This window comes from Mya arenaria, chromosome 12 (assembly GCF_026914265.1).
Source record: "Mya arenaria isolate MELC-2E11 chromosome 12, ASM2691426v1".
NCBI classification, from domain to species: domain Eukaryota; kingdom Metazoa; phylum Mollusca; class Bivalvia; order Myida; family Myidae; genus Mya; species Mya arenaria.
In genome coordinates, this window is record NC_069133.1 from 2,390,422 (window position 1) to 2,455,360 (window position 64,939).

A 64,939-nucleotide genomic window follows, 5' to 3' on the forward strand; every position below is an offset into this window, starting at 1 on the left:
TTCTGAGAGGAAAGTGGATGGAACGTTCTCAACTGTAAAAGGGGGGTGTTGCTTAGGTTCTATGGTTGATTATTTGCTAAAGTATGAGTTAAGAAGGTCTGCCTTTTCTTCATCGGACTCTGCCTTGATTGTTCCATCAATAAAAGTTGGAATTGGTGAAGATGTTTGCTTTTGAGTTAGTTGTTTAGCTAGTTTGAACCATACTTTAGTTGTTATGTTATCAGAGTTAATTTTGTTTATTATTTTATGTTCGTATTCCTTTTTATTTTTTCGAATTATATTTGTTGTTTCGTTGCGATAGTTTCTGAATTGTTTCCAAGCCAGTGCATTATTTGAAAGTTTAGCTTTTCGGTGTAATTTGTTACGTTTTCTGATTCGTTGTTTTGCCTCTTTGTTTATCCAAGGGACGTCGTCTGGATGAATAGTTACGTTTTTACTTGGAATACTCTCAGAGGCTGATTTTAAGATTGAGCTAGCGATTGTGTCTACGGTAGCATCTAGATTTTGATTGTTTTCGATAAACAACCAGTCGGTGGATCAGAGTTACTCGTTATATTTTACATAATCGCCTTTTTCGTATAACCATATTTGGCGCTGAAAGTAAGTCTGCTTAGGTTTTGTAAATTTTAAGACAGCAACAGTCGGACAGTGAAACCGAACAAGATTTGGAACAAAAGGATCTGCGACGAAACTTGAAATAACTTGATTAGTGTATTTAATGAACATGAGGTCAATAAGTGAACTAGAGTGCTCGGTGAAGTGAGTTGGTGAGTTAATGAGCTGTTCAGAATTCAGGGAGTCTATCAATCTACAGATTTTATTTGACGCATTCAAGCTGATGTTGATGTTAAAATCACCTGCTACAAGTATGTTGTCAACATGCTGGTTGAATGCTTGGTCGAGTGAATGTTCCATGTTAAGCCACTGTGTATTGTTTGAATAGTTTTGCTAATGCTAGTTCTTTTGTTTATTTAGTGTATTTTATGTTTTCTATCCTTTTAAAAATATCATACGTTGTACCATCGGACCCCAAAAGCCTGGTTTATTTGTTTATTAGTGTTTTATATCATAACATGTCATGTCTACCTCTGTGGACATATGTGTTGATTGTAGATACAACCGTTGCGACCTGCTCGTACCCTAATTTGAGATCCGATCATTCTGTGGGTGCAAACATATTTTTATTAACTCGCCATGCGTCAATGGTATCACCTTGACCTATTTTCTATAAAGTGCATTTACTCATATCTATGCACGTCACATGTCCATCCCCGATATCTGTACTTTGCGTCATCATATCAGTGTGGTAAACACTGATTATCGTAGGGAACGTCCTGCAAACAACAGTATAAACAAATAGAAGAATAGCAAAAATCAATGTTAATGCACCCTCTACCAGAATATGACATGTATTTAGAATAGAAATTTATACTTATCTTTCATTTCCACTAGAAGAAGCGACTCTCGAATGCCCTTACAGATAAAAACCCACGTAAAAGCATTTCCTATGATGTGACATGTATTCAGAATAGAACATTAAACTTATCCATCAGTTTTACTGAAGGAAGCGACCCTAGAAGGGCCCTCAAGTGTTGACGAAGTTAAGTGACACTCAATGACTTTGGTTCTTTTATTAGAGGCCATTCGACAGTATACCCTGGTTTATGATTCTAAGATTAAATACGATTTGATACAAACTCAAGGATTATAAGTATCTTCCATGGCCGCGAGTGTAAGATAGGTTCATTCCGACCCGAGCGTAGGATGTTTTGCGGAAACGAGGTTTACCGAGTTCCGCAAAACACCCTGCGCGAGGGTCGGGATGAACATATCTTACACGAGCGGCTATGGTAGATGCTTTTTCTCCTACCTCAGTTAAACAAAATTAAGTAAAAAATGTTTTTTTTTTGCTGGAACTCTTTTGTGCTTAATAAAAATAATTGCATATGGATATGCGATTGTTCGTGGTTGTCATGGATATGCGCGCATTGATTCAGATTATGTTAATAGTCAAATCGGTCTTTTAAATAGCTCTAAGGAGAATGAAGCATTATTGCTGGAATGTTGCGTGAAAACTGTTTTATGGTGACATTTGAAGCGAGAAAGAATTAATTAGCGTTCTAAATATTACCACAAGACAAGATTTCCTTGATGTTACTGACGACCGTCATCAACAAGGGAGGTAATTACAATGTGGTGACCATTAAAAAGGAGTTCCATACGGGCATTGTATCTTCGCCCGTGGGCAAGATAAGAATATCTAGCATGGTAAGATTATTTCATCTACTTATCTGAGGTGGGAGAAAAATATTTTTAATCAATCATGAAAAATCCTCCCTAGTTGAAAACATATACTTTTATTCCTATTCCCGTCGTTGGATGATAGGTAGTACATTCCCGTCGTGGTATAATAGCTAGTTCATCCCCGTCTTGGGATAATCGCTAGTACATTCCCGTATTGGGATAATCGCTAATACATTCCCGTATTGTGATACTACATTCCCGTATTGGGATAATCGCTAGTACATTCCCGTATTGGGATAATCGCTAGTACATCCCCGTATTGGGATAATCGCTAGTACATTCCCGTATTGGGATAATCGCTAGTACATCCCCGTATTGGGACAATCCTAATACATTCCCGTATTGGGATAATCGCTAGTACATCACCGTATTGGGACAATCGCTAGTACATTCCCGTATTGGGATAATCGCTAGTACATTCCCGTATTGGGATAATCGCTAGTACATTCCCGTCGTGGGATAATCGCTAGTACATTCCCGTATTGGGATAATCGCTAGTACATCCCCGTATTGGGATAATCGCTAGTACATTCCCGTCGTGGGATAATCGCTAGTACATTCCCGTATTGGGATAATCGCTAGTACATCCCCGTATTGGGACAATCGCTAGTACATCCCCGTATTGGGACAATCGCTAGTACATTCCCGTATTGGGATAATCGCTAGTACATCCCCGTATTGGGACAATCGCTAGTACATTCCCGTATTGGGATAATCGCTAGTACATTCCCGTATTGGGATAATCGCTAGTACATTCCCGTATTGGGATAATCGCTAGTACATCCCCGTATTGGGATAATCGCTAGTACATTCCCGTATTGGGATAATCGCTAGTACATTCCCGTATTGGGATAATCGCTAGTACATCCCCGCCTTGGGATAATCGCTAGTACATCCCCGTATTGGGATAATCGCTAGTACATTCCCGTATTGGGATAATCGCTAGTACATTCCCGTATTGGGATAATCGCTAGTACATTCCCGTATTGGGATAATCGCTAGTACATTCCCGTATTGGGACAATCGCTAGTACATTCCCGTATTGGGATAATCGCTAGTACATCCCCGTATTGGGATAATCGCTAGTACATTCCCGTATTGGGATAATCGCTAGTACATTCCCGTATTGGGATAATCGCTAGTACATCCCCGTATTGGGATAATCGCTAGTACATCCCCGTATTGGGATAATCGCTAGTGCATCCCCGTATTGTTATACTACATTCCCGTATTGGGATATTCGCTAGTACATCACCGTATTGGGACAATCGCTAGTACATTCCCGTATTGGGATAATCGCTAGTACATCCCCGCCTTGGGATAATCGCTAGTACATTCCCGTATTTGGGATAATCGCTAGTACATTCCCGTATTGGGATAATCGCTAGTACATTCCCGTATTGGGATAATCGCTAGTACATTCCCGTATTGGGATAATCGCTAGTACATTCCCGTATTGGGATAATCGCTAGTACATTCCCGTATTGGGATAATCGCTAGTACATTCCCGTCGTGAGATAATCGCTAGTACATTCCCATTGTAGGATAATCGTTAGTACATTCCCGTATTGGGATAATCCTAGTACATTCCCGTATTGGGATAATCGCTAGTACATTCCCGTCGTGGGATAATCGCAAGTACATTGTCGTATTGGTAAAATCGCTAGAACCTTACGATCGTGGGATAATCGCTAGTACATCCCTGTCTCGGGATAATCGCTAGTACATCCCCGTTTTGGGATATTCGCTAGTACATTCCCGTATTTGGATAATCGCTAGTACATTCCCATCGTGGGATAATCGCTAGTACATTCCCATCGTGGGATTAACGCTAGTACATAGTCGTTGTTGGACAATCGCTAGTACATTCCCGTCGTTGTAGAATCGCTAGTACATTCCCGTCGTGGGATAATCGTTGGTACATTCCCATCGTCGGATAATCGCTAAAACATTCCCATCGAGGGATAATCGATAGTACATTCCCGTCGTTGGATATTCGCTAGTACATTTCCGTCTTGGGATTACCGCAATTACCTTCCCGTCGTGGGATAATCACTAGTACATTCCCGTCGTGAGGGAATCGCTAGTGCATTCCCGTCGTCGGTTAGTCGTTAGTACATCCCCGTTGTGGGATAATCGCTAGTACATTCCCGTCGTAGAATAATCGCTAGTTCATTTCCGTCGTGGGATAATCGCTAGTACATTACCATATTGGGATAATCGCTAGAACATTCCTATCGTGGGATAAAATGTAGAACATTAACATCGAGGGATAATCGCTAGTACATTTCCGTCGTAGAATAATCGCTAGTGCATTTCCATCATGGGATAATCGCTAGTGCATTTTTGTCTTTGGATAATCGCTAGTATATGTGTTTGCATTCCAACCGTTATTCTACGAGGAATCATCAAACAGATCCCGTTGTAATGGTGGAATATTACTGCCGTAAGATAACCTGATAACCTGATAGTGTTTGCGATTGATGTTGAACAGCTTAAAAATGTTACAGTTTGACAGTGGCAGTTCTGGGCACTTTTAAGCCTGTTTGTGTCTTATGAAATTTAGCTAACCGAAAAGATTTCGCGAACATTAACTAGATAGCTAGATAATTATCGCGTAAATTAAGTGGTTAACACGAAACAATTTGCGAACGTTAACAGGTTACCAGACAGTTAGAGATGTTTATTGTCGTAAACATGCTATCTAACAGTTTCTTGACAAAATACAGAAAATATAAACACACATATAAATATTCAGTATGGTCACAACGATTCATGGCCTAAATACCTATAAAAGAGAATAGTATAAGTGATTTAAATTTCTTAACATAAATGCTTGATTGATGAATTTACCTAATCTACTTAGTATGCTTACGTTTTTTGTTAACATTAGTTCGATAAAATTGTTCATACTTGGGTTTCTAAAGTAATATCTTTTAATCATTTTTTCTGAGGTCATTATATACAGGACATATTTTGATAAAATAATATTCATCTTCTAAATCATTAGAGTAACAAACAGTACAATGACGTTGGGCTCTATCTATTCTATTTCGGCCATATCGGCCGGTTTCTATATGCAGTTTATGAGATGACAATCTTAGCTTAGACAAAGACATTCTTAGTTTCTTTGGTAAATAATCTAGGTAAAGTTCAATTTCAAAATGTTCCTTAATGAGTTTTTATGTACATAGAGTACTATTATTGCTTATCCCTTCATAACATGATTGCTTAAACAAGTTTTTCAAATTAACTGAGTTTGGATTTAACCACACATATGAGAAACCATACATATCTAAGATTTAACCTTATTGGCCCAGTTGTTACGATACTCGAGGTTTCCTAACATGTCACTCTATAATTCTTTTGTGATAATGTTGTCGGTAGAAATAGTTTTTCACCAAAATTTAATAATCTTAGAATATCTATTGACGTATAAAGGGTATCTACCTATTTCACCGTAAACGGCCATATTGCATGAACTCGTTTTAACACCTAGAATATATTGATAAAATTTAAGATGAAATCGCTCGATCTCTTTCGATTTTGAAAATCCCCATATCTCTGACCCATGATTCAACGTGGCCCCTACAAAGGCGTCAAACAATTGACAAAGAACGCTAGGCTTAGGATTGTAATGCTTTGTATTTTCTTTAAGTACATAAAGAGCCTTAATACCTTTCCCTGCTATGGGTTCTTGGTTTAAAACAAAAGACCCAGTGTAGTTAAAAACTGTTACAAGGTAATTAAAATCATGAACTATTTCAAGATATTTATTGTCATATGTCCATTTTCCATTTTCATGTAATGTCCCCTTTTCCGAAATACCAGTATCTTTGTCTTTTCTTTGTTAACTTATAGTCACCATTTCAAAACAATAAACATGCAACAAATTTAAGCTATTTTGTAATTCATCAACAGTATTGCCAAAAATTACCATATCGTCGGCAAATAACATTAGTATAGCAGTGATATCATCTAAGGTATGTCCGCTTACATGATTATCTTCTAAAAATAGCTCAAGATCATCGACGGAAAGTGCAAATTATTATACGGCAGTTATATGTGACCATACCGTGTGGTCAGGTCGCACACTCACACACATAACTTTGTGTTTAACACTGAAAAAAATGATAATCATATTCCCGTAACATTCAGGAAACTCAGCCAAATATGCCTAGACGGGTTATTGTCGTGACTATGTCGTCACAGATTCTGCTGTGTCGGATTAAAATTGTAACAATGTCCTGTGTTGTCTGGACTGTGTCCTGTGGAACGGGCATAATCTGGAGAAATATTTCTTTACCGTTTCTTGCCGATTGAGTCCAGATATTTTAAAATTGGCTCATTCCAAGACAAAAAATAAAAATAGTTGTCAAAACGGTAAATCTGTGAGAGTGCAACCTGAACATCAGTTGTAAACATCATCGTTGTTAAATTTTAAATATTTTCTGCTATGGAAATTAATTAACTCATAAAACTCTTACACTTGCATCTGCTTTATATCTAACCAGATTTGAGACAATCGTTCAGCTGTACTTGTTTATAGTTAAATATATAAGCACATCTTTAAATGTTTCACCTTTGAAAGTCAACAACGAATGTCGTTAAGCACGTTGTAAACTTTACCCAAGTTCTGAACAATCGGCGTAATGATTTGAAAACATTACCAGCGTGCCTTGTTCTACACGATTTTAAAAAAATGCATAAAACATCAATTTTTTTCAACTTGAATATGAAAATCTGCGATCTGATTTTTTGTCAGCAGTCTTATATAACTGGTTTCCATGCATGTTTGCATAAATTGGCCCGATCGAAGACAAAAAATAACAAAAAACGTTCAATATGTGAGAGTGCAGCTTAACAACGTTGTAAGCTTTAACACAGTTCTAAACAATCGATCCTTTGTTATAATGCTTACCTGTCATTGAAAAGGTAAAAGTGCTATATGTGATGAATGCAGCCTAACAAGTGGGTGGGATGATCCGAGATGTTCTCCTCATTCATTTATATCAAGAGATACTTTGTGCATTTGTAAGATTTTACATTTTTTCCCTGATGAAAGAATAAAAATCAAGCTTGTATTGGACATTTGGTTTAAAAACATTATCATTTAATGTAGTTATAACATAACAGTTATCATTGAAAGAAATATTCAAAGTATGCAATGTTATTTATGCAAAATCAGGATTGGGCTGGAAGGTCGTAAACAACTTATACCTAACTAACCCTAACCTTAACCCTAACCCTAACCCTAACCCTTTAAAAACCCTTTCCCATTTTATTTATTTATATTTTGGTAATTTGGACATTTTCTTGGAAACCCTTTTTGTATGTTATAAAACAATGCTTTATTTTGAATTTCGATTACTGGGCTTGTCCCTGTAGTTTTAATTGTATTATTCATAAGAGTCATACAAATTGTAAATGCTTAAAATATAAACCGGCCTTTTCTTCAATACATTATCCACAAGCAATGTTCGTACTATCCAAGTGAACTTTCCGTTTTTATTATACAACTTTTCTGTTTTATGCGCGTAATCGATATTTTAATGTTGTCGATTTTATGGCAGGTTTGTCGACTTCTATTGTATCTTCCTCCAATTCATGGCATTAACGAGCAACATTTTCTGTTAATATATGTATTCAGTTGCCAGCAAAACAGAAGAAAACACTAACGCCATCGGATTCTACAAAAACTATACAAAATACTTTATTTTACGATCAAGAACCTAACAAGGTAAGTACTCATTCGGTTTCTTCATGTAAATATAAGCTTATATAAACTTATATACTTCTGTTTATACTTCTCCGATGACAATGACTAACCTCTTAACGCAATTTGTTGTATATGTTATATGATTATGACTGTTGTAACATTTTAATGCAGAATGAACATTATATTATGTAATATGTATGTTAAATTATGAGCATTTCGATATTGTGACCTCATCACCTCAAATTTGACCTCATCTCACACATTTTGGTAATAAAATAAATAATTAAGGTATTCTTTTAAAGACATTGTAATGAAAATAAACAATACTTATAATACTTATTATTATTTTGATTGATGATTTTAACAATTCAATGTTAATACTGAGCAAATGCTATACAATGAGGCTGTATGTATTAAACGTTTAAGTGATTAAACAATATCATATACATGGAAAGAATGCCCCAACAATATTTCGACTGGATGCACTAAACCTTCTGAGTATTAATCTTTTACCACAGAAGCGAATGAAAGGAAACTGACGACGTCAACATGACGAGCGGGCTGGTGGTGGTGACTAGCGGGCTAGCGGGATGGCGGTGGTGACTAGAGGCCTGGCTGTTGTGACTAGCGGGCTGACTGTGGTGACTAGCGGACTGGCTGTGGTGACTAGCGGACTGGCTGTGGTGACTAGCGGTCTAGCAGGGATTGCGGCGGTGACTAGCGGGCTATCGGGCTGGCGGTGGTGACTAGCGGTAAGCGGTGACTAGCCTGGTGTTGACTATCAGGCTGGCGGTGGAGAATAGTGGGCTATCGGGCTGGCGGTGGTGATTAGCGGGCTGTCTGTGGTAAATAGCAGTCTGGCTGTGGTGACCAGTGGGCTGGCTTGGTGACTAGCGGACTGGCTGTGGTGACTAGCACACTGGCGATGGTGACTATTGTGATTTGCTTATCAAATGATGTATAAAAATAAGACAAACCTGTTAGTGTTTGTGATTGTTTTGCATGTCTAAACGTTTCGGCGCCACGCCGTTATCAGTTCATAAAAAAGAGTTTGTATTTTTTACAAAGTGAAAAAAATATTTTGCACAAAAAAGCTGAATAATCCGTATTTCCAATTTGTTAATGGCGAGGTTTAATAGTTGTTAGATCCATGATACCGCTGACGTCTATAAATGCATGTTTACATTTCATTACGATTTCTCAATAAGAGTCGATAGAATCTGGCCTTTCTAAAGTAATCACTTGTTTTAGTATGTTTTTGGAAACCAGCTTATAATTTATAAACCCTGACCCATGAATCATAACGAGAAATGCAAAACTATTGACATAACATGCAACCTAATTAAATCCGAAATCACCTTTAACTGTTAAATATGTTCACACATTAGTTTCAAGGAACGCTGGTAGTTACCAAATAACACGGTTCAAATACACAGTGGTTACGTTCAACTAATTTTATTTTTCTTATAAGAAATGTTTAGAACATATGTTAAACATTCTTCCCAAATATGGTGTTCGGGGTCGTAAAACCCTAAAAATCAGTGTTATTTCGCGTGCAAATTGGTCCATTGTCTACAAAATATATACGCATTTTATTAAGAAGTTTGTGATCCAGTGACCTTCGTATACCAGAACCACCATCACGTTCCTTTCGTATACGTACCAGAACCACCTAACCGTCACCTTCTCTTACGTACCAGAACCACCATCCCGTTACCTTCGTTTACGTACCAGAACCACCTAACCGTCACCTTCTCTTACGTACCAGAACCACAACCCCGTTATCTTCGTTTACGTACCAGAACCACCGTCCCGTTACCTTCGTTTACGTACCATAACCACAACCTCGTTACTTTCGTGCACGTACCAGAACCACCTTCCCGCTACCTTCGTTTGCGTACGAGAACCACCATTCCGTTACCTTCGTTTACGTACCAGAACCACCACCCCGTTACCGGAACCAACATCCCGTTACCTTCGTTAACACACCAGAACTACAACCCCGTTACCTTCGTGTACGTACCAGAACCACAACCCCGTTACCTTCGTTTACGTACCAGAACCACCACCCCGTTACCTTCGTGTACGTACCAGAACCACCACCCCGTTACCGGAACCAACATCCCGTTACCTTCGTTAACACACCAGAACCACAACCCCGTTACCTTCGTGTACGTACCAGAACCACAATCCCGTCACCGGAACAACCATCCCGTTACCTATGTTTACGTACCAGAACCACCACCCCTTTACCGGAACCACCATCCCGTTACCTTCGTTTACGAACCGGGACCACCATCCCGTTACCTTCGTTTACGTACCAGAACCACCATCCCGTTACCTTTGAATACGTTCCAGAACCACCATCCCGTTACCTTCGTATACGTACCGGAACCACCATCCCGTTACCTTCGTTTACGTACCAGAATCACCATCCCGTTACCTTTGAATACGTACCGGAACCACCATCCCGTTACCTTCGTTTACGTACCAGAACCACCATCCCGTTACCTTCGTTTACGTACCAGAACCACCATCCCGTTACCTTCGTTTACGTACCAGAACCACCATCCCGTTACCTTCGTTTACGTACCAGAACCACAACCCCGTTACCTTCGTTTACGTACCAGAACCACCATCCCGTTACCTTCGTTTCCGTACCAGAACCACAACCCCATTACCTTCGTTAACGTACCAGAACCACCATCCCGTTACCTTCGTTCACACACCAGAACCACAACCCCGTTACCTTTGTCAACACACCAGAACCACAACCCCGTTACCTTCGCCTACTTACCAGAACCACAACCCCGTTACCTTCGTTTACGTACCAGAACCACCATCCCGTTACCTTCGTTCACACACCAGAACCACAACCCCGTTACCTTTGTCAACACACCAGAACCACAACCCCGTTACCTTTGTTAACGTACCAAAATCACAACCCCGTTACCTTCGTATACGTACCGGAACCACCATCCCGTTACCTTCGTTAACACACCAGAACCCCCATCCCGTTACCTTCGTTTACGTACCAGAACCACAACCCCGTTACCTTCGTTTACGTACCAGAACCACCATCCAGTTACCTTCGTTTACGTACCAGAACCACCATCCCGTTACCTTCGTTAACACACCAGAACCACAACCCCGTTACTTTCGTTTACCTAACAGAAACACAACCCAGTTACCTTCAATAACACACCAGAACCACAACCCCGTTACCTTCGTTAACACACCAGAACCACAACCCCGTTACCTTTGTAAACGTACCAAAACCACAACCCCGTTACCTTCGTATACGTACCAGAACCACCATCCCGTTACCTTCGTTAACACACCAGAACCACAACACCGTTACCTTTGTTAACGTACCAAAACCACAACCCCGTTACCTTCGTTTACGTACCAGAACCACCATCCCGTTACCTTCGTTTACGTACCAGAACCACCATCCCGTTACCTTCGTTAACACACCAGAACCACAACCCCGTTACTTTCGTTTACGTAACAGAACCACAACCCAGTTACCTTCAATAACACACCAGAACCACAACCCCGTTACCTTCGTTTACGTACCAGAACCACAACCCCGTTACCTTCGTAAACGTACCAGTACCACCATCCCGTTACCTTCGTTAACACACCAGAACCACAGCCCCGTTTCTTTCGTTTACGTACCAGAACCACCATCCCGTTACTTTCGTTTACGTACCAGAACCACCATCCCGTTACCTTCGTTAACACACCAGAACCACAACCCCGTTACCTTCGTGTACGTACCAGAACCACAACCCCGTTATTTTCGTTTACGTACCAGAACCACAACCCCGTTACCTTCGTTAACACACCAGAACCACAACCCCGTTACCTTCGTTAACTTACCAGAACCACAACCCCGTAACCTTCGTTAACACACTAGAACCACCATCCCGTTACCTTCGTTTACGTACCAGAACCACAACCCCTTACCTTCGTATACGTACCAGAACCACAACCCCCTTACCTTCGTTTACGTACCAGAACCACAACCCCTTACCTTCGTATACGTACCAGAACCACAACCCCTTACCTTCGTATACGTACCAGAACCACAACCCCTTACCTTCGTTTACGTACCAGAACCACAACCCCCTTACCTTCGTATACGTACCTGAACCACCATCCCGTTACCTTCGTTTACGTACCAGAACCACAACCCCTTACCTTCGTATACGTACCAGAACCACAACCCCCTTACCTTCGTATACGTACCAGAACCACAACCCCCTTACCTTCGTTTACGTACCAGAACCACAACCCCTTACCTTCGTATACGTACCAGAACCACAACCCCTTACCTTCGTTTACGTACCAGAACCACAACCCCCTTACCTTCGTATACGTACCTGAACCACCATCCCGTTACCTTCGATAACACACCAGAACCACCATCCCGTTACCTTCGTTTACCTACCAGAACCACAACCCCGTTACCTTCGTTTACGTACCGGAACCACAACCCCGTTATCTTCGTTTACGTACCAGAACCACAACCCCGTTACCTTCGTTTACGTACCAGAACCACCATCCCGTTACCGTCGTTTACGTAACGGAATCACAACCCCGTTACCTTCGTTTACGTACCAGAACCACCATCCCGTTACCTGCGTTAACACACCAGAACCACAACCCCGTTACCTTCCTTTACGTACCAGAACCACAACCCCGTTACCTTCGTTTACGTACCAGAACCACAACCCCGTTACCTTCGTTTACGTACCAGAACCACCATCCCGTTACCATCGTTTACGTACCAGAACCACAACCCCGTTACCTTCGTTAGCACACCAGAACCACCATCCCGTTACCTTCGTTTACGTACCGAAACCACAACCCCGTTACCTTCGTTTACGTACCAGAACCACAACCCCGTTACTTTCGTTTACGTACCAGAACCACAACCCCGTTACCTTCGTTTACGTTCCGGAAACACCATCCCGTTATCTTCGTTTACGTACTGGAACCACAACCCCGTTACCTTCGTTTACGTACCAGAACCACAAACCCATTACCTTGGTTTACGTACCAGAACCACAAACCAGTTACCTTCGTTTACGTACCAGAACCACCATCCCGTTACCTTCGTTTACGTACCAGAACCACCATCCCGTTACCTTCGTTTACCTACCAGAACCACAAACCCATTACCTTCGTTTACGTACCAGAACCACAAACCCGTTACCTTCGTTTACGTACCAGAACCACCATCCCGTTACCTTCGTTTACCTACCAGAACACCAACCCCGTTACCTTCGTTAAAACACCAGAACCACAACCCCGTTACCTTCGTTTACGTACCAGAACCACAACCCCGTTACCTTCGATTACGTACCAGAACCACAACCCCGTTACCTTCGTTAACACACCAGAACCACAACCCCGTTACCTTCGTTTACGTACCAGAACCACAACCCCGTTACCTTCGATTACGTACCAGAACCACAACCCCGTTACCTTCGTTTACGTACGTGAACCACAAAACCGTTACCTTCGTTTACGTACGAGATCCACCATCCCGTTACCTTCATTTACGTACCAAAACCACTACCCCGTTACCTTCGTTTACGTACCAGAACCACCACTCCGTTACCTTCGTTTACGTACCTGAACCACCATTCATTTTACCTTCCTTTACGTACCAGAACCACCACTCCGTTACATTCGTTTACGTACCGGAACCACAACCCCGTTACCTTCGTTTACGTACCAGAACCACCATCCCGTTACCTTCGTTAACACACCAGAACCACAACCCCGTTACCTTCGTTTACGTACCAGAACCACCATCCCGTTACCTTCGTTTACGTACCAGAACCACAACCCCGTTACCTTCGTTTACGTACCAGAACCACCATCCCGTTACCTTCGTTTACGTACCGGAACCACAACCCCGTTACCTTCGTTTACGTACCAGAACCACCATCCCGTTACCTTCGTTAACACACCAGAACCACAACCCCGTTACCTTCGTTTACGTACCAGAACCACCATCCCGTTACCGTCGTTTACGTACCGGAACCACAACCCCGTTACCTTCGTTTACGTACCAGAACCACCATCCCGTTACCTTCGTTAACACACCAGAACCACCATCCCGTTATCTTCGTTTACGTACCAGAACCACAACCCCGTTACCTTCGTTTACGTACCAGAACCACAACCCCGATACCTTCGTTTACGTACGAGAACCACCATCCCGTTACCTTCGTTTACGTACCAGAACCACAACCCCGTTACCTTCGTTTACGTACGAGAACCACCATCCCGTTACCTTCTTTTACGTACCGGAACCACAAACCCATTACCTTCGTTTACGTACCGGAACCACCATCCCGCTACCTTCGTTTACGTTCCAAAACCACAACCCCGTTACCTTCGTTTACGTACCGGAACCACAACCCCGTTACCTTCGTTTACGTACCGGAACCACCATCCCGTTACCTTCGTTTACGTACCAGAACCACAACCCCGTTACCTTCGTTTACGTACCAGAACCACCATCACGTTATCTTCGTTTATGTACGAGAACCACCATCCCGTTACCTTCGTTTATGTACCAGAACCACCATCACGTTATCTTCGTTTATGTACGAGAACCACCATCCCGTTACCTTCGTTTACGTACCGGAACCACCATCCCGTTACCTTCGTTTACGTACCAGAACCACAACCCCGTTACCTTCGTTAACACACCAGAACCACAAACCCGTTACCTTCGTTTACGTACCAGAACCACAACCCCGTTACCTTCGTTAACACACCAGAACCACAACCCCGTTACCTTCGTTTACGTACCAGAACCACAACCCCGTTACCTTCGTTTACGTACCAGAACTACAAACCCGTTACCTTCGTTTACGTACCGGAACCACCATCCCGTTACCTAGGTTACGTACCAGAACCACAACCCTGTTACCTTCGTTAACACACCAGAACCACAAACCCGTTACCTTCGTTTACGTACCAGAACCACAACCCCGTTACCTTCGTTTACGTACCAGAACCACCATCCCGTTACCTTCGTTTATGTACCAGAACCACAATCCCGTTACCTTCGTTAACACACCAGAACCACCATCCGTTACCTTCGTTTACGTACCAGAACCACCATCCCGTTACCTTCGTTTACGTACCGGAACCACAACCCCGTTACCTTCGTTTACGTACCAGAACCACCATCCCGTTACCTTCGTTTACGTACCGGAACCACAACCCCGTTACTTTCGTTTACGTACCAGAACCACCATCCCGTTACCTTCGTTTACGTACCAGAACCACAACCCCGTTACCTTCGTTTACGTACCAGAACCACCATCCCGTTACCTTCGTATACGTACCGGAACCACAACCCCGTTACCTTCGTTTACGTACCGGAACCACAACCCCGTTACCTTCGTTTACGTACCAGAACCACAACCCCGTTACTTTCGTTTACGTACCAGAACCACAACCCCGTTACCTTCGTTTACGTTCCGGAAACACCATCCCGTTATCTTCGTTTACGTACTGGAACCACAACCCCGTTACCTTCGTTTACGTACCAGAACCACAAACCCGTTACCTTCGCTTACGTACCAGAACCACAAACCCGTTACCTTCGTTTACGTACCAGAACCACCATCCCGTTACCTTCGTTTACGTACCAGAACCACAATCCCGTTACCTTCGTTAACACACCAGAACCACAACCCCGTTACCTTCGTTTACGTACCAGAACCACAACCCCGTTACCTTCGTTAACGTACCTGAACCACAACCCCGTTACCTTCGTTAACACACCAGAACTACAACCCCGTTATTTTCGTTTACGTACCAGAACCACAACCCCGTTACCTTCGTTTACGTACCAGAACCACAACCCCGTTACCTTCGTTTACGTACGTGAACCACAACCCCGTTACCTCGATTACGTACGAGATCCACCATCCCGTTACCTTCATTTACGTACCAAAACCACTACCCGTTACCTTCGTTTACGTTCCAGAACCACAACCCCGTTACCTTCGTTTACGTACCAGAACCACCATCCCGTTACCTTCGCTTACGTACCAGAACCACAACCCCGTTACCTTCGTTTACGTACCAGAACCACCATCCCGTTACCTTCGTATACGTACCAGAACCACCACTCTGTTACCTTCGTTTACGTACCTGAACCACCATTCATTTTACCTTCCTTTACGTACCAGAACCACCACTCCGTTACATTCGTTTACGTACCTGAACCACAACCCCGTTACCTTCGTTTACGTACCAGAACCACCATCCCGTTACCTTCGTTAACACACCAGAACCACAACCCCGTTACCTTCGTTTACGTACCAGAACCACCATCCCGTTACCTTCGTTTACGTACCAGAACCACAACCCCGTTACCTTCGTTTACGTACCAGAACCACCATCCCGTTACCTTCGTATACGTACCAGAACCACAACCCCGTTACCTTCGTTTACGTACCGGAACCACAACCCCGTTATCTTCGTTTACGTACCAGAACCACAACCCCGTTACCTTCGTTTACGTACCAGAACCACCATCCTGTTACCGTCGTTTACTTAACGGAATCACAACCCCGTTACCTTCGTTTACGTACCAGAACCACCATCCCGTTACCTTCGTTAACACACCAGAACCACAACCCCGTTACCTTCGTTTACGTACCAGAACCACAACCCCGTTACCTTCGTTTACGTACCAGAACCACAACCCCGTTACCTTCGTTTACGTACCAGAACCACAACCCCGTTACCTTCGTTTACGTACCAGAACCACAACCCCGATACCTTCGTTTACGTACGAGAACCACCATCCCGTTACCTTCTTTTACGTACCAGAACCACAACCCCGTAACCTTCGTTTACGTACGAGAACCACCATCCCGTTACCTTCTTTTACGTACCGGAACCACAAACCCATTACCTTCGTTTACGTACCGGAACCACCATCCCGCTACCTTCGTTTACGTTCCAAAACCACAACCCCGTTACCTTCGTTTACGTACCGGAACCACAACCCCGTTACCTTCGTTTACGTACCGGAACCACCATCCCGTTACCTTCGTTTACGTACCAGAACCACAACCCCGTTACCTTCGTTTACGTACCAGAACCACCATCACGTTATCTTCGTTTATGTACGAGAACCACCATCCCGTTACCTTCGTTTATGTACCGGAACCACCATCACGTTATCTTCGTTTATGTACGAGAACCACCATCCCGTTACCTTCGTTTACGTACCGGAACCACCATCCCGTTACCTTCGTAAACGTACCAGAACCACAACCCTGTTACCTTCGTTAACACACCAGAACCACAACCCCGTTACCTTCGTTTACGTACCAGAACCACAACCCCGTTACCTTCGTTAACACACCAGAACCACAACCCCGTTACCTTCGTTTACGTACCAGAACCACAACCCCGTTACCTTCGTTTACGTACCAGAACCACAAACCCGTTACCTTCGTTTACGTACCGGAACCACCATCCCGTTACCTAGGTTACGTACCAGAACCACAACCCTGTTACCTTCGTTAACACACCAGAACCACAAACCCGTTACCTTCGTTTACGTACCAGAACCACAACCCCGTTACCTTCGTTTACGTACCAGAACCACCATCCCGTTACCTTCGTTTATGTACCAGAACCACAATCCCGTTACCTTCGTTAACACACCAGAACCACCATCCGTTACCTTCGTTTACGTACCAGAACCACCATCCCGTTACCTTCGTTTACGTACCGGAACTACAACCCCGTTACCTTCGTTAACGTACCAGAACCACCATCCCGTTACCTTCGTTTACGTACCGGAACCACAACCCCGTTACTTTCGTTTACGTACCAGAACCACCATCCCGTTACCTTCGTTTACGTACCGGAACCACAACCCCGTTACCTTCGTTTACGTACCAGAACCACCATCCCGTTACCTTCGTATACGTACCGGAACCACAACCCCGTTACCTTCGTTTACGTACCGGAACCACAACCCCGTTATCTTCGTTTACGTACCAGAACCACAACCCCGTTACTTTCGTTTACGTACCAGAACCACAACCCCGTTACCTTCGTTTACGTTCCGGAAACACCATCCCGTTATCTTCGTTTACGTACTGGAACCACAACCCCGTTACCTTCGTTTACGTACCAGAACCACAAACCCGTTACCTTCGCTTACGTACCAGAACCACAAACCCGTTACCTTCGTTTACATACCAGAACCACCATCCCGTTACCTTCGTTTACGTACCAGAACCACAATCCCGTTACCTTCGTTAACACACCAGAACCACAACCCCGTTACCTTCGTTTACGTACCAGAACCACAACCCCGTTACCTTCGTTAACGTACCTGAACCACAACCCCGTTACCTTCGTTAACACACCAGAACTACAACCCCATTATTTTCGTTTACGTACCAGAACCACAACCCCGTTACCTTCGTTTACGTACCAGAACCACAACCCCGTTACCTTCGTTTACGTACGTGAACCACAACCCCGTTACCTCGATTACGTACGAGATCCACCATCCCGTTACCTTCATTTACGTACCAAAACCACTACCCGTTACCTTCGTTTACGTTCCAGAACCACAACCCCGTTACCTTCGTTTACGTACCAGAACCACCATCCCGTTACCTTCGCTTACGTACCAGAACCACAACCCCGTTACCTTCGTGTACGTACCAGAACCACCATCCCGTTACCTTCGTTTGCGTACCAGAACCACAACCCATTTACTTTCGTTAACACACCAGAACCACAACCCCGTTACCTTCGTTTACGTACCAGAACCACAACCCCGTTACCTTCGTTTACGTACCAGAACCACAACCCCGTTACCTTCGTTTACGTACCAGAACCACAACCCCGTTACCTTCGTTTACGTACGAGAACCACAACCCCGTTACCTTCGTTTACGTACCAGAACCACAACCCCGTTACCTTTGTTTACGTACCAGAACCACAACCCCGTTACCTTCGTTTACGTACCAGAACCACAACCCCGTTACCTTCGTTAACACACCAGCACCACCATCCCGTTACCCTCGTTTACGTACCAGAACCACCATCCCGTTACCTTCGTTTACGTACCGGAACCACCATCCCGTTACCTTCGTATACGTACCAGAACCACCACTCTGTTACCTTCGTTTACGTACCTGAACCACCATTCATTTTACCTTCCTTTACGTACCAGAACCACCACTCCGTTACATTCGTTTACGTACCTGAACCACAAACCCGTTACCTTCGTTTACGTACCAGAACCACCATCCCGTTACCTTCGTTAACACACCAGAACCACAACCCCGTTACCTTCGTTTACGTACCAGAACCACCATCCCGTTACCGTCGTTTACGTACCGGAACCACAACCCCGTTACCTTCGTTTACGTACCAGAACCACCATCCCGTTACCTTCGTATACGTACCGGAACCACAACCCCGTTACCTTCGTTTACGTACCGGAACCACAACCCCGTTATCTTCGTTTACGTACCAGAACCACAACCCCGTTACCTTCGTTTACGTACCAGAACCACCATCCTGTTACCGTCGTTTACTTAACGGAATCACAACCCCGTTACCTTCGTTTACGTACCAGAACCACCATCCCGTTACCTTCGTTAACACACCAGAACCACAACCCCGTTACCTTCGTTTACGTACCAGAACCACAACCCCGTTACCTTCGTTTACGTACCAGAACCACAACCCCGTTACCTTCGTTTACGTACCAGAACCACAACCCCGTTACCTTCGTTTACGTACCAGAACCACAACCCCGTTACCTTCGTTAGCACACCAGAACCACCATCCCGTTACCTTCGTTTACGTACCGGAACCACAACCCCGTTATCTTCGTTTACGTACCAGAACCACCATCCCGTTACCATCGTTTACGTACCAGAACCACAACCCCTTTACCTTCGTTAGCACACCAGAACCACCATCCCGTTACCTTCGTTTACGTACCGGAACCACAACCCCGTTACCTTCGTTTACGTACCAGAACCACAACCCCGTTACCTTCGTTTACGTACCAGAACCACAACCCCGTTACCTTCGTTTACGTTCCGGAAACACCATCCCGTTATCTTCGTTTACGTACTGGAACCACAACCCCGTTACCTTCGTTTACGTACCAGAACCACAAACCCGTTACCTTCGCTTACGTACCAGAACCACAAACCCGTTACCTTCGTTTACGTACCAGAACCACAACCCCGATACCTTCGTTTACGTACGAGAACCACCATCCCGTTACCTTCTTTTACCTACCAGAACCACAACCCCGTATCCTTCGTTTACGTACGAGAACCACCATCCCGTTACCTTCTTTTACGTACCGGAACCACAAACCCATTACCTTCGTTTACGTACCGGAACCACCATCCCGCTACCTTCGTTTACGTTCCAAAGCCACAACCCCGTTACCTTCGTTTACGTACCGGAACCACAACCCCGTTACCTTCGTTTACGTACCGGAACCACCATCCCGTTACCTTCGTTTACGTACCAGAACCACAACCCCGTTACCTTCGTTTACGTACAGGAACCACCATCACGTTATCTTCGTTTATGTACGAGAACCACCATCCCGTTACCTTCGTTTATGTACCGGAACCACCATCACGTTATCTTCGTTTATGTACGAGAACCACCATCCCGTTACCTTCGTTTACGTACCGGAACCACCATCCCGTTACCTTCGTAAACGTACCAGAACCACAACCCCGTTACCTTCGTTAACACACCAGAACCACAAACCCGTTACCTTCGTTTACGTACCAGAACCACAACCCCGTTACCTTCGTTAACACACCAGAACCACAACCCCGTTACCTTCGTTTACGTACCAGAACCACAACCCCGTTACCTTCGTTTACGTACCAGAACCACAAACCCGTTACTTTCGTTTACGTACCGGAACCACCATCCCGTTACCTAGGTTACGTACCAGAACCACAACCCTGTTACCTTCGTTAACACACCAGAACCACAAACCCGTTACCTTCGTTTACGTACCAGAACCACAACCCCGTTACCTTCGTTTACGTACCAGAACCACCATCCCGTTACCTTCGTTTATGTACCAGAACCACAATCCCGTTACCTTCGTTAACACACCAGAACCACCATCCGTTACCTTCGTTTACGTACCAGAACCACCATCCCGTTACCTTCGTTTACGTACCGGAACTACAACCCCGTTACCTTCGTTAACGTACCAGAACCACCATCCCGTTACCTTCGTTTACGTACCGGAACCACAACCTATTACTTTCGTTTACGTACCAGAACCACCATCCCGTTACCTTCGTTTACGTACCGGAACCACAACCCCGTTACCTTCGTTTACGTACCAGAACCACCATCCCGTTACCTTCGTATACGTACCGGAACCACAACCCCGTTACCTTCGTTTACGTACCGGAACCACAACCCCGTTATCTTCGTTTACGTACCAGAACCACAACCCCGTTACCTTCGTTTACGTACCAGAACCACCATCCTGTTACCGTCGTTTACTTAACGGAATCACAACCCCGTTACCTTCGTTTACGTACCAGAACCACCATCCCGTTACCTTCGTTAACACACCAGAACCACAACCCCGTTACCTTCGTTTACGTACCAGAACCACAACCCCGTTACCTTCGTTTACGTACCAGAACCACAACCCCGTTACCTTCGTTTACGTACCAGAACCACAACCCCGTTACCTTCGTTTACGTACCAGAACCACAACCCCGTTACCTTCGTTAGCACACCAGAACCACCATCCCGTTACCTTCGTTAACACACCAGAACCACCATCCCGTTACCATCGTTTACGTACCAGAACCACAACCCCGTTACCTTCGTTAGCACACCAGAACCACAACCCCGTTACCTTCGTTAACACACCAGAACCACCATCCCGTTACCATCGTTTACGTACCAGAACCACAACCCCGTTACCTTCGTTTGCACACCAGAACCACCATCCCGTTACCTTCGTTTACGTACCGGAACCACAACCCCGTTACCTTCGTTTACGTACCAGAACCACAACCCCGTTACTTTCGTTTACGTACCAGAACCACAACCCCGTTACCTTCGTTTACGTTCCGGAAACACCATCCCGTTATCTTCGTTTACGTACTGGAACCACAACCCCGTTACCTTCGTTTACGTACCAGAACCACAAACCCGTTACCTTCGCTTACGTACCAGAACCACAAACCCGTTACCTTCGTTTAAGTACCAGAACCACCATCCCGTTACCTTCGTTTACGTACCAGAACCACAATCCCGTTACCTTCGTTAACACACCAGAACCACAACCCCGTTACCTTCGTTTACGTACCAGAACCACAACCCCGTTACCTTCGTTTACGTACCAGAACCACAACGCCGTTACCTTCGTTTACGTACCAGAACCACAACCCCGTTACCTCGATTACGTACGAGATCCACCATCCCGTTACCTTCATTTACGTACCAAAACCACTACCCGTTACCTTCGTTTACGTTCCAGAACCACAACCCCGTTACCTTCGTTTACGTACCAGAACCACCATCCCGTTACCTTCGCTTACGTACCAGAACCACAACCCCGTTACCTTCGTTTACGTACCAGAACCACCATCCCGTTACCTTCGTTTGCGTACCAGAACCACAACCCATTTACTTTCGTTAACACACCAGAACCACAACCCCGTTACCTTCGTTTACGTACCAGAACCACAACCCCGTTACCTTCGTTTACGTACCAGAACCACAACCCCGCTACCTTCGTTTACGTACCAGAACCACAACCCCGTTACCTTCGTTTACGTACGAGAACCACAACCCCGTTACCTTCGTTTACGTACCAGAACCACAACCCCGTTACCTTCGTTTACGTACCAGAACCACAACCCCGTTACCTTCGTTTACGTACCAGAACCACCATCCCGTTACCTTCGTTTACGTACCAGAACCACAACCCCGTTACCTTCGTTAACACACCAGCACCACCATCCCGTTACCCTCGTTTACGTACCAGAACCACCATCCCGTTACCTTCGTTTACGTACCGGAACCACCATCCCGTTACCTTCGTATACGTACCAGAACCACCACTCTGTTACCTTCGTTTACGTACCTGAACCACCATTCATTTTACCTTCCTTTACGTACCAGAACCACCACTCCGTTACATTCGTTTACGTACCTGAACCACAACCCCGTTACCTTCGTTTACGTACCAGAACCACCATCCCGTTACCTTCGTTAACACACCAGAACCACAACCCCGTTACCTTCGTTTACGTACCAGAACCACCATCCCGTTACCGTCGTTTACGTACCGGAACCACAACCCCGTTACCTTCGTTTACGTACCAGAACCACCATCCCGTTACCTTCGTATACGTACCGGAACCACAACCCCGTTACCTTCGTTTACGTACCAGAACCACAACCCCGTTACCTTCGTTTACGTACCAGAACCACAACCCCGTTACCTTCGTTTACGTACCAGAACCACCATCCTGTTACCGTCGTTTACTTAACGGAATCACAACCCCGTTACCTTCGTTTACGTACCAGAACCACCATCCCGTTACCTGCGTTAACACACCAGAACCACAACCCCGTTACCTTCGTTTACGTACCAGAACCACAACCCCGTTACCTTCGTTTACGTACCAGAACCACAACCCCGTTACCTTCGTTTACGTACCAGAACCACCATCCCGTTACCTTCGTATACGTACCGGAACCACAACCCCGTTACCTTCGTTTACGTACCGGAACCACAACCCCGTTATCTTCGTTTACGTACCAGAACCACAACCCCGTTACCTTCGTTTACGTACCAGAACCACCATCCTGTTACCGTCGTTTACTTAACGGAATCACAACCCCGTTACCTTCGTTTACGTACCAGAACCACCATCCCGTTACCTTCGTTAACACACCAGAACCACAACCCCGTTACCTTCGTTTACGTACCAGAACCACAACCCCGTTACCTTCGTTTACGTACCAGAACCACAACCCCGTTACCTTCGTTTACGTACCAGAACCACCATCCCGTTACCTTCGTTTACGTACCAGAACCACAACCCCGTTACCTTCGTTAACACACCAGAACCACCATCCCGTTACCTTCGTTTACGTACCGGAACCACAACCCCGTTACCTTCGTTTACGTACCAGAACCACCATCCCGTTACCATCGTTTACGTACCAGAACCACAACCCCGTTACCTTCGTTAGCACACCAGAACCACCATCCCGTTACCTTCGTTTACGTACCGGAACCACAACCCCGTTACCTTCGTTTACGTACCAGAACCACAACCCCGTTACCTTCGTTTACGTACCAGAACCACAACCCCGTTACCTTCGTTTACGTTCCGGAAACACCATCCCGTTATCTTCGTTTACGTACTGGAACCACAACCCCGTTACCTTCGTTTACGTACCAGAACCACAAACCCGTTACCTTCGCTTACGTACCAGAACCACAAACCCGTTACCTTCGTTTACGTACCAGAACCACCATCCCGTTACCTTCGTTTACGTACCAGAACCACAATCCCGTTACCTTCGTTAAAACACAAGAACCACAACCCCGTTACCTTCGTTTACGTACCAGAACCACAACCCCGTTACCTTCGTTTACGTACCAGAACCACAACCCCGTTACCTTCGTTAACACACCAGAACCACAACCCCGTTACCTTCGTTTACGTACCAGAACCACAACCCCGTTACCTTCGTTTACGTACCAGAACCACAACCCCGTTACCTTCGTTTACGTACGTGAACCACAACCCCGTTACCTCGATTACGTACGAGATCCACCATCCCGTTACCTTCATTTACGTACCAAAACCACCATCCCGTTACCTTCGTTTACGTACCAGAACCACAACCCCGTTACCTTTGTTTACGTACCAGAACCACAACCCCGTTACCTTCGTTTACGTACCAGAACCACAACCCCGTTACCTTCGTTTACGTACCAGAACCACCATCCCGTTACCTTCGTTTACGTACCAGAACCACAACCCCGTTACCTTCGTTTACGTTCCAGAACCACAACCCCGTTACCTTCGTTTACGTACCAGAACCACCATCCCGTTACCTTCGCTTACGTACCAGAACCACAACCCCGTTACCTTCGTTTACGTACCAGAACCACCATCCCGTTACCTTCGTTTGCGTACCAGAACCACAACCCATTTACTTTCGTTAACACACCAGAACCACAACCCCGTTACCTTCGTTTACGTACCAGAACCACAACCCCGTTACCTTCGTTTACGTACCAGAACCACAACCCCGTTACCTTCGTTTACGTACCAGAACCACAACCCCGTTACCTTCGTTTACGTACCAGAACCACAACCCCGTTACCTTTGTTTACGTACCAGAACCACAACCCCGTTACCTTTGTTTACGTACCAGAACCACAACCCCGTTACCTTCGTTTACGTACCAGAACCACCATCCCGTTACCTTCGTTTACGTACCAGAACCACAACCCCGTTACCTTCGTTAACACACCAGAACCACCATCCCGTTACCTTCGTTTACGTACCAGAACCACAACCCCGTTACCTTCGTTTACGTACCAGAACCACAACCCCGTTACCTTCGTTTACGTACCAGAACCACAACCCCGTTACCTTCGTTTACGTACCAGAACCACCATCCCGTTACCTTCGTTTACGTACCAGAACCACAACCCCGTTACCTTCGTTAACACACCAGCACCACCATCCCGTTACCTTTGTTTACGTACCAGAACCACAACCCCGTTACCTTCGTTTACGTACCAGAACCACAACCCCGTTACCTTCGTTTACGTACCAGAACCACAACCCCGTTACCTTCGTTTACGTACCAGAACCACCATCCCGTTACCTTCGTTTACGTACCGGAACCACCATCCCGTTACCTTCGTATACGTACCAGAACCACCATTCATTTTACCTTCCTTTACGTACCAGAACCACCACTCCGTTACATTCGTTTACGTACCTGAACCACAACCCCGTTACCTTCGTTTACGTACCAGAACCACCATCCCGTTACCTTCGTTAACACACCAGAACCACAACCCCGTTACCTTCGTTTACGTACCAGAACCACCATCCCGTTACCTTCGTTTACGTACCGGAACCACAACCCCGTTACCTTCGTTTACGTACCAGAACCACAATCCCGTTACCTTCGATTACGTACCGGAACCACAACCCCGTTACCTTCGTTTACGTACCAGAACCACCACCCCGTTACCTTCGTTAACACACCAGAACCACAACCCCGTTACCTTCGTTTACGTACCAGAACCACCATCCCGTTACCGTCGTTTACGTACCGGAACCACAACCCCGTTACCTTCGTTTACGTACCAGAACCACCATCCCGTTACCTTCGTTTACGTACCGGAACCACAACCCCGTTACCTTCGTTTACGTACCAGAACCACCATCCCGTTACCTTCGTTAACACACCAGAACCACAACCCCGTTACCTTCTTTTACGTACCAGAACCACCATCCCGTTACCGTCGTTTACGTACCGGAACCACCATTCATTTTACCTTCCTTTACGTACCGGATCCCCACCCCGTTACATGTATCATATGTAAGTTTCGCCCCCTCAAACGTCAAATCCTTGAACTGCACCTGAAAGTATTACCTATTTTTAATGTAATGGTACTAAAACAAATTTTGCTTTCTCTCTTTTCTACATTTTTTTTTAAAGTTTAAAAAGGGTAAAGAACAGTTAAAGCTCTTGCCGAAATAAAAAAGGTGGAAGGTAAGACCATGAAGCTTTTATTACTATTTTTAAGGTACAATCTTTTGCAAAGGTATACATATAACCTTGCACGTTCTTGTGTGTTAAGGGATCGAGAAAGAATATGAAATAATGTTTTATTGGAATTGTGTTAAAGAGTTTTCATCCAAAATGAAAAGTCTTCAAGAACTTTAATATGTCGCAAAATTTCTATAGCCTATTGGTTTCGTCTCGATTTAAATATGACATTACAGATCAATACTTTACTTAATTTTACACATTTGCATTTTTTGTTTAATTTTTTTTTGTTTAGTTTTGTCACCTTCATCCGTTCCCATGTAACAGTTTCATAATCGAAAGCAAATGCGCCGAATCGGTCTTTGTAATAATCGCACTCATTTACTGAACAAAATATGTATTGTGGACCTGAAATGACACACAGCCTGACGTTTTGAAAGCATTGTGCTTAATCGTTGCCTTTCACATCTGTTTGATGCTATCAACAACAACAAGCTTAACTGTTTGAATCCACCAGAACAATAAAGTAATAATTCGTTTTAATATATACTGAAACTATTGAATTCCATTTGTAACGGACTCGCCTATGTTGAAGCAAAGAAAGATGCATTTAGTGAATTAGATTAAAAAGGTACCATATTTCCAATAAAGGTAAAAAATGTCAAACTGGATTTGTTTTACGCGCAGGATAGCACGTATATTAAACCTATAATTGTTTATGATTACATATGATTCCCACGTATTCACATGCTATTATGGTGACACACGCCTTAGCAGAAATTCCAATTTTCCTCAGCTCAATTTTCCGCCATAGTTAAACGGCCATGAGAGCTCGTAATTTCTTCAGAATGTCCTACAGTGTGCCAGTGTGATAGCTTGATTAGGGTTGTTATTGAATGCTGACATGATATTGGATGGAATCAGGGAATATAATAGTGTGCATGAGCTAGTTAGGACATATGCGTCTACGCACTCGCTTGCTTTATGTACCAGATGCAAAATAGGTGAACCTATAAAAAATTGGTTATGGAAATAAAATGTAGCGTGCAAGTACATACCTAGAGTTTGTTCCTTGCGCATTTTGACTGTTTTAATTTGACAGTGCTTGAAATCTACCCACCATGGTTGGAGGACTATATAATCAGACGTTCACGTGTGACAGCGCCTCCCACGTCCCGACCTGGAAGGATTATGTGAAAGCCACGATCATCACCCTGGTGTCTCTCGGAATTATTATAGGAAACATATTCTCAGCGGTAGTATTAAACAACCGTAAGAGTAGAACACTGTTTCTGAAGAAAGTCCGCCTTACGATGAACTCTTTGATATGCACCGATCTCAGCATGGGCGTGCTGGTTTGTCCATTTTGTATATACTCGGCACTCTATCATTGTTGGCCATATTCAGAGACGTTTTGTAAAATTGAAGCTTTGCTCATATCAGCACTATTTCACGAATCAACGCTTTCCTTGGTGCTAATTGCTCTAGATCGGTATTGCTCAGTACACCACTATCTACGATACAACAGCATTATGACGTCACGAAAATACGTCATCGCCATTCTGATCACGTGGGTAGCAACATTTACGTGTTACTCAATTGTAATATTCGGTGGGGAACAATTTTACTTCGATGAAATTGGCGTCAATTGTGAACCTTTCTACGTTAATTACAGAGTTACACTGACTGTTATTGTACTGTTCTATTTTGTGCCTTCTATACTATTTTTATACAGCTATGGATCTATATTTACGGCAGCAAATCGCAAAGAAGCGATTCGAGTTTATGGCAGAAATGGCAGATTTTCTGGCAATGTAAGTATCTAAACTGTTCTGTTTATTTTAGTGCAAAAAACATCGTAAAGTAATTAAAAGCATAATTTTACCACAAATTACTTAACGTTGCGGATCCTAAGAAATGTAGTGACCCTTCCACCTTTGTTATATGCTGTATTAAAAAAAATATCAATAACTAAAAAACAAGATTAAATCGGTTAAATTTAACTTGGCAACAAGCTGTGTCCATCATACGGAATGTTTTGGTGTAAATGTGTAAGAAAAGACCAAATCATAGTTGAAATAATCATGCAGTTAGTTCTTGACATATCCTCAATACCAACGTCACTAGAGCATATATCTTTAAACATGGATGCCCTTTTGCTGTTATTGATATTCGACTATGTTTTCTTATAGCACGAATATCAAACTGTGGTTGACATATTCTTAATTTATGGCGGCCTGGCAGTGTGAAGTTTGCGACCTTTTTTATTTTTTATAAATATCGATCTGGCAGCTTAACGGTCTAACGGCATGAGCTACGCGGCCTGGCGTCATAGCCCCCTAAAACAATAAACTGTAGCAGTAATATTACCATTTGTACTGAATAAGTGCCATGATGTTTGACATCTTCGTACCGAACGTGTCCTATTAGTTCAGCAATTTCGCCAATTTGAACTTTACGGCAGATGATTCATTTGCGTTTTTGTTGACTGCAGCGCTAAAACACCACGTATAAAGAAGACACTTTTCTTTTTTCGTTTATTTGATTGATTTCCTTTTTGGCATTGTTTGGTCCAAATAGATGTATCAAGCTCATTTTTGATCAAATTCTGACAAAGCAGCAGTTTTGAACAAATATCTTTTCACAAATAGCGATATAAACACTGGTCTGGATATACCTCAACATAAGTAAGCCTAAATTTATCACCTTATATTTTGTTTTTATTTGCAACATAATCCGGGATTGTAATGCACTTGTCAATTGTAACCACTGCCCCGCCCACCCCTCGTCCTTGTTCCAGGGGTATACCGGGGACAGCAGATGCAATGGGCTGTGTTTTTACCTTTCAGGTGGCCCCGCAGTACCTAGTGAATGTGGTTTTGTCTTCATATTGAAATTAGTCGGGAATAGGCCTCACATAGGTATTCGGGGTTGCAAGGCCATTTGGCAGGGATTTTACCAGCAGTGTGTCCCTGCAGGTCGGGTATTTTACCCGGGCTTTGAGAGACCGGAAGTCAAAGTCCCCGCTATTCCGGACTTGGGGGGGGGGCATATACAATTGGCTGGTGCATAAAAACATCTAAATAACCAAAAAAAGTACTCTGAAAAATACCCTTGTTCTTTTTGTTTTAATAAGCACAAGTCATTGCATTTCCTGTGATAATATTAACAAAATTTAGTCTATGTTATATGGAGTCTGATGTTTGATGATGCCAGCCCAGTGTGTAAGTGATCATTTTTTACAAATCCAAAATAAATCCTAAGTTATGTCTAAATACAGTTGCATATTATGTTAAACTGATTCAGGTAGATTTATAAAAGTCGTTTTAAACTTTTTACTAAAAGCAGGGTTATTTATTATAAGTGATGTTCCGATGATCGATTATAATCGAAAATCGATTGGTTGGGCCTGAAATCGGCGACAATCGATTGTATTTGGTTATAATCGATCATCGAAAAAAAATTGAAAAAAAAATATAAGTAGGTGTTCAGATGTTATCTTTAACAAAATGGCTGATGAAAGCCACAATGAGCAAGTAAAAATGAACTATTTTTTATATAACACTTAATAACTTTAATCATAGACATAACGTATATGCTAATAATGATTAAGAGTTTAATAATGTGCATGAATAAAACTTCACTTAAGGTTTTATCTAGTATTTTAAAATAAAAAACGATTGTACTATCGATAATCGGTTACTTGAGTGGAACCGATTATCGATAGTAAAATTGGAACCGATTCCCATCACTATTTAATATTATGAATGATCGTCATATTAAAGTACGTTTTAATTATATAAGAAATTAGATTTATCCATATAATGTTTGTACTAAACACGGATGAATAAATAGTATGTATTCCGACATTTTCCCAATGTCCATTATGATGGCATTAAAATGGGTTAAAGGGCAATTATTTTGAACAATCTTTCCTATTTAATTTGAATATAAGGAAAAATATATTTTACGCTCTTCGCTCGCTTCGGTTTTTATGAAAACTAACAAAACAAAAAAAATACTTTTTTTTTCGCTCGATCCAATTTTATTTGGCAAAAATCCGAGGAACTAAATATTAATTTGGTGTGGCCTAAAGCAATTAAAAATAAGATATTATGCGCAGTATTCGCTGAATGTTAATTTTAACAATCGAGTATCTACAGTAAGTTTGCCATGCATTCATTATAACCGAGATCCATTACTTTATGATTTATTTAAATTAAAATATTAAAAGAAAACAATTGATGTATAGCTTTATTTACATTGTCCGTTTGTCTGTTGTTTCTTCTTCTTGTCTGTTATTCATCTCTTTTAATTTGTTAACAGTCCTTTTCTTATTTGATGATGATGGTGATAATGATAATGATGATGATGATGGTTACGATGATGATGATGATGATGATTTACATAAAAAAGTAACCAGGATACCTTTTTCCGTTAGATACAACGGCTGCACCTGGAACCAAGAATATCAGCACGTACATTAGTGGTCAACCTGTATGAATAGTTCAAACATTAAACAAAAACTGTTAAAACAAGATGTATATCTACTGGATGTTTTCACGATCACGATAAAAACTGTGAATTACCAACGCACATTCGTCTGTATGTTTGTAGCGATGAACTGTAAACTGTGTAAATTCATTGTTTATAACGCAGCCAACACGTTGATCCCAACAGTTTATTCCATACAGGTAGTCAGAGTAACTTTTTTCTGTTATAAACAATGGCTGCACCTATAGTCGCTGAAAACCTGTGGAAAAATACAATAAAAAATGTCATACAATATGTCATGTAACACTCTAGGAAATTGCATTTTCCCAGTCCGACGTTTGCCTATTTATTTTCAGATGTATAAGTATATACATGAGTCGGAAGTCTGCAACCTAAAAGTGACCAAACTATTTTGCCGTTTTTTGCAAGAAATGTATTGCCTTTCACTACTTTAGGCAAACTGTAACTATTAAATGCATGTATTATGTCCGGATGATAAAAATATGCCATTTTTTCTGGGATTTTTAAAAAAAATGTAAAAAAAGTCGTCCGCACTCCTACGAGCACGCAAAATTTCAAAATTGAGTAAGAAATTAACTGCAAGAACTTGAAATGTATGCAAAGAGACGTAGAACTGCATCATTTGATGCTAAAATGTCATTTGAGTCATGTGCGTTTGAACTAAATGCCAAGTCCCCGGATGTATTCGAGGATGCGCTCTCTATATTTAAGATTGAAAGTGCTTCTTTAGGTTATTATTTTCTTTAAGTCTGCATAATGCAAGTTATTAATTCCTGTTAAAATTGAATTTAGTCCAACGCATCAAAAAGAAAGAACATTTAAGGAATGAATTGCGGGGTTGATGTCATTATCGGGGTATGAACGCAATTGGGTTGGTCAATGTGTGTGGAGTCCGAAGGACTCCACGCGTACTTTGACCAACCCAATTGCGTTCATATCCCCGATAATGACATCAACCCCGCAATTCATACCTTATATTTACACCAATACTTCATTATTTCATTCAAGAATTGTTAAAACAATACTTCATTTCATTTAAGAAAACCTTTCAGTAATCCGTTCTTACCCATTCTGTAAATAGAACGACCCGACTATAACCGGAAACATTTTTTCAAATGACGTCACAATAACGCGGGAAAAGACCAACCACTTGAAATCACTTTAAAACGTAAAATTTAAACACTTCTGGTACCGATATATTTAAAATATAATAAACTAACACTTTTAAAAATGTTGATCTATATTTTACGGGACCTGCAGACACAATACAACCAATAATAAGATCAATAGCTTTCATGTATATTGTTATGCAATGAATTACGTTCCGAACATATCCGAAGATGTTGCGTTCATCGATTGATGAACGCAATTAACGAAAGGCAGTTCATTTAACGAATGGAAGTTGAGGTGTAAATATGCACGAATGTCCTAGTGATTAATATAATTTCTGATGGATTAGAATTTTGCTACCTTCCGGTCAAATGAAAATGGGTTACATCACTAATAGTTAACGGGGCTAAACAGTGAGTGTATTTTCGTTGGGGAAACATGACAAACCTATTGCTATTGCTCAAATCAATTAAATTAAAAATGAAATTATAGGAAAGAAATGATTGGACATAAACGTTAAATGCTAGTAATTACTTTTTTCAGCTCTGAAGTTTGCCTACTTACATTGAAGTGTATTGGTAGTCTGTAATTACAATGATGATGATGATGATGATGATGATGATGATGATGATGATGATGATGATGATGATGATGATGATGATGATGATGATGGTGATGATGATGGTGATGATGACTATTATTACTATTATTATTTTATTATTATTATTATTATTATTATTATTATTATTATTATTATTATTATTATTATTATTATTATTATTTTTAATGATCTATTGAACATGATATGACAAACCTAATGATGTTAAGAAGAAAGCGTTCTTAACCATACGGGCAATAAGGCTACATTTAGCTTAATTAACCAAGAGCAGTTGATCGGCAAGTCTTGAAATTATTGATTCATTGCTTGTAACTCTACCACAAAGTTGGGCCCAACAGTTTTATTCCATAGAAGTTAACAGACTACTATTCCTTCTTAGAAACAATTGCTGCACCAAGAGCCAATGACATACTCTCCGACTGCACGTACAATGGCGGACAAATTGTGGACAAATTCTATATAAACTGTGAAGTCTAAGGAACATCCTCGGCATCCGTTTGCTTCTTATATAATGTACGCATAAAACAGTTTTGCAAACCTCTTTTTTTAGAAAAAAAATGCTGTATGCAATAATTGGATTTCCCGTAATAACAATAATGTTACAAATGTAACAATTGTTTTATGTTGTAGTATATCATAAGTATTTGAATATTTTTGTAGACTTAATCACGTTCATTGTCTGCAAAGAGTAAAGTGTCGTTAGCATAAAGGAGAATAAGTAACTGAATTTACATAATTGTCTCATTTGCATCTACTTCTATAGAAACTCTAGATCATGTTCTTTTAAGGAATTCCTCTAAATCGTTAAGGTAAATAGAAAATAAAATCGAAGAAAGGTTTTCTCCCTGACGGACTCCACAAAAGCTTGGGAACATAGGAGACAGATGCCCATTGATGGATCGCATGGTTTTATATCATTGTACATGTTTTTTATGACTGTGAGGATTTTACCCTGTAAGCCTGTTTGTATTAGCTTATGCGACAAACCAGCTCGTCAGACAGAGTCGAATGCGGCCGAAAAATCAATAAATAAGCAAAACAGTTAATTTTTCTGGGCTCTAAGTTTACTTATAAGGAAATGCAATATAAGAATATGATCGCAGATTCGGATATCACGAGGCGCAAACCGAGTGAAATCGAAATCTGCAAAAATCCACGAGAGTCGAACACGACCTTCCGGACCAAAACGCAGTATTAATAACCCTTTTATTATATACATTACTGGTTAGATCACTTAAATGCCACATATTTACATTATAAATGTCATTTTAACGACGCACTATTTTGTTTTATGACTTAATTTTAACATCGCGCAACGATACTTGTTATGACGTGCCGTCACAAAAGTGGAATACGGCTGTATTGCACTGGAGTGGAATACGGACTACCGTATGTTGCTATATGTATTGCGTGTGTATTTATGATGGGTATATAATAAAAAACATATATTTTACAACAAATCATTAACATATTAATTCAGAGCTCTATTGGTAAGATATAAGTCGAACAAATGTACTACGTTTATTTAAAGTCTACACTCCATTTTCATTCAGTAAAACTTATTCAAGAACATTCTGTAGGGGCAATAATTAATGAAAGTGTTCTTCAAAAGAGATCTGTTATGATATCAGAGTCGATGAATTTGTGAACCATTTTAAAAACATGTCTTGTACTCCACATGCTAGCACTTTCAATGTGGATGTGAAAGTTGGGACATTTCTAACAAAAACGCTTCTTTCTTGACTGAGTTTTTTTATCGTTTTAAAATGAAATCGTTTAGAAAATTTGATACAAAATAAACACTCATATATGATCCTCTTTTTCAAACATGTGTATTCAATATTGCTGAAAGCCACCATGTGAAGTTCAATAATGTCTGTAGTAAACTTTGGCGTTAGTCGTGGTCATTGGTTACAAGAATAAATCCTACGTAAGCAGTTGAAAAGATGCTATAAACAGAAACATTGAGGCTAATGACATGTGTGCTTAGGATTGAATTCTTAGTGCAGTTACGTAAGATGTAACTGGACATGGCGTGTTATGACCTCATGTGCATTCTCGTACAATAACCTCACAAATGTGTAACGATAGTTTGATACTTAACGAAGTACAAGTACTACGCTAAATTACCAATAACAGCAGAGACGATAAATTGACGGACATTGCAGTAACTGCATCGTGCAAGCGTGGCTGCATGTGTATTTGAATCCAGAGGTTGACGTTAACAACAATCCTCCAACCCCCTACGCTATTTGCTTCAATGGAATCGATTTCAAAGTTCCACCGTTTCTTTAAAATAATAAGCAGATCATGCTGAGCAATGTGAGTCACCTTTGAGTGTGACATTTAAACCCTTAAAAAATGACCAAAATAATACACGTGTGGATCTGTGTAGCACATGTGTTGTTGTCCCAGCTTACAAACGTTAACAATGCATTGATAACATAAGCAGAGCATGTGTGTTAATTCAGTAACCTGAAAGTGTTTGAAAGTTTTTTATTAGTCAAGGCTCATTTCGAGCATCTGACAAAACAGTGCAGTATAATAAACAATATTAACATTTAAACATGTTTAAAACAAAATAACAATGACAACGATAATGGGTTTAGTAAAACATGCAAGATTTTTTTTAAAGTTCAAAGATGGAGAATGAGACATATTATTATGATTATGAAATTATATCATGTGAACAAGGAACACCGGCATAAAATATTATCTAAACAAAAACATTATTTTTTTACAGAATAAAGATAATCTTAGCAATGTTAATTTACTTGTACTATTCATAAGCTGATCAAATTTGAAAGTGTTAGGATGATTGTAATAATAAGAGTCATGTGTTACTATTTCTTTCTATATTCAAAAATCTTCTTTTTTCAATAGGCAGTTTATAATTAACAGTTCGAAATTTACACAATATATTAGCAGGGTTAGGGGATAATACATGAACATAATTTTCAATGGAAAATTCCTTTTTAAAGATGCGATAATTTAGACATTTACTTGATTGATCTATTGTGCTTAACCATTTTTGGATAAACTGGTCACGAAGTCGATGTTTAACAAGGTTTTTAAAGCAACTGGAGGATTAACATTTTGATCTAACCAAAAGCTTGACAATCCAAGGCTATTTAAAGTTGTTATGTACACAATGAATCCAGCTAAAATTTGCAACATTGTCAGCATACATGTTAAGCAAACTTCTATACAAAATATTTGAGATTTTCGAATGTTTAGACATAACAACGTTACACCAATAAGAAAGAATTTGACTTTTAATACGTACAGAAATTGGTAAAATTCCAAGTTCCCCATAAACCAAACAGTTCGGAGTAGACTGCTTTAGCTTGAGGATAAGTGTACAAAAGTTTAACTGGAAGCGATCAATTAATTCCAGGTTTTTAATTCCCCATACTTCTGATCCATACCTAAGAATAGGGGCTATCATTGAGTCAAAAAGACTCAGCTGCATATCAATAGGCAGTAATAATGTACGCGCCTTGTTAACAACTGAAAACATAGCCTTTCTAGCTTGATTGATAAGACATTTTTTTTGTGTCATTAAAATTTCCATTATAAGAGAATTTAACTTCAAGATATGAGAAACTATCCACAATTTCAATATTATTACCATCAAAATGAAAATTTGTAATATTTCTTAGTCCTCTTTTGTTCTTCCAAAATATAACTATCTTTGTTTTATCCGTATCTACTTGTAAACTCCATCTCTGGCAGTATTCAGACATAGCGCTCAAAGCGGATTCTATTTGTTTTAAACGTGTTTATTTCCCTTGAGGGGTCGATATTGGGGCATTTGTTTTGTTCTTGTGATAGCTATTCTCGCCACACTGAATTGTATCACGTTTTTCATATATATATATATATATATATATATATATATATATATATATATATATATATATATATATATTCCTTTAACCCATGCACATTATCTTTCCAGCGAAATCACGCCGTGTCTCAGATCCTGCGCACATCAAAATACCTGGCGGCCATAACGATGGGTTTCTTTTTGGCCGTTACGCCGTGGACATTGTGCACGTTCGTCATAGCCGTTGTTGACATCAAATTGGACGAAGACGTCGACTTTGCTGTCACGTGGGTAGCCATCAGCAACAGCTTTTGGAACGTATTCATTTACAGTGTTATGAATCGGAAATTCAGGTACCTTACCAGTATATGCCCAAGTCTTAGTTAAAGATACTGATTCTTAAATAATTATAAAGTCTATTATTTAAATGGTTGGTTACCTTACCATTTGTAAAATTAACATTTTACAGCGAATTGATGCATATATTTTTTTTATTCATATATAAATTGTTTTCTTTGTTGGGAAATATCTATGAGAGGTTAAGTCTAAGATATTTAATTTAACGTCGGTAAAGTTATGCTGAACAATATATTTCAGCGTCTTTATGCCACTTGACGTCAACATTATACATTCATATATTGAATATAAACCACCTAATTAGGCCATTATCTGGGCAAAGTTTTTCTGAGTTAATTTTTTTGTGTGTCTTGGAATGAGCCAATGTTTGAGTTAATATCTGCGAACCAGTGATAAAAGACTGCTGACAACAGATCAGATTGCAGATTTTCATTCGAAAATTAAGGTTTTATGGCTAAAAGCGTTACTAACGGTTTAAGAAAAATGCATAAAACTTCTTTTTTTAAACTTAAATAAGAAAATCTGCGATCTGATAGATTTCAGCAGTCTTATATAACTGGATTCCATGCTTTTTCGCATAAATTGGCTCGTTCCTAGACATTTTTTTTAAAGTTGTCAAAACGTTCAATCTGTGAGAGTGCAGCTTTTAAGATATGCTAAATTTGTTATCCATCATACATTCCATGTAATACTACACATATTAAATAAATCTCAGTCATTTTAAATTCTGATTGTGCAGCCGGAATGCACTGTTTCTTTTATTTTCAAATTCATAGTTTTGGGTATCATTTATGGTCGAGCAATAATTGTTACCCAGTGCCATCGTCGGAAACCCCCGTTACACACTACGCTATGCTTCGTTGTGTATGAATAAAGTGTAACGGAAGAAAGTACCGTGCCGACGATGACCTAGTGCGAACACCGCATGCAGGAACGGAATTCCGAAAATGAGTGTATCTTTTGATAGTCAACCGGCTTGTCTTTCGAAGGTTATCGGAGTCCTTACAGTAGTAAATTTTGTTTGATAACAATGTTTAAGTCAATTGCGCTACAATGTATTTTTCATTTTCTATGATGTGTACATTTGGAGTTCCATTGCAGTTTTTAATCCGTTTATTTAAAGACTTTCCAAAATCCAAAAAGAAGGAGTTTCTTTCACAGATTAAGAGTACAAATCAAGTACTGTATAACATTTTCCTTTTTGTTTGGTAATGATGTCCTGCGTCATTTAAACTTACTAGATAGATATATGCTAAATAGAAACTAACGAGTGACAACACGCCATATATGTATTATCATATAATTGTCGCCTGTTTTTCAGATTAGCCGCTTTGTCCTTGGCGAGAGGTAAGACTTTGCGGAATGGCGGCTTCCAAATGAAGCAACAAACTTTCAGAACGGATTCCCATTCATTCAGTCAGGACGCGCATGCGTCCACGAGTAAAGATCACGTGACATCAGCACAAAAGTTCGCGTCACGTTGTGCTTCCATTCACAGCGTCGCTGATTCTGTGATAGTTGAGTCGTCGCTAGATCATTGATAAACAATAACATGTTTATTCGCTTCCCCATAATAAGCATCCTGGTATTACACTAGTATGCAAATAATGAACATTCAATGTATACTACATGTTTGTGCACTATGAAGTAATACTCTTCAAGGACTTATTTCATGCTTTTAGTGATTCATAAAAGAATAAACCTGACGTGTAACAGCGAGTTAGTTTAAATATAATGTCTTTTTTGCCCGATCCACACTATTAAAACGAAAATAAACGCAAACAGTCCAAATATGAAGAAAAAATGACGTCATTTCAAGTCGGACGTTACTTGGCTAAAATATGGCCCGGTTATCCAATTGAATTAAAACTAATAATTATTTCATTAATTTATAAGCATGAAATAAAAAGAATCGTTTCAGTGAAATATGGCAATTTATATTTCACATCGTGAACACAAAAAGCAAATATTTTACTCGTGACAAAGCCACCTTCACAGTAAAAAATATTGCTATCTTTTACTAAAATAAATGCATATCAACATTATTGAAAACATCTGAAGTCTAAAATTACGTTTAAAACCAATAAACAGTATGAAAATACACTTTCGATTATTCCGATTCGACAATCGATTGTTTTTTTCATTTCGATTCGATTTTCGATTTTTAAAATGTCTGACTGTGAGTGATGACACTATTCACCTTGTGAAACTTAATTTGTTTGAGAAAATATAAAACTTTTTAAAGGTAGTTACATATAAAGAGGATAATTGTTCTTTTCGGTGTAAGATCATTAAGTATTTTTAACCGAATGAGTACCAAAAGGTATATATTACACGAGTGGCATGGCAACGACTGATTTCTATACCTGTGGTGTTCACGAGGTTAAATATACTGCGATCTTATACTGAAATGAACATATATTTTCTTTTTATAATATGCCTAAAAAGGATACTAAATGTCATTTATTTGTTGATTTTCAGAACTCATTATGCAACCGTATCGTCATTTCAGTTATGACGTAATTGAAATTGTGTCCCAGCCCCGTGGGCTTTAACGTTTGATTTGAAAGTGTGAGCGGGGTAAATTTATAAACAGTGAAACATATCGAAATTTTATTTCACTGTTTGAACAGTGAAATATCACTTTTATTTTACTTATATAACTCTATAACGCATACAATAAATTATAATGCTGTCCTTATTTTCTCAAAAGGTACTTACATCAGATCGTAAGAAGGCTTTTACCGATGAAAAAAAACCAGCCTTGCACGATTTTTTCGTCACGTTAACAGTCGACAGAAACGATTGGGGGCAGCAGAACATTTTTATGCACATTCCCCTTGACAAGGAAAGTCGGAGGGCCATTGTGAAAGTGCCGGATCACCCCGCGACAAGGAAAGTCGGAGGGTCATTGTGAATGTGCCGGATCACCCCTTGACAAGGAAAGTCGGAGGGTCATTGTGAATGTGCCGGATCACCCCGTGACAAGGAAAGTCGGAGGGTCATTGTGAATGTGCCGGATCACCCCGTAACAAGGAAAGTCGGAGGGTCATTGTGAATGTGCCGGATCACCCCGTGACAAGGAAAGTCGGAGGGTCATTGTGAATGTGCCGGATCACCCCGTAACAAGGAAAGTCGGAGGGTCATTGGATCAACCCGTGACAAGGAAAGTCGGAGGGTCATTGGATCAACCCGTGACAAGGAAAGTCGGAGGGTCATTGGATCAACCCGTGACAAGGAAAGTCGGAGGGTCATTGGATCACCCCGTGACAAGGAAAGTCGGAGGGTCATTGGATCACCCCGTGACAAGGAAAGTCGGAGGGTCATTGGATCACCCCGTGACAAGGAAAGTCGGAGGGTCATTGGATCACCCCGTGACAAGGAAAGTCGGAGGGTCATTGGATCAACCCGTGACAAGGAAAGTCGGAGGGTCATTGGATCAACCCGTGTCAAGAAAAGTCGGAGGGTCATTGGATCAACCCGTGACAAGGAAAGTCGGAGGGTCATTGGATCAACCCGTGACAAGGAAAGTCGGAGGGTCATTGGATCACCCCGTGACAAGGAAAGTCGGAGGGTCATTGGATCAACCCGTGTCTAGGAAAGTCGGAGGGTCATTGTGAATGTGCCGGATCACCCCGTGACTAGGAAAGTCGGAGGGTCATTGGATCAACCCGTGACAAGGAAAGTCGGAGGGTCATTGGATCAACCCGTGTCTAGGAAAGTCGGAGGGTCATTGGGAACGTGCCGGTTCACCAACAGACAGGGATGAAAGAATGTTCTCATGTGCTGTTTGTTGACATAGTGAAAATTCCACACTGAAATGAATACACATTTCAAGGTCATGGAGTGATGGAAATAGGACGTACTTGCACAGCATGACGATCAGTATACAAGCGTTAACAAACATTCATATCGATGAATCATTGTAGCACATACAATAGTTTAAATCCGGAGACAAGGGCGGTGATATTTTGTAATTGTTGGTTTTATTCTGATGTTCTGGGCCAGGATCTGTGTCCCCTGATATGACAGGTGCTTCCAATATAGCATTATTCCCTGTTGTGGCTCTCCCCTGTATGCGAGATTACTATTGTCTCTTAAACTGACATGCTCAAGTTGCATATATATTTGGAGACTAAGCACTTATTATTTGTTATTAAGACGTTTTGTTTTCGTGGAAGCAATAAAGAAATCACCACATTTGCTTTGTTGGTGTATTTCGTGCACGTTGTCTGAAATAATACGATGTCCGGTCCCTCAACATTATTGATAAATGATCAAAGTCAATGACCTTTTTGGTAGTAAATATGACTTCTTTATGAACAATTTAGTTTTGTCCATTTATGCTATTTTCACTGTGACGCCTGATGTTGGAAGTACCTACGTATAACACTTGTTCCTTAGCAGGAGTTATGTTTATGGCCTTTTCACATTTTGTTTTGGTATGTTGCCAAGCTGTGGTACTTTGAAGGACTGGTTTTGCTGACATTGTATTACTGTTTTGCAATGAATTGTCTTGTTTGGAAGTGTTTTTTTAATCAGACGGAAAGGAATCTTTTCAACGAAGCTCATTTCCAGCGGATGAACTTTTTTATTGTCGATGTTAGTTCTTTTTCTGGCATGCAATTTGAGATGCTGTTTTTTTTCTTTGCTGCCTTTAATGTCTTTGTCTTTTTGAGCTATTTCCACGCAATTATCTTTCTCCTCAATTCTTAAGACCATTTTGTACCCTTATGTGGCATGTTTCAGCGCAGTTCAGGTTTTTTTCAAGTATTTTTTTTTTGCAGCTTTGTTCTGCTTGTGATATTTAATACTGCAGTGTTTTATGCAAACCTTTTTGTGTTTGTTTATATTTTCTGTTCACACTTCAATATCAGTCTCGGCTTAATTTGCTCTTTTCGTAAAAGTTTCAAGTCCCTGATGATAATTGTTCTTGTTTTTCTTTTTCGAACCTCGCTTATTTTAGGCGATATCAATATGACGTAACAAACCACGTGGTATGACCACATTAGCAAACCAAATAGTCGTTAAATTATTTTAAGTGGGAAAACGTATGGACAAGGTTACTGATTCACGGATATTATAAGCAACATGTTGTGATAATTGTTTATACACATTGAAAATTGTAAAGGCAAATGCACTAGGTTCATATGTAACTAGAAGCGCCGCAATGCGACGAAATCAGGTTTTTGTTATGGGCAATCAGAAATTATAGCCAATTAATTTGTTGCATGACTTTATCTTTACTTTTATCAAAAAGAGACGTAACTGAAAATTTCTCTAATTAAGTATCTTATGTGTTTAGTTTCGCTGCAACATTCATACTAAGTCTCATGTGAATATCTTTTACCTATTTTTTTGCATATGACAATGATTTAACTTTCTGCAAGTCAACATCACTGAATACCAATGACAAATGTTTAATCTGATTATTAACACTTTTATAAAATGTAAATTCACTGTTTGCTGAGCAATATTTGAGAAAATGGCAATCATATTTCTAAACAATACTGCAACGGAAATCTTACAAGATGTCAATCAAATTTCTAATCAATACTGCATCACCAATGCTGCAAGAGTGCCATAAGCTGGATTAAGGCATAAACTTGTTACCCAATAAAGTAAGAAAGTTTTGTTTTTCTATAAATCAACAGAAAAATTAACTTGCCTTGTAAAATATTCTCAAAATATCAGTTGTCTGCTTTTTGAAAAAAACCTTAAGTTTGTAAGTTACACTCAACAAATCAAGTACCTTGACCTTCTTCCCCACCCTCAAAAGCAAGTTCAATCTGCAGCTTCATATAAGCTATATTCACACTAAGATTCATCACTATCCATCAATTCTAACTAAGTTATTGGGCAGAAAAACATTTTTCTATTTTTAGGAACAGTGACCTTGACCCCACCTCCCAAGCTAGCTCTTCACATAAGCTACCTTCGCTCTAAGTTTCATCAATATCTATCAATGCTAACTAAAGTTATTGGGTAGAAACCATTTTTTTTATTTTTAGCAACAGTGACCTTGACCCCCCCTCAAAAGAAATTCCAAGCTTGCTCTTCACATAAGCTACTAGTACCTACACACAAAATTTCGTCAATATCTATCAATCCTAACTTAAGTTATTGGGCAGAAACCATTTTTCTATTTTTAGTAACAGTGACCTTGACCTTAGCACCACCTCCCTCAAAAGCAATCCCAAGCTAGCTCTTTACATAAGCTACCCACACACCAAGTTTAATCAATATCTATCAATGCTATCAAAAGTTATTTGGCATTTTTTTTCTATTTCAGGTAACAGTGACATTTATCGTAGCCCCTCACAACTCAAAAGCAATCCCAAGCTAGCTCTTCACATGCTACCTACACACCAAGTTTCATCAATATCTGTCAATCCTAACTAAAGTGATTGGGCGGAAACCATTTTTCTATTTTTACTAATAGTGACCTTGAACTTAGCCCCTCCCCACTCAAAAGCAATTCCAAGCTAGCTCTTCACATAAGCTACCTACACACAAAGTTTCATCAATATCTATCAATGCTAATTTATGTTATTGGGCAGAAACCGTTTTTCTATTTTTAGTAACAGGCGACCTTGACCTTAGCCCCACCCCATTCAAAAGCAATCCCAAGCTAGCTCTTCACATAAGCTACCTACACAACAAGTTTCATCAATATCGGTCAATGCTAACTAAAGTTATTGGGCATAAACCATTTTTCTATTTTAAGTAACAGTGACCTTGACCATTTTTCTATTTTAAGTAAAAGTGACCTTGACCTTAGCCCCTCCCCACTCAAAAGCAATCCCAAGCTAGCTCTTCACATAAGCAACTTACACACCAAGTTTCATCAATATCGGTCAATGCTAACTAAAGTTATTGGGCAGAAACCATTTTTCTATTTTAAGTAACTGTGACCTTGACCTTAGCCCCTCCCCCTCAATAGCAATCCCAAGCTAGCTCTTCACATAAGCTACCTACACACCAACTTTCGTCAATATCTATCAATCCTCACTAAAGTTATTGGGCAAAAAACATTTTTCTATTTTTAGTAACAGGCGACCTTGACCATAGCCCCACCCCCTTTTAAAGCAATCCCAAGCTAGCTCTTCACATAAGCTACCAACACACCAAGTTTCATCAATATCTGTCAATGCGAACTAAAGTTATTGGACAGAAACCATTTTTCTATTTTAAGTAACAGTGACCTTGACCATTTTTCTATTTTAAGTAATAGTGACCTTGACCATAGCCCCTCCCCACTCAAAAGCAATCTCAAGCTAGCTCTTCACATAAGCAACTTACACATCAAGTTTCGTCAATATCTATCAATGCTAACTAAAGTTATTGGGCAGAAACCATTTTTCTATTTTTAGTTTTCGTTGAAAACCTGGTTAATAAAAGTGTGTGCGTTATCAGGACATATATCATTGCAATATACATAATGTGTTTTACAGCTTAATGCATACTCCTCTATAAAACAAAGTTTACATAAATATGACCAATACAAATTTTGAGGTTGGGGGTTCTTATGGCGTTTAATTTACCCCCAGCTTTGATTCTGACATTTTTGTTGTTCGTTGGTAACGGTATCCGTCATTTAATTTGAATAAATGATATTTTTCACTTCCTATCCTTGTTTTGACAATTACTCGAAACAAATGAACTCAACTCATACTTTTAAGAGAATACTCATAAATACAAATTATAGCGATAAAACATGCGTAACTGTGTGTTAGTTAATTGCTGGTTCTTTACTGCTGCTCTTAGGAACACTACTGTATTATACGTAACTCTGTGTCGTATATTTTTCCGACTATTGAACTCATTTATTGTCAATAGATAACCAAGCGATAAAGGAAATCAAGCCGCTCATATTCAAGGCCTTTATGCTGTCCAATTCAATATGATGTTGAATCTTCGTGTCTTCTTTATATTGGAATGACATCATCAAGAGGCCTTACGACCCTTAGTCTTCTGTTCATTGGAATGTTTGAAGCCGTTTGAACCACACTCATATACATGTGAACTCGTGCCAATATGCTTGTAATGTTAATGTCCAAAGGAAATATGCATTTTTGTTAAGATGCACTCAGATTTTCAGCAAAACTCTGATAAATTGTATTTGCTCAAATCCTTTAACACAGCAAAATATGTTGAAAATAACAAAAATGTAATGTTTAACTCATGGAAAAGATACCTCAAAACCAAATGAAAAGTCTTTTCGATTGTTTTAATTGTTTGGCTTCCCCGCCGTATCTTGCATTGCAGAAGAGACTAAATTAAAAATGAGATGATCCTTGAAATATATTGCATCTCAAGGTACAATGTGAACACAGCATGATTGACAAAAAATCCGGTCAAGATAAAAATGGACATTGAACCCAATACAAAATACTAAAGCAAGCTTTAGTTCTGACGAGCTGTCAAATAAAGGATCCTATTTTCTGACTTGTAATTGTAATATTGATCGCTATTGGAACTCAGTTCAATTAAATTTAAACATCGTTTATTCTCTCATGCCATAATGTGGCAAATGAATTTTAATTAAACAATATTCACACATTGCATGGCGGCAGATACATGATTAATAAAATTTAGAATGTGATACTAGTACATATACATTGATGGAGAATTAAACAAACCAGCAAAACAAGTTTAAAGAAGAATTCAATTTCATAAAATTCATTAATGAGGATATTACCATATGGTTAAATGTTTATAAGAATACAACTTGGGCATAATGGCAAACGGATTAAACATGAAACTTACAGAACGACCGCGTTGCACCTTTCGATTTACAGTGCGAATGTATTTATGGTTACATTAAATTCTTTTTAATATTTTAAATCTTATGTCTCAAAATCTAAAAGATTCCAGCAACTCGCCTGGGTATTATTTAGTAAATAAATCTTTAACTGACAAGGATGACATCATGAAAACTACAGGTGCAACCCTGCAGTCACACCCAACCCGTGAACCTAAGCAAAACAGACAATCAACGAGCACCACTTGAGGCAACAAACACAGCGCCTATAAAGTAAGACCCTCCTCCTCTCCCCCAAAAAACAATGTGTGTAGGTGCAACCCACGAGCTAAGTTCTTTCGTATGATTTACCGTTTTTCAGAAAAATGCAAAGCAAATATTGTTGTTCTTTGGCACGGCAACATGAATATATAGAGGATCTTTCATGAGTCGTTATATATGATACACGGCAACATGAATATATAGAGGATCTTTCATGAGTCGTTATATGATACACGGCAAAATGAATATATAGAGGATCTTTCATGAGTCGTTATATATGATACACGGCAACATGAATATATAGAGGATCTTTCATGAGTCGTAATTTATGATACACGGCAACATGAATTAAAGAGGATCAGTCATGAGTCGCTATATATGATACACGGCAACATGAATATATAGAGGATCAGTCATGAGTCGTTATATAATACACGGCAACATGGATATATAGAGGATCAGTCATGAGTCGTTATATGATACACGGCAACATGAATATATAGAGGATCAGTCATGAGTCGTTATATATGATACACGGCAACATGAATATATAGAGGATCTTTCATGAGTCGTAATTTATGATACACGGCAACATGAATATATAGAGGATCAGTCATGAGTCGCTATATATGATACACGGCAACATGAATATATAGAGGATCAGTCATGAGTCGTTATATAATACACGGCAACATGGATATATAGAGGATCTTTCATGAGTCGTTATATATGATACACGGCAACATGAATATATAGAGGATCTTTCATGAGTCGTATTTTATGATACACGGCAACATGAATATATAGAGGATCAGTCATGAGTCGCTATATATGATACACGGCAACATGAATATATAGAGGATCAGTCATGAGTCGTTATATAATACACGGCAACATGGATATATAGAGGATCAGTCATGAGTCGTTACATGATACACGGCAACATGAATATATAGAGGATCAGTCATGAGTCGTTATATATGATACACGGCAACATGAATATATAGAGGATCTTTCATGAGTCGTTATATATGATACACGGCAACATGAATATATAGAGGATCAGTTATGAGTCGTTATATGATACACGGCAACATGAATATATAGAGGATCAGTCATGAGTCTTTATATGATACACGGCAACATGAATATATAGAGGATCAGTCATGAGTCGTTATATGATACACGGCAACATGAATATATAGAGGATCAGTCATGAGTCGTTATATATGATACACGGCAACATGAATATATAGAGGATCAGTCATGAGTCGTTATATATGATACACGGCAACATGAATATATAGAGGATCAGTCATGAGTCGTTATATGATACACGGCAACATGAATATATAGAGGATCAGTCATGAGTCGTTATATATGATACACGGCAACATGAATATATAGAGGATCAGTCATGAGTCGTTATATGATACACGGCAACATGAATATATAGAGGATCAGTCATGAGTCGTTATATATGATACACGGCAACATGAATATATAGAGGATCAGTCATGAGTCGTTATATGATACACGGCAACATGAATATATAGAGGATCAGTCATGAGTCGTTATATATGATACACGGCAACATGAATATATAGAGGATCAGTCATGAGTCGTTATATGATACACGGCAACATGAATATATAGAGGATCAGTCATGAGTCGTTATATATGATACACGGCAACATGAATATATAGAGGATCAGTCATGAGTCGTTATATGATACACGGCAACATGAATATATAGAGGATCAGTCATGAGTCGTTATATATGATACACGGCAACATGAATATATAGAGGATCAGTCATGAGTCGTTATATGATACACGGCAACATGAATATATAGAGGATCAGTCATGAGTCGTTATATGATACACGGCAACATGAATATATAGAGGATCAGTCATGAGTCGTTATATGATACACGGCAACATGAATATATAGAGGATCAGTCATGAGTCGTTATATGATACACGGCAACATGAATATATAGAGGATCAGTCATGAGTCGCTATATATGATACACGGCAACATGAATATATAGAGGATCAGTCATGAGTCGTAATATATGATACACGGCAACATGAATATATAGAGGATCAGTCATGAGTCGTAATATATGATACACGGCAACATGAATATATAGAGGATCAGTCATGAGTCGTTATATGATACACGGCAACATGAATATATAGAGGATCAGTCATGAGTCGTTATATGATACACGGCAACATGAATATATAGAGGATCAGTCATGAGTCGTTAAATAATACACGGCAACATGAATATATAGAGGATCAGTCATGAGTCGTTAAATGATACACGGCAACATGAATATATAGAGGATCAGTCATGAGTCGTTATATATGATACACGGCAACATGAATATATAGAGGATCTTTCATGAGTCGTTATATATGATACACGGCAACATGAATATATAGAGAATCTTTCATGAGTCGTTATATATGATACACGGCAACATGAATATATAGAGGATCTTTCATGAGTCGTTATATATGATACACGGCAACATGAATATATAGAGAATCTTTCATGAGTCGTTATATATGATACACGGCAACATGAATATATAGAGGATCTTTCATGAGTCGTTATATATGATACACGGCAACATGAATATATAGAGAATCTTTCATGAGTCGTTATATATGATACACGGCAACATGAATATATAGAGGATCTTTCATGAGTCGTTATATATGATACACGGCAACATGAATATATAGAGGATCAGTCATGAGTCGTTATATGATACACGGCAACATGAATATATAGAGAATCAGTCATGAGTCGTTATATGATACACGGCAACATGAATATATAGAGGATCTTTCATAAGTCGTAATATATGATACACGGCAACATGAATATATAGAGGATCAGTCCTGAGTCGCTATATGATACACGGCAACATGAATATATAGAGGATCAGTCATGAGTCGTTATATATGATACACGGCAACATGAATATATAGAGGATCAGTCATGAGTCGTTATATGATACACGGCAACATGAATATATAGAGGATCAGTCATGAGTCGTTATATGATACACGGCAACATGAATATATAGAGGATCAGTAATGAGTCGTTATATGATACACGGCAACATGAATATATAGAGGATCAGTCATGAGTCGTTATATGATACACGGCAACATGAATATATAGAGGATCAGTCATGAGTCGTTATATGATACACGGCAACATGAATATATAGAGGATCAGTCATGAGTCGTTATATGATACACGGCAACATGAATATATAGAGGATCTTTCATGAGTCGTAATATATGATACACGACAACATGAATATATAGAGGATCTTTCATGAGTCGTAATATATGATACACGGCAACATGAATATATAGAGAATCAGTCATGAGTCGTTATATGATACACGGCAACATGAATATATAGAGGATCTTTCATGAGTCGTAATATATGATACACGGCAACATGAATATATAGAGGATCAGACAGTCATGAGTCGTTATATATGATACACAACTTGTTCAATCGAGGCATAAAATACTTGATGTAAAAATACAATTACAATGGTGTAAGTAATCGAGGCATGGGCGAGGTTCATACTTAATATTTGCTACACGCGTTATGTGTGTATTATAGGATGACGAGTGTTAGATTATTTTATCACATGCTTTTTTCCCTGAAAACAACAGCAAAAAATCCATACCTGTTTCACCTGCCGAAACCACAAACTGGTAAAGCAATGGAATTTCCCGCGCTACATACATTGCAACAATGAAATACCGAGCAGAATTCAAAAGAAAACGTGTATCCGATCGTTTTAAATTCAGCTTATAAGTAGAGATGATATCTTGTTATATCCACAACAAAACACGAAACTTTTTCAGAAATTGGATTTCTTTCAAATGATGGCATCAAACCCGGTAAGATGACATCATAAATGTGTAATATGTTCATGACGTCACTGCCATTTTGAAAACAGAAAATTGCAAAGATTTCTTTCCCTTATGAAGTCAAGAGGGACTATCACGTTTTCCTATTTTATATGATTGAGATTGAAAATGACCTACTTTATTCAAATGCATCTTTATTATAAGAGCAAAATAAGAAATAAAATAAACGCTTTCTGAAAACACTTATCACAAACCACGTGATAAATGACGTCATAAATGCTTCATCGGAAGGTAATACATTGTCACAATAGTTCGAAATTTATAAATCACAAAAGTGGGTTGGGTAATTTAATTTGAAAATGGCCTTAATTCAATTAACCAGAAATAAGCCCCGTTTCGGCATTTATTCTTGTTTAATGGGAGCGCCGTTTTTCATATATTCATATCGAATGAACACTCTTCACCATTTCTTCACCATTTTAAATGAACCAAAACGCAGTCAATGCCGCTTACGAAGGCCCAACTTCGTTATTTTACCAGAGTTTGATAGAGAGTTAAGTTTCTTAAAACACCGACAAAGCTTTTCTCAATAAGGACGTCTGACGGAGCGCTGTCAAAACATTGTTTTAGAAACAAGTTTGTCGAAGTGTTGGATAACGCTAATCACCTTATCATACTCCAGAAATAAAACGGGGCTCCTTAAGCGGCAAAGACTGCCTTTGGTTTCATTAAAAATGGTGTAGTAAAAAAAATAATCTTTGTTTTAAGTGTTCATTATAAGCAAACTGTTGTCTTCCGACGTAGCACATATGACGTTATTTATCCCCTGGTATACACACAATGGGTAAGCGAACGCAACTATTACTGAACTCATTATCCGGTACTCGCTAACTGGTTGTCTCTTAAACTTTATCTGCATTATGACACTTGATCAACATATCATTTATAAATAAAGTAAAATATTTATTCTTAAGTATTTTGTTGCATATTCACTGATTGCGTGATTGTTTGCTTGTTTTAGGTGGCGCAAATACTTTAATAACATGTATGGGTATTGCTTATAGTCGTGGTGGAGCGCTTGACTAAAATTCATCATATTTTTCACAACAAAACTGTTCATACTGTATAATATGTTTTCTGCATAGTTACTCAAACTATAATGTGGCTTATTGTTTAAACTTGAAATTTCAATTTGAATTGTCTGCAGAATACGATAATACAAATGCATCATGTATTCTTCTCTATTACACATGCGTAATATAGCGATATAACTCCGCCTGTTTGTAAACAATTGAATTGGAACCAATTTCTTAATTGGTAATTTTTCAGCAAAGCATATTATTTTGTCCCTGTAGTTTCCGATGTTTGTTAAATCTCTTCGCGATTAGTGACAGACATAAGAAAAGATAAGGCATTCAAATGAATCCAGCATGAGCCCGAGTAATTTCATTCAAACACCCCGTAGTAAACTTTTCAAGCATTAATCCTGTGCAGAGGCACAAGTCAAGAACCCCCAAAACATGGGAACAAAAGCCTCCAAACGTACAGACACCGCAAACGGACCATGTATGCATCAAAATAGCTTTTTTCAGTAAATGTTGGGTTGCCGCCTTGAAACGGTCTGTGAAACACGAGGTTACTTGAAGTATGAGTTTACTGGGGTTTTAAATACCCAGACATTCACATGACAAAGCTTTTATTAAAGCTATACAGAAATAAAGTCAATCTGAACAGGAGTATTAGGTAAGATAATTATGAAAGCAAAACAATATGTGAAAGGTGACAGACGGATTGATATTTCATTTCGTATAATAATCGGCCAATTTTCCGTATATCAAACAAATCAGGCATGCCCCTTTCGTTTTTTTTATCCCTTTCAAAGACACAAAGGCAAAAAAATCCAGATGATTGCCAGAAAAAACGTAATGAAGTTGATCAAAGACGCACGCAGTGTCAAAACTCGGATACTCCAGCCAGTTATTGGCGGTCATCTATAACCTCCTGTTGTTGAATATTCCGATACCTGCCAAAGGGCTACTGATATTACATTGTTACATGGTTAGAAAGAACTTTCTAACCACATTAACAGTAGAATAACAACATCGAACGTGATTAACAGCGTTACTGTTCTAAACTGCCCACCGAAAATTGTTCAGCATTACAAGCATAAGTATATTATTTCATTTGGCCAGTTACTTACTCAAATTTATTTGTTTAAAATGAATTTTTACCAATATTCCCTCTATAAATGATTTTGTAAATAAAAATATAACTTAAATCTTAGCAAGATAAACATAGTAAGCTTGATCGTGTTACAAGGGACTAACATTTTTCGAGAAATTGGGGCTAGATTAAGTAGAACTTTAACAAATGCCTTGATGTTCAAGAAAGTACAGTACTGTGCCTTTAAGTTTTCTCTTCAGAAAACGTCTGCTATTGAGCTCTGTCTAATGTCAAAGTTTACAAAGGCAGATATGCTCGAGGAAAGACGTCCAAGGGCAAGTCATATCATCCACTGGTCTAATGCCAATGTCTCATTATTAAAAAACACCTAGTCTGAATCTTGCTCACACTAGATTTGCTTCCGTGCACGTCATGTCGTTCATAAGAATCATAGACGGGTACCCTCATTCTCTTTTCTTCAAAATGTTAACAATACAAAAAGTAACGCAGGGTACCAATCTTATAAATCATGGAAAACAAACATTTGAAATCCAGTTGTGTTTGAAATACGGTCATTTACATTGAAATAAGGCAAGTATTTGAATTAACTTTAAAAATACATCCGACACAATACTTTGACGTATTGAACATATAATATGAACTCAGTTCTCTGTTTGAATGCGATACAATCAATCTGACAATTTATTTGCAGCGAACATGCTGGTCTAAAATGTCCCAATTGACGTAATAGTTTCCGGCCGTCTTAGAATAGTCGACTGGTGAATCCATACAATATCAAACGGTATATGATCAAATAGCGTGAGTAAACATTGTTTTTCAAAGACAGCTCTAGAAACAAAAGGTGACTTTCAATACATCAACATTTGCCTTATTGCGGTATGCTTGCTCTCATTTTCAATGGAGTCACCGTGTTGCTAATAAAGATTGTGTTACATTGACAGTTGCTTGTGATGTTTTGCAACGTTTTGTAACATGACATCTACATCAAACGAAATAAGACAGACATGGCGAGGTTATATGTTCTTTGAATCAAATAGACATATATAAGATACGACATGCCGAGTACATAGATCCTTCGCATGGACATAAATAAGAAAGTCATGCCGAGTACATAGATCCTTCGCTTGGACATAAATAAGACAGACATGCCGAGTACATAGATCCTTCGCTTGGACATAAACAAGACAGACATGCCGAGTACATAGATCCTTCGCATGTACTTATAAACAAGACAGACATGCCGATTGCATAGATCCTTCGCATGGACATAAACAAGACAGACGTGCCGAGAACAAAGATCCTTCGCTTGGACATATAAACAAGACAGACGTGCCGAGTAAACAGATCCTTCGCATGTACATAAACAAGACAGACGTGCCGAGTTCATAGATCCTTCAGATGGACATAAACAAGACAGACATGCCAAGTACACAGATCCTTCGCTTGGACATATAAACAAGACAGACTTGCCGAGTACATAGATCCTTCGCTTGGACATAAACAAGACAGACGTGCCGAGTACATAGATCCTTCGCATGGACATAAACAAGACAGACGTGCCGAGTACATAGATCCTTTGCATGGACATAAACAAGACAGACGTGCCGAGTACATAGATCCTTTGCATGGACATAAACAAGACAGACATGCCGAGTACATAGATCCTTTGCATGAACATAAACAAGACAGACGTGCCGAGTACATAGATCCTTCGCATGGACATAAACTAGTCGGACGTGCCGAGTACATTGATCCTTCGCATGGAAATAAACAAGACAGAAGTGCCGACAACATTGTTATTAAACAGAACATTTGTTATAACATGCTATCGGTTAATTTAAACACAGGATGGCAAACTAGCCGAGGACTTAATCGGCAATTATTTTGTCAAATTCAAGAGGTCTGCCGGCTTCGCTTGAAATTGTTAAATCCACATTAACAAACAATTATCTTTACTAGACGTTTAAAGTACCAAACATTGCTACATATTAACATTTGAAATATATTATTATCGAAAATAAACTAGAATACGTTGTGTCAGTTAAGTCTTCAAAAATGTTTATTCTTGAAAAATGAAATCAGACCACAAAAATGATATTCAGATTGACTTGGTGTGTGTTCATTCATGTTTCAAAAACATTCATTTGTGAGTTTAATATTCTGCATACAATACCAGTCTGGTTGTCCTAAGCACAACAATATGGATTTCCAGTATTTAAACAAGACATCAAAGACCCGGCTGAATGGGTCTTTATTGAAAATCGTTAAATTTGTTAAAGAGCAGTTTTCGGCTGAAAGCAGTAGCCGTCAATTATTCTTTTCTCCATTCTTTTATTTTGTTCATGGCAATGGTAAGTTTTATTTCGTTATATGTGTAATTTTGTTTCGAGTGTTCTATCAAATTCAAAAGAATCATGTGAAATTTATTACTGGTGCTTCAAATAAACAAAACTCATAAAATCAGCATATCCTCACGTGAGGCAAAGTCAAGTTAAATTGGCTGCGCATGCGTAATGGACATTTTGCATATTTATTTATACCAATCGGTTGTCCCAGAAAACCTGCATTATCATTATTTATCAAATCACTTGATTGAAGAAAGTGTTGAAATGCAACACCGACGTTCACATTTTGAAAACAAAATTAACCTTGACAATATCAAATCGTGCATGCCGTACCAAAGAATGATGGTGCTTGTGTTATGAAGCAATAATTATTTTTTAGATTCAGGATTTTTAGTGTCAAACATATCTATTAAGTAACGTTGACATATAAATGCTTCTTGAAACATTTTAAATTTAATTAATTTAATCGATGAATTGTCGTGACGAACATTTGTAAGAAAACAATAATAAATTATTGAAGAATGTAAGTGAAATAGAGAAAGTTAAATAGGTTATTGACATTTGTATATAACAATCGTAAACTAGTGCATTTAACACGAACACAAGACGATGTTGAACTTTTATGTAGTACATCCAACAAGAATAAATTATATTTATTTGATAGTTACAATATATTGTTAACGATATTTAAACGCAAAGCAAAACCACCATGAAAATATTTACATAAAACCGTACAATTACACCAGTGTTTATTGTTAGTGAATGTTCGATAAATTTTGCAACACTAAGTAAAAACAAGTTTCTCTAGAACAGCTTCGTATATTTTACAAATACAAGTCATTTAAAATAGTACTTATCTTCGAGATATGCTTGTGTCGACATTAAAACAAAAGTTGTCAATATTTGAATGTTTATGGTTTGGTTATAATGAACATATTTAAAAAAAACCACTTTAATTCTTATCGATAGTTTGTGCTTAAATTATAAAGTAACGTACACAGAAGCCTTTAAGAAGCCTATATACAAACCTGCTATTTATTTATTTATTCGTATTAAAATGTAGACAAATATTCTGGCCAGAACCAAGGACTGGGCGTTAAACTTCAATTACAGTATTGGTGCCGGAACAACAAATTCAATCGGGCGTTATCGGTAGAAAACGAGCATTATTCAGTAAATTCATGTGCCGTTAATGACCGGCTTTTTGTGTTACATACGCGCTACCAGGGCCCGCATCATAACAATGGAGGCTGAGCGACCTGGTTTCTGACGCAAAGTGGGTCAACGATGCAAACTTTTGCACACAAAAATATTTCAGCATCTGTAGCTGTATACGAATATCAAAGAAATGAAATAAACCACATACAACTTACATATTTTCTTCTGAGTTGTATTTTCCAGGCAAGCTAAGGTGTGTTTACTAGATAGTACTTTCTGCAGTTTTTTTACTAATTGTTTGCGTAAAAAAGCACTAAATTAAGTCTAAAACGTTTAACTCCTACCAAATTGAGTTATTTCTGTCGATTTTATTCAGAACAAACGACTTATATGGACATGATTATATTACGTCGGATGCAATGAACAAAGACTTTTCAAATATATTTTCTCTGATGTTGAAAATGCTTTTCATTCTATCCAGAACACTTCAACATTTTTTCCGGTTTAAATTAGTTGCCAAAACATATAAATGTTAAAGTAGGAATATATCGGTAATTAATCGATTACCCGAAAGGTATTGTGTGTAAATAATTCAAGTAATCCAGTAAATTTCTTCAAAAATACACTTTCCAATCGACTGTTCAAAGACTGAAAAATGTGGCGTCGAAACAAAACTGCAACTGTCGAGTTACGTTGCGGCCCGTATCGAGCTTAATGTAAAACTTTTTCAATGACATCACTCAAGACGCATGAAAATATAAATCATACTCACGTTTGTTCATGTAAACATAGGGCACAGCTCCACCACAGAAGTGTCGACAGCTCTTTTTCTTTGCACCACCGTAAAGTGGTAGAGCTAGCGTTTAGAGGCCGTGTACCACACTGCTTCGCGAACTTTAAGGTTAATTTTATGTCTAATAAATTAATACTTAAAAGCAAATGGTTGTGGTAATTCCAATTCTGTATTTCCATGTGTTATAAGGCAAAAATCTAACGATTGTGTTTATATATTTTCAGATGGGTGTCTTAAAAGGGAAAAAGAGGCGGGGCTATATATGTCGAGAAAAAAAATCACTCCGTAGCTCAAAATTTGCAAGAAAAGGTATTTTACAGTCAATGACCTAAATTAAAAAGCATTCCCTTGCCATCTCAGAAACCATCTCATGGCCATTCCTATGTGGAACTACATTCTCCATTTTGTTTAAATTTACTCGTATAAACCTCTAAAATTGAAAAATAAGAAACCATACTCACTGTTTACATGCATATTCCACTCATTGGCACTATAACGGACGACGCGTTGGAGCATTTTCGACACATAACAAAATGTTATGGCTCTAATGATTACTCGCCGTGTAACAAGCCTGGGAATTTGTTTTGCATTTTTGGTAATTGATGTGTGTGTGGGGGTGGGCGTGGCCAAATGAAAGTTGCATATCAACGCACCCTGCTCCTGTGTTTTTAATGTTTCTTATATTACGCTTTGAAGGATTTAGAGATAAAAATGTTGTTGATGATGAAAATTAGACAGCTCCTCGTATTGAACCATTGTTTAAATCAATTTTTACTATGACGTCAAACAATATGCGATCAAAGACATTGATAGTGTGTATTTTCCAGGAAAGCAACACCTAATTACAACACTAACAATTACCGTGATTAAACGTATCGTGTTGCTAGATGCTTCGTAAAACTTCTTGCAACTTATTAAGCAAATTGTATTGATAAAAAATGAAGTAAATGTAATTTGATATTAGTTCTTAAACAAGCGTGATGTGATTTTTTTAATATAATGCCTTGTTGCTGTATTAGTAGCTACGATTTTAATAATTAGTGCGATTCTACCTTGATTAGACATGTTTCCGTGCGGTTTGCGTGTGTGCATACATCTGAAACCAACATTTTATTTAATAACAGGGAAGGTGCTCTCTAGTTCGTCAAATATTCCATGACTTTGTTGATTAAATGGTATATGGGACTTTTCGAAGAATTCTAGAATCATTTAATTTATGCATCGATCGATATTACAGGAGCACAGTGTTCATTTGCAGTCGACGTCGTGAAAATGTTTCCATAATTTAGTTTACTGCTTTTGCTGATACAAAATTTGGAGTCTCGCAGCACTTTTTATTTTAAGCAATAAGTATCACGTGACAGACAAGTGAATACGCTAAGGAAGAGCTGACGGCGTCTTTTCAGGATATCTTGTGTTTAATATCCTGCTCTGGGGGAAATCGTTCAGCTAACTCGGTCACAGCACTTATGTCTGGAAGATTTCGGAGATGACTGAAGCTGTATCGACTTTGCCCTAGCAAAATACTTAAATCAAACGAATTCAAAACATCCTTATTCCCATAAAAAATATTGTGGTTTATACTAAGTACATTTACTAATTGATATTGAAAAAAACTTCACAAGCAAAAAGCTTATCGCCTTAAAAATCAATACAATGGAAATTTGACGGCAAAACAGTTGTAACAATTCAAAAATAAGAAAAAGTGCATACACTGTTGCCTCTGTCACAAATATGTGTGTCATACATGATTACTGTTTGATATTTCACAAATATTTGTAACATGCGTGTGCACTGTTGCCCCTTCCACAAATGTGCGGTTCTTGGATTTTCATTGTTGCCTCTCTCAAAAATATGTATGTCATGTATTCGCACTGTTGCCCCACTCAAAAATATGTATGTCATGTATGTGCACTGTTGCCCCACTCAAAAATATGTATGTCATGTGTGTGCACTGTTTCCCCACTCAAAAATATGTATGTCATGTATGTGCACTGTTGCCCCACTCAAAAATATGTATGTCATGTATGTGCACTGTTGCCCCACTCAAAAATATGTATGTCATGTATGTGCACTGTTGCCCCACTCAAAAATATGTATGTCATGTATGTGCACTGTTGCCCCACTCAAAAATATGTTTGTCATGTATGTGCACTGTTGCCCCACTCACAAATATGTATGTCATGTATGTGCACTGTTGCCCCACTCAAAAATATGTTTGTCATGTATGTGCACTTTTGCCCCACTTACAAATATGTTTGTCATGAAAGTGCACAGTTGCCTCTCTCACAAAATATGTGTGTCATGAAAGTACACAGTTGCCTCTCTCACAAATATGCCTGTCTATGTGTTTTCAAAAACTACGGCGAGTGCACCGATAAATATTGACCATATCTAGATTAAAAAAATTGAAATGTTATGAATGATTATTTTCTTGAAAAGAAGTGCTTTTTAAGAAGCAAATTATATATGTTTTTATTTCATCGAAAATTTGTCGAACCTATTCGAAAAATATAATCTTGTCTTGAGGGAATCAATATGTTTATGATATATCGTCTTCAATGAATCTGGTCATGAGAGTAAGGCCTTTTTAAATGATTTGGTTAACGGACCCGCCGCCGAATTAGTTCGATAAACAAAAAAAAAGTGAAAAAAGAATTCGGATTGTTTTTCTGCGGGCGTGAGAATTGATGCATGTTAATGTAAAACCTGTTGTCTGTCTTTGCAACATAAGGGTGCAGTTTTAAGAATTGTTTTCAAAATGGCGGCCTCAATGAATTTGAGGTCGCATATAAAATAAATTTTGATGAAATTCAAGAATTATTTGGGGTGTGTGTGTGTGTGTGGGGGGGTCTTTCTGATTGCCGAATGTTCATTGTCCGCCCTTCTTTATTTGGCGCCGTCCTCACGTGTTCTTTAGTTTAAATCCGGTTCGGACGTGTGATTTGTCTTTGTTCTTCCTGAGCGCAATAATTTAACAAATTCTCAACCTACCATCTGCTTTTAAACGATTTTTTTGGTAGAACTGATGACGCAACTGCAAGCGATGTTATCTAATCAGCATCGGGTGAAGCATAATAACACACTGTTAATGCGTCAACCGATGAAAAAGACTGGACGTAGATATCACCAGGATGCCAGCAGGCCTTTGATTTTGGAAACCGGTTCCTCATGGCCGATGTCTGTATCATTGGTAAGAATTCGCATATAAGCCAGTGTTATTGTTGAAATATATCAGCCTGTGTTTTTAAATGTGCCATATATGCATATTTGTGTTTTAAGTGTTATCTTGTACCAAAAATTATTTACAGTTTAAATGTATATAAATCTATTTCAAAATTGGCCTGATCCAGTGTAAAACATTATCACTGTAAAACATTATCACACAGGACTTCAACTTAACATACCTATCAAAAAGTGTTTTCTTTTTAATTTGTAGAGTAAAATGATGGTGAAGCCAAAAAAACGAAACTCACTGCTCATTTTGAACAGGTTTGAATATATATATATTTATATTTATACCTTTGTTTATGATATTTTTCTGTTTCCATCTGGTTTTAGCTGATCATCCAAAGTAAATAAAATATATTAATAGGTAATAAAACCATCCACGCTAATAACAAGTTCTAGTTATTATACTATTTTTAAAACAAACACCTGTTTTATAGCAGAAAAACCCATGACCTCAATTATACCATGTAAGGAAGGATAGAAGAACAGCATTTTATTCATCGATATCGTATAAATAAATTCCATGTTTGAACTAGGTCAACGTTGCCATTGTACACATATTAATTTTCAATAAAATACAAAGCGTATGATACAATATCCTTACTTTTTTAAGTGGCTATTCATGTGAACTGTGTCTGGTAAGTTTTGTTTCGAAAATAAGAGAATTAATCCAAACACTGACAGGAAACCATTTTCAAAGACATCATTTATATAATACAGAATGGTTGGGATCCATTTTGAGATTTAATGTCATCTTTTATGGTCATGTTCCATATATGTTATTCTGAGCTCGATATCTGTGAGTGACTGAATAAGTACGTCTGTTGGACCCAATGAAATGTACATAGCTGTTTTATATACTTCTAATTCGGTCCAAATCTGAATCAATGAACATGTATGAGATACACTGCCAGTCTAATGTTTCACTGACAGTTCCATGATGGTAACCCCCAGTCAACTCCTGTTTCACTGACAGATCCATGATGGTAACCCCCAGTCAACTTCTGTTTCACTGACAGTTCCATGGTGGTAACCCCCAGTCAACCTCTGTTTCACTGACAGTTCCATGGTGGTAACCCCCGGTCAACCTCTGTTTCGCTGACGGTTCCATGGTGGTAACCCCCGTTTAACGCCTGTTTCGCTGACCATTCCAAGGTGGTAACCCCCAGTCAACCTCTGTTTCACTGACAGCTCCATGGTGGTAACCCGCGTTCAAAGCTTGTTTCACTGACCATTCCAAGGTGGTAACCCCAGTCAACCTCTGTTTCACTGACAGTTCCATGGTGGTAACCCCAGTCAACGTCTGTTTCACTGACAGTTCCATGGTGGTAACCCCCGTTCAACGCCTGTTTCGCTGACCATTCCAAGGTGGTAACCCCCAGTCAACCTCTGTTTTACTGACGGTTCCATGGTGGTAACCCCCGTTTAACGCCTGTTTCGCTGACCATTCGAAGGTGGTAACCCCCAGTCAACCTCTGTTTCACTGACAGTTCCATGGTGGTAACCCCCGGTCAACCTCTGTTTCACTGACAGTTCCATGGTGGTAACCCCAGTCAACACCTGTTTCACTGACAGTTCCATGGTGGTTACCCCAGTCAACGTCTGTTTCACTGACAGTTCCATGGTGGTAACCCCCGTTCAACGCCTGTTTCGCTGACCATTCCAAGGTGGTAACCCCCAGTCAACCTCTGTTTCACTGACAGTTCCACGGTGGAAACCCCCGTTCAACGCCTGTTTCGCTGACCATTCCAAGGTGGTAACCCCCAGTCAACCTCTGTTTCACTGACAGTTCGCTGGTGGTAACCCCCGGTCAACCCCTGTTTCGCTGACAGTTCCATGGTGGTAACCCCCAGTCCACCTCTGTTTCACTGACAGTTCCATGGTGGTAACCCCCGTTCAACGCATGTTTCGCTGACCATTTCAAGGTGGTAAACCTCAGTCCACCTCTGTTTCACTGACAGTTCCATGGTGGTAACCCCAGTCAACGCCTGTTTCACTGACAGTTCCAAGGTGGTAACTCCAGTCAACGCCTGTTTCGCTGACCATTCCAAGGTGGTAACCCCAGTCAACGCCTGTTTCGCTGATCATTCCTAGGTGGTAACCCCAGTCAACTCCTGTTTCGCTGACCATTCCAAGGTGGTAACCTCTATTCATCCTTGTTTCGCTAACAGTTTTAAGGTGGTCGCCCCAGACAACTTCTGTGCACTGACAGCTCCTTTGTGGTAAGTGTAAGAGTAAACGCCATTATATGTACTCGTAGATTGAATCTTAGTTAATGATAACCCAGGTCATGTGAAGGTCAAAAGTTGTTAATCGCTCTCCTGTTTTTCTTTTGGCTAGTAATTCCTTGCTATTAAATTAATACGCCATTATGAGCAAGCAGTCTTTCCAACCAAGACGCCGTTGAATAAGGGTGTGTATAAGATTAAGTAATTAGTTCGCATTGCCATTTTTAAAGCCTGCATTACCATTACCCACCCTCGCTAAGCCTCGATATCTAAGTCAATATTTATGCGAAAAGCTACAGAAACAAGCTCAGTCGCAAAACGTTTAAACATAAACCCGGTTTAATGGCACTGGACAAACGCCAAATACATAGAACATAAAATCAAAAACAAGAAACATGGAAGAACAGCACAAAACTCCACAAACAGTGCATACATACTATATATAAAAACCTAGTTGTGTTTATCAAGGATTGTTAAACCTAGTTGGAAGACCACTTGCTTTAAAAGGTCACCTGTTTCATCGGGCCATTCAAAATCCCTATGTACGTTTTTACTAAATAAAGGACGTGCATTAAGCGGCCAACTGTCTAACGTGTATTTGATTGTTTAATATGTCATTGCAAAAAAATACAGTATCATGTTTGTGCTTGCACTGCCTTGTTCGAATTATATGATCTATATAGATATCGTCAGGTAGCACAAATTTGTGTCTAAAATAGTGCGAAAAATCAGTGTATCAGTTGTATGTGCTTTCTGGTCATTGATTTACCGTGAGGGAATTCACGCTACAATTTACAAAAAAGAACACTATATCTGTCGATACTGAATTGCATATTCCCTGAGCTGAACAAAAATGTACTGGTTTATTGTTGCAATTATTTAGTATTGCCTATTGCTTAACCCTTTTGGGTAGGTCGCCATGGAAGACGCCAAAGTGTGGCAGGTGACCCACTGGCCTTTAATCGCGTCAATATTTTTCGAAGCTTTTTCCCCCAAAATACATTTTGCACGCCTTTGTGACAAAACTTTATATCCCTTTGTGATGTGTTTATTGCCGAAATATTATATCAAACTTTGTGATAATTTGCTAGTTTGCAAACAGTTGATACGAATTGATTACTGTGTGCAAATGAATAGACTTAAACTTAATATGGAGTCTCGCCATATATTCGAAACCGTATAAAAGTTATTTGCCAAAAATAAAATATGAAAATGAATTATGAAGTTAAGTTGTTTCTTGGTCTAAAAATATCTATGGTATGACATTTTTTAGAACAACCAAGGGCTTTAGAAACAGTTGCGAGTATATGATTTAAGAACGAGTCACTTAATTAAGGCTCAGAATTAGAGTTTAGCAACCTGTGACTGTCATTGCGTCGAAGCCACGCAATTCTGCCGATAACTATACTTACAGTGTAATTCTCTATAGCTTTAATTTTGTCTTTGCCATCTTTTTGTTGTTAATGGCCAAAGATTATTTGATGCCGATTCGCCAACTTTAAATTGAATTGTTATTAATAGTTTATGCATATGCTCGTCTTTGTCTTTAATGACGTTGTTTGTTTCTCGTAAAAAGTCTTGTGGTCATTAAACTGTGTACCTGTTAACATGACTATTACTTATTTATAACTCATCCGTCCATGATTGGACAAAAATAATAAATTCATAGACAAAATAAGAGGCAATATTGACCTGTTTGGTCATTGAAAAATCACTTCAAAAACTTCATATTGACCTGTCTGTTTATAGACCGGAAACAGTTTAGCATATGACGTCATAATATATCATGTAAAGAAACAGTTATTTACTGTAAGCTGTAAAATATGCAGTTCATATTGACCGCAAATTCATTATTGCCCTCGGCTATCGCCTCGGTCTTTAAGGATTTCTTTGGTCGCAAGACAGCATATTTCACAGTAAAATAAGTAAATAATTGTATTTTATCGTTTAAATTTTGCTAATGGCTTTGTTTTTCTAATTTCGAATGTATTATAGGACAGACGGCTGCGTCTAGTAAGAACGCTGTGTGAATTCCTCACAGGCGTTGGAGCTCTGATTATTTCACAATATTTACAATATATCCGTAATGTAGAAAATAAATCAAATCAGTCAATAAGACAAAAAAAATAACGCTTCAACCTAATAATAAACGTGTAACAATACTACTATAATTATTCATCTGCTGATTAGTGTAGAACCATGAAATGTCATTATTTTCTTACAATAACAGACTGAGTTGAAATACTGATATAACTTACAGTCCATATTTATACATATGACCAAAACACAATGCAAAACAAATTAACAACAACACAATTTGGCACTGTTTGAAATGCTTTTTATCGATCACTTTCTTAACTGGTAACATTGAAAAACAAAATATGACAAGTGAGTGGTCACATATTCATTAGCATTGCTAAGAAGCCATCTGCACTTACTAAGCCAAAGATATGAAGTTGAAATTCTAGTCTGCGAAGAAAACATAAATTGCCACACTGGCTTATAAATGTTGTTTATAAACTGCCTTACAACATTCGAATATCCAAACATTAAAAAATAGAAGTTTTATCAATACAATGTTGAGAGGCACTGATCATATTATATCTATTAATCAAAGTGCTGTAGGGGGCGGTTGACAGATGACATTGTAATTTGCCCTGTTGCCTAGTTAGGTATATTTGACATGTTGCCATGGTATAGAGATATTCTTTTTAGATACAATAAAATGCTCAGGCACGATGTC

General features: G+C 39.4%; 2 protein-coding genes across 2 annotated transcripts; both read left to right on the plus strand.

Annotated features, from left to right (window-relative positions):
* Nucleotides 1-28,294: 28,294 nt before the first annotated feature.
* Nucleotides 28,295-38,944, plus strand: LOC128211072 (G-protein coupled receptor 52-like). The gene is made up of 4 exons (XM_052915481.1): nt 28,295-28,454; nt 28,620-28,698; nt 37,090-37,310; nt 38,636-38,944. Exons 1-4 carry the CDS (start codon nt 28,417-28,419, stop codon nt 38,853-38,855), a joined length of 558 nt encoding a protein of 185 aa, XP_052771441.1. The 5' UTR covers nt 28,295-28,416; the 3' UTR covers nt 38,856-38,944.
* A 679-nt stretch (nt 38,945-39,623) lies between these two features.
* On the plus strand, nt 39,624-40,912 carry LOC128211640 (TRAF3-interacting protein 1-like). Its single transcript, XM_052916635.1, has 3 exons — nt 39,624-39,637; nt 39,827-39,858; nt 40,398-40,912. The coding sequence occupies exons 1-3, from the start codon at nt 39,624-39,626 to the stop codon at nt 40,910-40,912; spliced, it is 561 nt and encodes a 186-aa protein (XP_052772595.1).
* The last annotated feature ends 24,027 nt before the right edge of the window (nt 40,913-64,939 follow it).

Bases quoted from the DNA above. Each gene is read 5' to 3' on its own strand.
- LOC128211072 (XM_052915481.1), top strand. From the start codon at position 28,417: ATGACGTCACGAAAATACGTCATCGCCATTCTGATCAC. The intron at 28,699-37,089 runs GTAAGTATCTAA...TTATCTTTCCAG, and splicing joins ATGGCAGATTTTCTGGCAAT to CGAAATCACGCCGTGTCTCA. The intron at 37,311-38,635 runs GTACCTTACCAG...CCTGTTTTTCAG, and splicing joins GTTATGAATCGGAAATTCAG to ATTAGCCGCTTTGTCCTTGG.
- LOC128211640 (XM_052916635.1), top strand. The intron at 39,859-40,397 runs GTGGGCTTTAAC...CCCCGTGACAAG, and splicing joins TGAAATTGTGTCCCAGCCCC to GAAAGTCGGAGGGTCATTGT.